General features: G+C 46.8%; 2 protein-coding genes across 2 annotated transcripts; both read right to left on the bottom strand.

Annotated features, from left to right (window-relative positions):
* Window positions 1-12202: 12202 nt before the first annotated feature.
* LOC119956919 lies at window positions 12203-46152 on the bottom strand. Its single transcript, XM_038784490.1, has 12 exons — window positions 44923-46152; window positions 44227-44291; window positions 40554-40711; window positions 39573-39700; window positions 37640-37698; window positions 33967-34100; window positions 30515-30639; window positions 27697-27758; window positions 26068-26222; window positions 17102-17211; window positions 16122-16223; window positions 12203-13313 (listed from the first exon to the last, which is right to left on the bottom strand). Exons 1-12 carry the CDS (start codon window positions 45367-45369, stop codon window positions 13254-13256), a joined length of 1605 nt encoding a protein of 534 aa, XP_038640418.1. The 5' UTR covers window positions 45370-46152; the 3' UTR covers window positions 12203-13253.
* A 218-nt stretch (window positions 46153-46370) lies between these two features.
* On the bottom strand, window positions 46371-57768 carry LOC119956724. The gene is made up of 4 exons (XM_038784061.1): window positions 57700-57768; window positions 55163-55274; window positions 46480-47675; window positions 46371-46388 (listed from the first exon to the last, which is right to left on the bottom strand). The coding sequence occupies exons 2-4, from the start codon at window positions 55221-55223 to the stop codon at window positions 46371-46373; spliced, it is 1275 nt and encodes a 424-aa protein (XP_038639989.1). The 5' UTR covers window positions 55224-55274; window positions 57700-57768.
* Window positions 57769-60555: the final 2787 nt, after the last annotated feature.

Here is a 60555-nt window from a genome sequence, read left to right as displayed (position 1 = left end):
GATTGGGGTACAGTGAGGGGACTGGGGTACCGTGAGGGGACTGGCGTACCGTGAGGGACTGGGGTACAATGAGGGGACTGGGGTACAGTGAGGGGATTGGGGTACAGTGAAGGGACTGGGGTACAGTGGGGGGATTGGGGTACAGTGAGGGGATTGGGGTACAGTGAGGGACTGGGGTACAGTGAGGGGATTGGGGTACAGTGAGGGGACTGGGGTACAGTGAGGGGACTGGGGGGACTGGGGTACAGTGAGGGGATTGGGGTACAGTTAGGGTATTGGGGTACAATGAAGGGACAGGGGTACAGTGAGGGGACTGGGGTACAGTGAGGGACTGGGGTACAGTGAGAGGATTGGGGTACAGTGAGGGACTGGGGTACAGTGAGGGGATTGGGGTACAGTGAGGGGATTGGGGTACAGTGAGGGGATTGGGGTACAGTGAGGGGACTGGGGTACAGTGAGGGGACTGGGGTACAGTGAGGGTACTGGGGTACAGTGAGGGGACTGGGGTACAGTGAGGGTACTGGGGGGACTGGGGTACAGTGAGGGGACTGGGGTACAGTGAGGGACTGGGGTACAATGAGGGGACTGGGGTACAGTGAGGGGACTGGGGTACAGTGAGTGGATTGGGGTACAGTGAGGGGATTGGGGTACAGTGAAGGGACTGGGGTACAGTGGGGGGATTGGGGTACAGTGAGGGGATTGGGGTACAGTGAGGGACTGGGGTACAGTGAGGGGATTGGGGTACAGTGAGGATATTGGGGTACAATGAAGGGACAGGGGTACAGTGAGGGGACTGGGGTACAGTGAGGGGACTGGGGTACAGTGAGGGGACTGGGGTACAGTGAGAGGATTGCGGTACAGTGAGGGACTGGGGTACAGTGAGGGGATTGGGGTACAGTGAGGGGATTGGGGTACAGTGAGGGACTGGGATACAGTGAGGGGACTGGGGGACAGTGAGGGGACTGGGGTACAGTGAGGGGACTGGGGTACAGTGAGGGACTGCGTTACAGTGAGGGATTGGGGTACAGTGAGGGACTGCGTTACAGTGAGGGATTGGGGTACAGTGAGTGGCTGGGGTACAGTGAGGGACTGGGGTACAGTGAGGGACTGCGTTACAGTGAGGGATTGGGGTACAGTGAGGGGCTGGGGTACAGTGAGGGACTGGGGTACAGTAAGGGGACTGGGGTACAGTGAGGGACTGGGGTACAGTGATGGGATTGGGGTACAGTGAGAGGATTGGAGTACAGTGAGGGGACTGTGGTACAGTGAGGGACTGGGGTACAGTGAGGGGACTGGTGTACAGTGAGGGGACTGGTGTACAGTGAGTCGATTGGGGTACAGTGAGGGGACTGGGGTACAGTGAGGGGACTGGGGTACAGTGAGGGTACTGGGGTACAGTGAGGGGACTGGGGTACAGAGAGGGGATTGGGGTACAGTGAGGGGATTGGGGTACAGTGAGTCGATTGGGGTACAGTGAGGGGACTGGGGTACAGTGAGGGGACTGGGGTACAGTGAGGGGACTGGTGTACAGTGAGTCGATTGGGGTACAGTGAGGGGACTGGGGTACAGTGAGGGGACTGGGGTACAGTGAGGGTACTGGGGTACAGTGAGGGGACTGTGGTACAGAGAGGGGATTGGGGTACAGTGAGGGGATTGGGGTACAGTGAGGGACTAGGGTACAGTGAGGGGATTGGGGTACAGTGAGGGGACTGGGGTACCGTGAGGGGACTGGCGTACCGTGAGGGACTGGGGTACAATGAGGGGACTGGGGTACAGTGAGGGGATTGGGGTACAGTGAGGGGATTGGGGTACAGTGAAGGGACTGGGGTACAGTGGGGGGATTGGGGTACAGTGAGGGGATTGGGGTACAGTGAGGGACTGGGGTACAGTGAGGGGATTGGGGTACAGTGAGGGGACTGGGGTACAGTGAGGGTACTGGGGGGACTGGGGTACAGTGAGGGGATTGGGGTACAGTGAGGGTATTGGGGTACAATGAAGGGACAGGGGTACAGTGAGGGGACTGGGGTACAGTGAGGGACTGGGGTACAGTGAGAGGATTGGGGTACAGTGAGGGACTGGGGTACAGTGAGGGGATTGGGGTACAGTGAGGGGATTGGGGTACAGTGAGGGGATTGGGGTACAGTGAGGGGACTGGGGGACAGTGAGGGGACTGGGGTACAGTGAGAGGATTGGGGTACAGTGAGGGGACTGGGGTACAGTGAGGGGCTGGGGTACAGTGAGGGACTGGGATACAGTGAGGGGACTGGGGTACAGTGAGGGGCTGGGGTACAGTGAGGGACTGGGGTACAGTGAGGGGACTGGGGTACAGTAAGGGGCTGGGGTACAGTGAGGGACTGGGGTACAGTGAGGGGACTGGGGTACAGTGAGGGGACTTGGTGTACACTGAGGCCTGGGTGTACACTGAGGGCTGGGTGTACACTGAGGGCTGGGTGTACACTGAGGCCCGGGTGTACACTGAGGGCTGGGTGTACACTGAGGCCTGGGTGTACACTGAGGCCCGGGTGTACACTGACGGCTGGGTGTACACTGAGGGCTGGGTGAACACTGAGGCCTGGGTGTACACTGAGGGCTGGGTGTACGCTGAGGGCTGGGTGTACACGGAGGGCTGGTGTACACTGAGGGCTGGGTGTACGCTGAGGGCTGGGTGTACACGGAGGGCTGGGTGTACGCTGAGGGCTGGGTGTACACGGAGGGCTGGTGTACACTGAGGGCTGGGTGTACGCTGAGGGCTGGGTGTACACGGAGGGCTGGTGTACACTGAGGGCTGGGTGTACACTGAGGCCTGGGTGTACACGGAGGCCTGGGTGTACACTGAGGCCTGGGTGTACACTGAGGGCTGGGTGTACACTGAGGGCTGGGTGTACACTGAGGCCTGGGTGTACACGGAGGCCTGGGTGTACACTGAGGCCTGGGTGTACACTGAGGGCTGGGTGTACACTGAGGCCTGGGTGAACGCTGAGGGCTGGGTGTACGCTGAGGGCTGGGTGTACACGGAGGGCTGGGTGTACACTGAGGGCTGGGTGTACACTGAGGCCTGGGTGTACACTGAGGCCTGGGTGTACACTGAGGGCTGGGTGTACACTGAGGCCTGGGTGTACACTGAGGCCTGGGTGTACCCTGAGGGCTGGGTGTACCCTGAAGGCCTGGGTGTACCCTGAAGGCTTGCTGACTGCCGCCCCCGGCAAATGCCACAACATGAGCCCCCCCCCCCCCCCCCGCAGTGTGCCAACCAGCGATGAGGACACCAACAACATGGAGCTCACGTCCGGGAATGACACCGACTTCCCATCACAGCCGTCTCCAACACCCTTCACCAACCCAAAGCCATCTTGGCCGGGCACATTAGTGAAGAGACTCCAGGGACACCCTCTGGTGCGCACCAGACACATGGTCCGGTACAGCAGGTGGAGGGAGGAACTCCGAGGGGGGCGGACAGTCGCTGGGCTGGGCCAACCCCAGGAACCAGCTGACGCTCAGACGGGTTTCGGGAGTCTGGCATGGAGAGTCCCATCAGTGGTGTAGATACAGCCGCAGAGCCAGGGACTACATGAGGGGATGTCGGCGACGATCCAGCACCTGCAGGCGCAGGTGGGGGGGGGGTGGAGCCCAGCCGTGTGCAGCAGCAGGAGGTGGTGCTGAACATGTGCATCACCCAGACCAACACCGCACGGGTGCCATCCGCAGTGGAGACCTTGAGGGCGAGGGTTGCGGCTATGGATCAGCATCCCCAAGGCCCGGGGCACTCTGTGCTGGTGCTGGCCGAGGCCCAGGACAGGGCGGCCGTGTTCCAGAGCCACCTGGACATCGCAGCAGCGCTCCTGAGCGTGGCCCAGCCACAACAGGCCATGGCTGAGAACGTCGGCGACATTGCCCGGGCACTGGCCGACGTGGCACAGGCGCAGGGGGGAGGTGGCCCAGTCCCAGACGGAGATGGCGCAGTCACTGTCCGACGTGGCACAGATCCAGAAGGTGGTGGCACAGTCGCAGCGTGATGTGCCGCAGTCCCAGACGGAGGTGGTCCACTTCCTGTGCTCCTTGGCCGCGGGCGTGCAGACACTGGCCGAGACCAGAGCGAGGCCCCCTGGACTGGCAGTGCCAGAGGGCAGGGTGGCCTTGGGAGATAGCTCCCATGGAGTAGCCCGGGGGCCTTTGGGCACCCAAATGGAGGAGGAGGCGATGGAGCCCACGCCAGTGACTCCCGCAGGGGAGGTGGCGGATCACCACAACCTCCTGCACCCCTTCCTGTCCCTGGTGCATCACACGGGCAGCGGGCAGAACAGGACAGCCACACACCACACAGGCTACCCGAGCAGCAGCCAGGCCCATCCATGCCAGGCCGCCCCAGAAGACAACCTCCAACGGGGGACCCAGATCACAGGGCAGGATTCACAGCAGGCCGCCTCCACTCCTGATGTACCGTCTGGGGAACCACCTAGATGTAGTGTTTGGGCCCGTAAGGCCAGAAAGTTAGACACCAGTTAAGTTGGCACAGGTGTGGCACACAATTTCGTGGGAGGGGCTGGGGCACAAATCTGGATATATTTGTTCACATTAAACACCTTTGTTGCCTTTTCTTCTTCTCTTACTCTTTTACTCGGTCCTTTCTGTGGCTGTGTTCCAATTATGGCAATCAATGAATTTGCCCTTCTTTCGATGTTATCTTAGGGGCCTCACGGTAGCATGGTGGTTAGCATCAATGCTTCACAGCTCCAGGGTCCCAGGTTCGATTCCCGGCTGGGTCACTGTCTGTGCGGAGTCTGCACGTCCTCCCCGTGTGTGCGTGGGTTTCCTCCGGGTGCTCCGGTTTCCTCCCACAGTCCAAAGATGTGCGGGTTAGGTGGATTGGCCATGCTAAATTGCCCGTAGTGTAAGGTTAATGGGGGGGATTGTTGGGTTACGGGTTACGTGGGTTTAAGTAGGGTGATCATTGCTCAGCACAACATCGAGGGCCGAAGGGCCTGTGCTGTACTGTTCTATGTTCTATCTATTCTATTGCTCAGAGTCGCCAGGTATCAATGATACCACCACAAGGTTCAACCGGCTATCGATCAAAGAGCCAAACACCAGTTAGTTAGTTCAAGGTCAAGGGTACTTTATTTGCACACAATTAGTCATACAACATAAACACTACTAGTTAACTACACCTATCGACTAAGACAACCTGTACTTAACTTTGGGCACCCGGCTTAGGTCAGGGAAACAGTGGCCGCTGTTCAATTCTGGATCTATCGGATCTGTAGAAGTAACTGCTGCTCAGCTGGGCTCATCCGTCTGGTAGCGGGCGTTGAACTTGGACTTGCTTCTGGTGTTGTTGCAATTGGAGATAGAAGTAGCCGGGGCGCCAGGTTCAAGAGAGGACGAACATGTGGCGAATTCTTCTTCTTATGCTTGGGGGTTTTTGCGCTCTTTTGGGCGGTCCTTCAGTTTGGGCCCCACTAATTGGGTGATCCCTGATCACTCTGTTCGATTCCGCATCAATAAGTGGGCGGGGATTTGGATGGCTGGGCCTGTCCGAAGCGGTCACTGACCCCGTTGTTTACGCTTCTCCTGAACAGGGAGTGGCGCCGAAATGTCTGGGTCTGTACCGGTCGCTTGAGTACCAGTCCTTTGTTTTGGTGAAGATGGGCCATCAAATGCTAATCGGCCCCATCAAAATGCTAATGGGTTGGAGTTTCGATACCGTCTGGACTTCTTGCTTTCAAATATACATTTCAGGCTCTGAGCCGGCCTGAGTCTTGCTTTGTCCATTTTACCCACTAGACTTTGCAAGTTTCTCTGTACCTAGTTGTAAGGGGCCATCCCAGGTGGCTACATCTGATCACACGGTTACAACCTGCCTTGGTACTCTGTCAGATGGGTGTGAGGGGTGGGCTGGGCTGGCCAGAGAGAGGGTGCAAGGGGAGGGGGGGGGGTGGACGTTGCTGGTGGGCTGGGCTACCCACCCTCCCTCCCCAGCTGTCCCCAACACCGTAACCCAGGGATCCGATGGCACCGTATGATGGAATGGCCAATCGCATGCAAGGATCACCCAGGTGGACAGTGCTGCAGTGGGCAGGGGTCAGGGGCTGTCCAACGATGCAGAGCGCCAGAGCTCAATCGCAGAGTGGGTTGTCATCATCCTCCATCCCAGTACCCGCTGTTACTGCCAACCCAGAGCCCACACCCCCGTAGTGCGGCAGGTATGTACCGCGGAACTGGTTGCAGGCGGCGTGTGGTGAGGGGGAGGAAACCGGAGCACCCGGAGGAGACCCAGGCAGACACTGGGGAGTACCTGTGCCCCTGCCCTGTATCCCACCCCCCGTCAGTGAACCTGAAGGCGATCAGAGCGTCCCGCGCCCGTTGTCCCGTGGAGCATATGTCGTGCGCCCACCAATGCCTGCTTGGACCCCATGTCCTGTCCATCCTTGCCCTCCAGTGCCTATGCGGTTCCTGTATTGACGGCCCACTTCGCCAACTTGCATTAGTAGGATGGAGACACAGCGCGCCAACGCTTAATTCTTTTTTAAGACCATATTTAAAACCTACCTATAACCGCCTTTTCTCTAATCTCCTCCTCAGTAAAAAATTTTTGTTAAATTGATCACACTTTGGATATTTTCCCATTCCAGGCAAATTCCTCTCGAGCACTCATAACGACGTTAACTATAAATCACCTTTCATGAGCTGAAAAAGGGAACAAGCTCCATTCATGGGCAAATAGTTCCAGGCTGGAAAATTCTGCCTTTCTTTTTGAAATATCCTCACATTTCATGGGCAGCACAGTGGTTAGCACTGTTGCTTCACAGCCCCAGGGTTCCAGGTTCGATTCCCGGCTTGGGTCACTGTCTGTGCGGAGTCTGCACGTTCTCCCCGTGTCTGCGTGGGTCTCCTCCGGGTGCTCCGGTTTCCTCCCACAAGTCCCGAAAGACGTGCTGTGAGGTGAATTGGGCGTTGAATTCTCCTCTGGATTGGATTTTGTTTAATGTCAGGTGTATCGAGGTACAGTGAAAAGTATTTTCCTGCAAGCAGCTCATTAAGTGCATGAAAAGAAAAAAAAAAGAAAGAATAATACGGTAACACAAGGTACACAATGTAACTACATAAACACAGAGGACACCTCCGCGTACCTGAACAGGCGTCGGAGTGTGGCGAGGAGGAGATTTTCACAGTAACTTCATTGCAGTGTTAATGTAAGCTTACTTGCAACATGAGAAAGATATATTCATTTATTTCGTAAGCAGTCAGTTAATTTCCCTTATAACTTTGCCCGGAAACTGCAAAATAGGTATTGGCAGGGGGGGGCAGAACCTGGTAGTTTGGATGAAGCAATGATTTAAGATTACGTCGGGGTCATTACAGTCATTGGGATAATTGCGGTCACTTAGGTTACTATCAATTAATGCATCAGGCCTGAACAATTCAAAAATAATGTCCATGAATTGCTCGGGTATGTAAAAGGTTACCCAAGAACGCATCAAGCTATCGCCATGTGCTGCTTCTTAGACTGGTATGTTGGTTAACTCCTGGGAGGGGTGCAATTTGGCTGCGCAAATGATAAGTGCTGCCAATTAATCAGAGGTAGGACAACCTGTTCTGTACACAGACTGATTCACCACACAGGTAGGCATGTGCTTTTCCACCTCACGACAATTACATCGTTGCTCCCAGGAAAGTCTGACAAAGTGTGGCTAATTGGTTGATGTGATGAAACCATTTCTGTGGAAAGACTTGTCCCAACCCTCTTAAGCACATGGGTTTTGTATGAACCTTTGGCCCAGAAGCTTTTCTCACTTGAAGAATAACCCAGGAGCAACACAGTGTTTAGATCATTTCACCAGCGTTAGACCTCTACAAGTCCTGTTTCCCATTGTCCCACCTAGCCTTTGCCATTTCATGATTCAGGTCCACAGTTCCTGGAGGTGCCACATGCTCAGGGAGTTGGTTCCAGTTCAGGCTCTGTGTTTAATGTTTCACGAGTTCCACGTTCTAGGAGGTCACCCTACATCTACAAAGCATTCAGGAGAACAAGGAGAGCGAGAGACCGCAAATCAACATGGAGTTCAGAGTTCAGAGTTCAGCTTTAAAACAGCACCGAGTTGAGAGAGAGGGAGTGTGAGCGAGAGCTGCTGGTGTGCAGTTTGGAGGGAGATCTCAGAATGCAGTGTGGAGTTTGTAAATCCAGGTCAAACGGAGAACGTGCAAGCAGCTCATGCTGGATCAGGGTTATTGAGCTGGAGGCTGAACTGCAGACACTGTTGGATTGGATTTGTTTATTGTCATGTGTACCGAGGTACAGTGAAAAGTATTTTTCTGCAAACAGCTCATTCAGTACATGGAAGAAAATGGAATTAAACAAAATACAAGAAAATACATGAGAATACATAATAGGGCAACACAAGATATACAATGTAACTACATAAGCATTGGCATCGGATGAAGCATACAGGGTGTAGTGTTAATGAGGTCAGTCAATAAGAGGGTCATTTAGGAGTCTGATGACAGTGGGGAAGAAGCTGTTTTTGAGTCTGTTCGTGCGTGTTCTCAGACTTCTGTATCTCCTGCCCGATGGAAGGAGTTGGAAGAGTGAATAAGCCGGGTGGGAGGGATCTTTGATTATGCTGCCCGCTTTCCCCAGGCAGCGGAAGGTGTAGATGGAGTCCATGGATGGGAGGCAGGTTCATGCGGTGGACTGGGCGATATTCACGACTCTCTGAAGTTCCGTGCAGACCTGGGCCAAGCAGTTGCCATACCAGGCTGTGATGCAGCCCGATAGGATGCTAAGGGTTAATGTGGATATGCCGAATTTCCTTAGTTTCCTGAGGAAGTATAGGCGCTGTTGTGCTTTTTTGGTGATGTGCACCCCTAGGAATTTGAAACTGCTAACCATCTCCACCTCGTTGATGCTGACAGGGGTGTGTACAGTACTTTGCTTCCTGAAGTCGATGACCAGTTCTTTAGTTTTGCTGGCATTGAGGGAGAGATTGTTGTCGTTACACCACTCCACTAGGTTCTCTATCTCCCTCCTGTATTCGGACTCGTCGTTATTCGAAATCCGGCCCACTATGGTCGTATCGTCAGCAAACTTGTAGATGGAGTTGGAACCAAGTTTTGCCACGCAGTCGTGTGTGTACAGGGAGTAGAGTAGGGGGCTAAGTACGCAGCCTTGCAGAGCACCGGTATTGAGGACTATTGTGGAGGTGGTGTTGGTGTGCATTCTTACTGACTGTGGTCTGTTGGTCAGAAAGTCAAGGATCCAGTTGCAGAGTGGAGAGCCAAGTCCTAGGTTTTGGAGCTTTGACATGAGCTTGGCTGGGATTATGGTGTTGAACGTGGAGCTGTAGTCAATAAATAAGAGTCTGATGTAGGAATCCTTGTTTTCGAGATGCTCTAGGGATGAGTGTAGGGCCAGGGAAATGGCATCTGATGTGTACCGGTTGCAACAGTATGCAAATTGAAGTGGGTCAAGGCGTTCCGGGAGTATGGAGGTGATGCGCTTCATGATCAGCCTCTCGACGCACTTCATTACAACTGACATCAGGGCCACCGGGCAGTAGTCATTGAGGCACGTTGCCTGGTTCTTCTTTGGTACCGGTATGATGGTGGTCTTCTTGAAGCAGGTGGGGACCTTGGAGTGGAGTAGGGATAGGTTAAAGATGTCTGTGAATACCTCTGCCAGCTGGTCTGCGCAGACTCCGAGTGCACGACCAGGGATCCCGTCTGGGCCCGTTGCCTTCCGAGGGTTCACTTTCAGGAAGGCCGATCTGACTTCAGAAACTGTGATGGTGGGTATGGGTGAATTATGGGCTGCTGGGGCACTCGACAGCAGATTGTTGGTTACCTGCTCAAACCGAGCATAGAATGCATCAAGTTCATCGGGGAGGGGTGCGCTGCTGCCAGAGATACTGCTCGGCTTTGCTTTGTAGCCTGTTATGTTGTTTAGTCCTTGCCACAACCGCCAAGAGTCTGTGACTCTAGCTTAGTTTGATATTCTCTTGGAATCTCGGATGGCTTTGCGGAGGTCGTACCTGGATTTCTTGTATAGGTCAGGGTTGTCTGCCTTGAATGCCTCAGATCTGTCCTTCAGTAGGGAGTCAATCTTGTGATTGAGCCATGGTTTCCAGTTGGGGAACGTACGTACTGCTTTCTTTGGCACGCAGTCATCCACACATTCGCTGATGATGAAGTCTGTGACGGTGGTGGCATACTCATTTAAGTTAGTCGCCGATGTTCTTAAATATGGACCAGTCCACTGTCTCTAAGCAGTCACGCAAGAGCTCTTCTGTCTCCTCGGACCAGCACTGCACAACCTTCTTAGCTGGATTCTCCCGCTTGGGTTCCTGCTTGTAAGCCGGGAGAAGGAGCACAGTCTTATGGTCTGATTTCCCAAAATGCGGTCGGGGGATAGAATGGTAGGCGCCCTGGTTTGCAACATTAGGAAAGGGGATGAAATACCTGGACACTTATCCTAGAAGACAGTCACTTCTTGGGATAGGGTCACCCACTGTGCAATTGTCAAACAGATTTGAGGTGCTCACAACCCACATGAATCAAAGTGAGCTGGATCAGCAAGCATGATTGTGGCACCATGCTTTCGGGAGCAATTCAAGTGGGTGAAACATTTAATAGGGGACAGTATAAAGGAGGGCATGTTGAAGGGTCTGTAATATTTAGGAAAGAGGAGAGGCTAGCAAGAGTTGGAGGGTTGGCTCTATTAATCAACGATGACATTCTCACAATAGAGGGGGAACCAGGATGCAAAATCAGCTTGGATAATCTTTTATTGTCACAAGTAGGCTTACATTAAACACTGCCATGAAGTTAGTGAAAATCCCCTAGTCACCACATTCCAGCACCTGCTCAGGTACACAAGAGGGAGAATTCAGAATGTCCAAATTGCCGAACAGCAAGTCTTTCAGGACTTGTGGGAGGAAACCAGAGCACCCGGAGGAAACCCACGCAGAACATGTGGACTCCGCACAGAGTGACCCAAGCCGGGAATCGAACCTGGGACAGACAACATCCGGAAGCAACATCAGGTAAAGATGTTCCTCCTGAATTCCATTGCGTTTATTCACTACTTTTATTGATTTATGCTCCCTAGCTCTGGGCAGACCCAGGAGTACAACACCGGACAAATCATTCATAATCTTGTACCCGCTAACACCTCTTTTCCACAGGAAGGAGCTTGAAGCACCAGCCTGCTCTCTATGGACACAATCGCTGCTCTCCTATCATTGTTGTAAATCTTAAATGCACCGTCTCCATTGCTTCCTAGAAAGTCTCTAAACAGGACAAAGCTTTGTAACATGCTTTTGAGACACATCAGCATGACATCACTGGAAAGGATGTATGTCACGTGACCCAGCCTCCATTTCATTTCAGCCTGTAAGAACAGAACAAGCAGCCACGCTCCCATCATTCAGCCTTCTGCTCATGTGGACCGGTTCTCCCAAGCCCACATTATATCTACCCAAACTGATTGGTGCCTTTATCATTCTCTTCCCCCAGAGCAATGGAGGCTGGAGGAGGCGGAGGTGGTCATTTTTGATCGATAAGAGTAATGGATTGTGTGTGGGTGGGAGGCAGTACAAATGGAGTGGAGACCGCACTCTGGTGAGTCATGATCAAATATAGTAGGCCTGGAAGGGGCTGAATGGCCTACTCAATCTTGCACTGAAGATGCTGCAAATTGAGAAATGAATTAATTGCATCCCCACCCCCAACTGCCAAGATGTCATCAGCCAAGGCTAGTCCGTGAGAACCTCAGTACCTTGACATAATCCCAGGAGGCCATTCGGCCCATTGACTCTGCACCGACCCCGGCCCTCTGAAAAAGCACTCTACCCCCATGTCCACCCCGCCCTACCCCATAACCTAATCTACACATTTAAGAGGCAACTTGGCGTGGCCAATCCACTTAACCTACTGTGGGAGGAAACCAGAGCACCCAGAGGAAAAGGCACGCAGACACCGAGTCCCATCAAGGTTACATAGGGCTTGGGGAGGGGATGTGCTGAGCAGATGCACAAAGATAAAGGCTGGACTCTCAGAATACATGTGGGATTGGAGGCTTGCCCACATCTAGATTTCTGGCAAACAATCGGACAACAGCAAGTTGTGGCAAGGCAGAGTTAACCCCATAGTTGCCCGTTACGATGTCAGAAAGCAAACACTAAGAAGCCGATATAACCCAAGATATATATCCATTTAATTTTTATTAAAATGAACTTACAAAAAACTCAAACCAAAGACATTTGTACAAGATACTAGGCGTAAATACAGCATTCTGCAAGTAGGTTGTATACATTTAACTGGTGCCAGGAGTAGAACAGGTCACAAATAATTTGCATCGAGTTTCCACATTACATTAAATGGTGTTGCACCTCCTTTATTTCCCACTTCCTTCTCCTATACCACCCCTCCACCACACCCAAAGGTAAGCACTACGGAAAGCGTGAGTCACAACAAAATGGTCTACATGTACATTCTTGTTTTAGACCAGCCCAATTATGGTGCATAAAAAAGTTAAAACATTTCAATAATTAAAAAAGTGTGAAGGTGATTGTGCACACATGCAAGTTTAGGACCAATTGGCACACTGGAGATTTCCCAGTTGAAATAGGTCGATACATGTTTCCTTTATTGCCATTTCTCCAAGAAACCTTTGCACGGTCATTGCAAATGTACAAAGCTTCTGCTAGTCACCCATGAAAGAATGCCATATGAACAAACAGAGCCAAAAGCCAAGCTGGGCTGAAAAAGCATTGAATGGGAGCGAGCAAAGAGAGCTCAATCAACTTTCAAAAACGAGTCTCACCTCTTCACAAGTGCATGCATATGCACATTTTGCAAAAATTGCACAACCTTAAAAAGTGCCCACGAGGTCAGCAGGGGGACAGTGGGCATTTTTCTACTGGATTTCATTTTATTGCAGTTAACACAACCCCCTAAATTGACTAGCCAATTTCTCCTTCCCGAAACAAAATCTCACCGCCGTGATTGGAAAGTGTGGTGCTCCACCCAGACGTTTCTTTCAAAAAAGGGCCTAGAAAGCCTTCATTACAAATAGTGCCAACCGCAAATGAGTGACGGAAACACTGATAGCAGGGGGAAGACAGAGGGAAATAATTTAATAGCTTGATAGTTCACCACACAATGTCCTTCTTCCAACAATGTTTAATAGTTCGCCCAAACACACACAATGTTCTAGTTCCAATTTTCTCTCTTCACCAGATCTTTTCCAAATGAAAACATCAGGATGCAAATGAATAATTGACGTACTCCTCATGGAGCTTGTAGCTTTCCCGTGTCACCTGAATATACACAAATCAACATCACCAGTCAGCATCAAGGTGAGAATAGCGCACAACCAATTATTTGCAATATGCTTGAACTAGAGTTCCGTGCGTTTTAACTCCCAAATAAACCAGTTTGATTGGAAAGGGTTAAAGCTAAATCAGAGTGAAGAAATTAAATCCAAATCAGAGATATAGTAACTCTGGAGGCTGCTTGTACATCTTTTCCATAAAATTTGAAAACCGATCTGATCCTAATAGACCACAGAATTCCTGCAGTACAGAAGGAGACCATTCAGCCCCAGCAAGTCTGCACTGACCCTCCAAGAGCACCCTACCCAAGCACAGAGGCAGGAGTGCCAACTACCATACTACCCCATCTGGGGATGTTGTGCAATGCATCCTATTGCAAAAAGGTAATTTATTCACTGCAAGCAGAATGCACAAGCTACCCTCTTTGCAGTGTAGTAATGGGGCTTATTAGAAACTGAAAATCAACAGCGCAGGGCAAAATTTGACAAATAAAGTGAGGTTTTCGGAATCAGGGAGGCTATTCGGCAGAAATCAAAGTTAGCTTGCTCTTAACCCAGTTTAATTTTTTTAATAATCTTTTGTCACATGTAGGCTGACATTAAGACGGCAATGAAGTTACTGTGAAAAGCCCCTAGTTGCCACACTCCGGCACCTGTTTGGGTACACGGAGGGAGAATTCAGAATGTCCAATTCGTCTAACGGCACATCTTTCAGGACTTGTGGGAGGAAACTGGAGCACCCGGAGGAAACCCACGCAGACACGGGGAGGACGTGCAGACTCCACACAGACAGTGACCCAAGCCGGGAATCGAACCCGGGCCCCTGGAGCTGTGAAGCAACAGTGCTACTGCTATCGTGATGTCTAAAGCAGCAAGACAGAGCAAGAGCAGGTGAGCGATAGGCCAAATGACCTCCTTCTGCACCGAATCCTAGGATTACCAATTCAGCCATTGTTTGCATATGGCCATGTGGGCAAACTCCTGGAGTGAATTTTAAAAATCAGTGTCTTCTAGTTTTCCACGTTGGTAAATGCCCGTGTGAACTCTTGCCCAGTTCGAGGAACAATGACAGTAAATTGACAGCTAAAATCTGGTCCTATAATTAAAATCAAACTTTCTTCCACTTGCCGAAACATCCTCAAAGTCTCGTAACAATTCATGTAGAATTGAAGGATTACGGAAATACTTGTGAAGTGCTCCGACATCTAGTGGCAGAGAAATGAACTGCACCCTGTGCTTCATTGAAGGATGCAGAGCCCGTGTTGATATGGCCAAAGGCCTTAATGAAGTCTTGGGGGGGGGTGCGGAATTAGCAGAGTTGTGCTGGTTTGGACAGGACAGGCTGAGTGGTCTCCTGCACTAACCACGGTTCCATTATTGACCAAGCACCATTTACAAAGTTGCTGGACATCAATTTAAAGAAAGCACAGCCGGTGTTAGTAAAGAGCTTATGCAGATCAGCTCAATTCCACTGGTGCAAGTTGCAATAGAGATTGAACAGATACATCACACAAGCTTCCTACCACCTTTAGCTCGGGAGTGAGGAGAAGTCACTGTAATCCCAGATAACACTGCTTTCACCTTGGGGAGAGCGGTGATGGTGGCGACTTAACCCGAGGCAGCACCACACCTCAGGCAAGGGGCACGTTTGATAAGGCAGGGCCTTAATGAATAATCTTGGCCAGTAAGAATTCCTGCAATGCAGGTCCATCAGCCCATCACGTCTGCACTGACCCTCAAGAGCATTCTACCTCGTCCCATCCCCATAATCTGCACATCTCCGGATGAGAAGGAGGGGCAAATCCACCAAGCCATCACCTCTTTTGGACTGTAGGAGGAAGCCCACGCTGACAGGGCAAACTCCACACAGACAGTCACCCCAAGACCCAGACTTGGCAGCAGTGTCAACCACTGCGCCACCTATTTGGAAATTGAATTCACAATGTTGGCCTCACCATCATGAACCACCCAACTGGCTTTTCTCTTTGGAGCAGAGGAGGATGAGAGGCGACTTAATAGGAGGTGTATAAGATGATGAGAGGGGTAGACAGAATGGACGTTCAGAGACTATTTCCTTGGGTGGATGTAGCTGTTACAAGGGGGCATAACTATAAGATTCAGGGTGGCAGATATGGGAGGGATGGCCGAGGTAGGTTCTTTACTCAGAGTGGTTAGGGTGTTGAATGGACTGCCTGCTGTGATAGTGGAATCAGACATTTTAGGAACTTTCAAGCAGTTATTGGATAGGCACATGGAGCACACCAGGATGACGGAGTGGGATAGCTGGATCTTGGTTTCGGACAATGTTCGGCACAACATAGAGGGCCAAATGGCATGTTCCATGTGAGCTAAACTGGCCCCGGACAGTGGTGTGTGTGTATACACGTTTAGTCCATTCCTAAAACACCATCTTTGGAAAAAAGGTGCAATAGAATAACAACTTTGACTCCTGTTGGGATGGCAGCCAATGGAGTTTACCCTCTTGCCTCCGATGATTTGGAGAGATCATTAAACTTGCATTTACTACACTATGTGCAAAGTGCCTTTAAGAGTTGATTCCTGCTCACATGGGCAAAATAAATTAGCAACGGTCCAAGATGACAGGGGGATGGGGGGGGTGACAAAACAAATGCTTTTAAGTGCAGAACAAAAATGTGGAAACAGCAGTACCGTGGGCAGGAATTGCATTTCACATGGGAAGCCTGGCTTGCTGTACATCACACATCTAGTGACAACATTAACTTAATTCATCTACACATTTATTCACGATGGAGGAGAAGTTGAAGAATCTCACCTCTGGCAATGCTATTTGGATACTTGTATTCTCACGCTCCACATTCCATGCCCCAAACGCAAAACTCTTCTGGCAGGCAGCACAGAACCTATATTTCCAGCACTAAACCCCAAAAAGAGGAGAGATTACATTGATTTTAATGGCCCGAATTAGAAAATAAATCTATTTAATCCCAAACATAGATACACCCTGGATGCAATAGAGATGAGGCTTTCACAAAGAGATCATGTTGCAACGTTTCTCATTTAAAGGGCTAGATTTTTTAGTTAGTGTTGCAGTTGCACGGACAAATTGGATCCATCAAATTTGCTGAAGCTTTGTACCATTGGTCCACTCTTGTGTTATATACTCTGGGATAACAGGCTGCAACTCGATGCAGCTTTGACCAAAACATACTCCAGACTTTGAAGTAACTTCAAAGTGACTTATTGAACCATTAGCACAGTTCTCTACGAGTTCGACTCTCTTGCTAATCTTGCTATAGTTACTCAATCTAACTAACCAGTCTGCTCTAAGCCACGTGGTGGGTGTGATGCTTCTGATCTGCCCCTGTCCTTCTCTAGAAGTGTCGCCTGTGGGAAGAGACAGAGCACGTGTGCCCTGTCCTTGTATATGGGTTGTGTAATGCACCCTTGTGGTAGCATCACCTCTGGGTGTCTTGACTGCCCATTGGTCGTGTCCTATTCTATGTGTTCATTAGCTGTATGTCTGCATGTCATGACGTCTCTGGTGCTCCCTCTAGTGTTTACTTAGTTGTAGTGTATTTACATTAACCCCTTGTGTATTTATCATGATGCATATCACCACACACTAATCTAATAGGCCCTGGTGCCACTTGTATCATCTGGGATAAATTATTTCCCATTAGCAGCCATTCACCCTTGACCAAGTTGAGCAACTAAACCACTTTTTAAGGAACAGGCCAAATCCGTTTCACATGTCACATTGGAGAATCCAATGTGGAACTCGCGTCCACTCACCAAGAAAGCCAGTATTGGGAGAACAATGACGGCCAGGCCACACAGCAGGATGATCGCGATGCCAAATCCTGGGAAATGAAGACGTCGATATGGCCGGTCTAGCCTGGCACCTGAAAAAACAAGCATCGACTGGTGGAGCAAGTGGAGTTTATTTTCTATCAATTTCAACATCAACGCCGCGAGCGGGTAGAACATTCAATGGAAGGGTAGAACATTCAATGGCTGCTTCAGTGAACAATTTCCGACATGTTTGCCCCCCCCCCCCCAAAAGGTGCCTTCAGGCCAATTCAGATCCAACAACCTGCTTTCAAAACTCTGCTCATATTTGGTCAGCTGTGACAAATTCCACCACCACAGGAGAGACAACCCATAACATTCGAAATAAAACAGTTGAATCCTTCTGATCACTGTTAACCGATTCGTCAAAGTATTCCAGGATCCGTTGCTCTGGCCATATTGGCATTGTTGAAATCAGCCCCATTCGTTTTTAAGATTGTTCACCCAGGCAACCGGGGTGAATGCATACCCTTTGGGATAGTGTCTACATGGGATTAACGCTATACCCCTGGATGCTTCACCCGATGCCGGTGTTATGTAGTTACATTGTGTACCTTCCTTTTGTTTTATTTTCTTTTCATATACTTTTCCATTGCAGTAATAAACATGCTCAAACGCACCAGTAATCACAGTCATCCTGGCCAGTTCCTGCTGTAATGTAGAAAGTTACCATACTATTTAAAAAGAAAGTTAACCAGAGCAGTTTATAATTCAGATGCCAATTCTCAAAGCGTTTGTGTTCATTAATTCTTTCTGGGTTGGCGACAGGAAATATTGTCTTGCGCTCAAAGGTCACAAGAGGGCGCCATTCCACCACTACAGTACATTCATCATGTTGTCAAGATTTTAGGCAATGTCATTACACCGTGAGGAGTCAGTAGTCTGTGCACAGCTGGTCAGACATCAGTTGCATTTTTGGAGTATTGGAAGTCAAGAACCCTCCACAGATGGACACCTTGCTCAGGATCAGAGCTGGACTTTCCTGCAGGTAGTCTTTCACTCTTCTTCAGAGTAACATTGATGTAGTTACTTATGCACAAAGTAGCTATTAACAATACTTCAATTTATCCCCCGCCACCAGCCAGTCTTATCCAGGTTTCAAGATCTTTCTACACCTCCCGTCTCGGCTTTTAAAAAGGGACAGTCCCTTGGCGGTTTTAACCAACAGCACCCAAGCGGATTGCAGAACTCCTTCTGGAATCCATTTGCTCAGCGGTTGGTTCCTAGGGATCGTCACACCCAGTTTCCACCATCTGCGGTTCTGTAGGCGTGACGTTCTCCTGAGATTCAGGGCACACAACCCATCAGAGGCTCACGATAGGCAATGGCACAGAGCAATAGCCAAGTAGAACAAGCTCAAAGTCATCATTCTTTCTTGGGTCTTCAGTGTGTACTCCTCGTTCAGCTTCTCCACAGAGGGAACCAGTGCATTAGGTGAAAATGCTCAAACCCCATAGGACGCTGCCATGAATTGGAATTAGTCAGTTGTGGTCCATTGCCCGAGACGACGATGTCTAGAACATTGCAATGGAAGCTAATAAATGCCTCATTCGCTTGGCTATCATGGTTGCTGACAAGCTGCAACAAAGCTGGATTGGTTCCACTAATCACAACAGAATCCTTGCCCCACGTGTGGAACTTCGACCCTTCACCTTTACTCGACCCTTCACCTTTAGACACCAGACATCTAACTACCTGCCAGTCCTTACTGTAACTAAGTTATAACCAAATACGCAAGGAGCTCACATGGCATCTCGAGGAATACTTTGCCCTCACTCAGTAAAAGGCAGCTTACCTAGTCTTTTTAATATTGCTGCATGTAAACACATTACAATGCAGAATGCAAAGGCTAAAAAGAACCTTTTGGAAGTTGCCGCAAAATGCGGCTTTTTCTGCATGGTTAATTAAGGGTTTACCTAAGAGGAGACTCCAGCACTGAATTAGGATGCACCAATCAAAGTTCTGTCATCCCTTACATAGCAAACAAGCTTCAGCTGCGACTGGAACCAAGGGGGTTGTTCTATGAGGTTGTTGTGATTTAGGGTGCATTTGCCTCCCATAAAATGTATTTTTCTTTCCTGCGCAGCACGCAGTAAAGGCTTTAGCTAGTTACGTCTGCAAAAACAGTAAAGACTTACTAATGTCTAGAACATCAGCAGTGATAGCTGTAGCAATTACTATCATTCATGCAAGGCACCCAATCAGGGAGCAGCACATCTTCCTTTCCACAGATTTCAGAAGCTGCTCTCCTGAGACAGCTCATTTGAAACCAGACAAACATTCCCACCTGGAAAAGGAGAGAGAGCGAGAGAGAACACAAACTCCTCTTAAACCTCTCTCTCTCTCTCTCTCCCCTCCTCCTCCTCTTCTTCCCCCCCCCCCCCCCCCCCCCCAAACACACAAACAAACCATAGCACCACACACTGACAACATGGCAACAGAGGAATGGTTGCTAGCTCACATTACAGAAGCAGACAAACAATTGTGGGGCTGGGTGGGTAGAGTGTGATTAAAGCAGAGAAGCATTTTGGCACTTTCACACCATCCTATTGTTATGCTGCTCAATCGGTGAGTCATGACGTGCTAATCCAGTCGGTGTATGTTGCTGAGAGGCGACATTGAAGCTTTTTATCTTGAACTCGGCCAGCCAAATTTCAATCAATCAAGGCCTTGCACTTCCAAATTCCCAGGGAGCCTACATTTCTCTCCATGGCAACACCTCAGCCAGGTCAACCAATCCCCCACCCCCTTCAATATAAATTGCTGTGATCATTCCTGTTCAGCAAGATTAAAAACTTCAGCAGCATGTTCTTCCCCAAGATTCAATTTCTACCCTGCCAAGTGATGGGAGTATTCTGGCCGTAGAGAGACGAGAGTCGGGTCAAAAAAGAGAAATGTCTAAATCCTAAATCACTGGGAGCTTGAACAAACATGGGGAGGCTCGACACCATGTGGCCAAGATTATTCAAACTCTAAAAATTTCAGGAGCAGTTCACCAGATTTATATATTCAGACCAACAAAGCAGCAGAGATGTTCCCCCCTGTGGGAATAGGAAAATGGCATTATTGTACACTATTTTGTTTGAATTCATCTAGTACTCCGGGTAGATCATGCGCGCTGTAAAAAGGCTCTAAAAGTGGCCATATTTGATAAGGGTGGGCTGTTTTGAAGATCAGAGAGCTGGAGCAGGTGCCATTAATGTCATCCAGAACTTGAGAAACAACAAGATCACTGGAGAATAGACATTGCAGAATACACAGAGGACGAGCCATCCTCAAAGCAAAAAAAAAAAAGGACAAGGAACACTTTGGGAACAAAGTTGCCTCAAGATCAATATGGCGGGGATCCAAAGGCACATTGCTGATTTTTCTTTTGTTGGGGCAGGAAGATCATCGACTGGTCAACCAGATAGGGCAGAATGGCAGACATTGATAAGGAGGCCAACTAATAAAAATATTTTGACAAAATTACTTTTGCTAAAGTCAGGATCAGATGGACTAAGCAATTGGGCCTACTAGCAGCTAGAACCAGCGTGTCCTCTAGAAGCAACCATGTCCTCTAGAAAATAAGCAGCATCATTCACCAGAGATACAGTTTGAAGCCAGTTAAAAGTGGACAAGTGAGTGGATTTGGGGAGATGTGTACTCAAACTAAGTCCGGGTTGTAGTCCACATTTTTGGAGCGAGTAGTGTGGGGAAAAGATTCTTGGAATAAAGTCACAGTTAAGGGATGTCATTGTACAAGTAGGGCACGGCAAGGTGGTGATAATTCCCCCAAAAGAGTCTCAGCCATCTCAAGATGTACTATGAACCAAACTGATCTCTTATGGTTTTAAAACAAGAAATCTGCTCCTTCCCAATGCCTACTCCTAGCTAAATGCAGCCATCAGCATTCACATCCTGAGGCAATACCAGGTATTGAGAGGCGATTCTAGGCATACACCAGACCAAGAGAATTGTTGACACAAATGTAATGAGGTAAAGGCCTAATAATGAAGACAGCGGTGACATTTTCCAGGTAGATGCTGTCCAAAGGTGGGGCAGACATGAAGACAACATATTGAAACTCCAATCAGCAAATCTTGTAGCTTGAAAGCAAAAACTCTCCACCACACACAAAAGTGTGGCAAACATTTACATTTAAAGAGTTTAGCACGCAGCAATTTCAGGTGATTTCTATCCTGGTGATGTGTGCATCACTGGCAAAGCCACCATTTGACACATTCCCCAGTTGTGCTCCAGTTGGGCAGCTTGCCTAGGTGAAGGGGGCAGCCAACGGCAGGTCCTGGAGTCACAATTGGTCCAGACAGATTTCCCTCTGAAGGAAATAAGCAAACCAGATTGCGAATCAATCATTGTTAAGGTCACTATTACTGAGACTAACTTAAAGTTAAAGTATTAAATTGCAGTTGAGATTTCAACCCTGTCTACAGAGCATTAGCCTGGGCCGACACCCAGCTGAATCTCCGTATTACTGGACCACTACTCCCTTGGCTCCCTGCCCTGGCAAAGATCCGTCCTCTGCCAATGATTCAATTACCTGCCCCACCACCCCCCCCCCTCCCCCACCCCAAACAAAGATGGATCTATCAGGCAACCCAAGGTCATCAAGGTAGCCAATCTGGTAAAGCCCTTCTAAGTGATTTACTTCCACCTGGACAAGCAAATAGGAATTATTGAACATAGAACATAACAGTGCAGTACAGGCCCTTCATGTTGTGCCGTCCTGCGAAACCCCTCTAAAGTCCCTTAACACTATTCCCTCATCGTCCATATGCCTATCCAATGACCTTTTGAAGGCTTTTAGTGTTGACAAGTCCACTACTGTTGCAGGCAGGGCATTCCACGCCCTTACTACTCTGAGTAAAGAACCTACCTCTGACATCTGTCCTATATCTATCTCCCCTCAATTTAAAGCTATGTCCCCTCGCGCTGGACATCACCATCCGAGGAAAAAGGCTCTCACTGTCCACCCTATCAAATCATCTGATCATCTTGTATGCCTCAATTAAGTCACCTCTTAACCGTCTTCTCAACGAAAACAGCCTAAAGTCCTTCAGCCTTTCCTCATAAGATCTTCCCTCCATACCAGGCAACATCCTTGTAAATCTCCTTTGTACCCTTTCCAATGCTTCCACATCCTTCCGATAATGCGGCGACCAGAACTGCATGCAGTACTCCAAATGCGGCCGCACCAGAGTTTTGTACAACTGCAACATGACCTCATGGCTCCGAACTCAATTCCTCTACCAATAAAAGCTAACACATCGTACGCCTTCTTAACAACCCTCTCAACCTGGGTGGCAACTTTCAGGGATCTATGGATATGGACACCGAGATCTCTCTGCTCGTCTACACTACCAAGAATCTTACCATTAGCCCAGTACTCTGCCTTCCTGTTATTCCTTCCAAAATGAATCACCTCACTTTTCTGCATTAAACTCCAATTGCCATCTGTCAGCACAGCTCTGCAGCTTATCCATGTCCCTCTGTAACTTGTCCACAACTCCACCGACTTTAGTGTCATCTGCAAATTTACTCACCCATGCTTCTACGCCCTCCTCCAGGTCATTTATAAAATGACAAGCACCTGGTCCCCAACCCAACAGCTAACTTGTTTCAACCTTCCAAGGAAAGTGGTCCATCCTGATCGGCCAACTGTCAGAGACAGGGCATTAGTGCCAGCCCCTTGTGCCCAAGCTGTGCACTATATCGTAGCAGAGCATCCAATCCACAGACTCGGGGCTGTCCATACTCAACAGCATCACTGAAGAAACCACTCAGCTGAGACACTTCACGTTTACTAAAATAAAATTAGCCTGGGGCCTTGGTTCGGCCAGTTAGATCGTTCTCTAGTTCGGTGCAACTATACATTTTTTTTCATGAAGTTCCCTAAATGTGCTCATTTCCCCCCCCCCCCCCCCCCCCCCCCCACCCCACCCCCCCCACCCCCACCCGGGCACCAAATCAGGGCAGCCTCAAGTTCGCAACCCAAGCACTGCCACACAGCTTCTCAAATGGATGGAAAACATATGGCCAATTACTCTAAGCCCAAGAACATGCCTCAAGTAGTAAACATACATAGAAGATAGTGCAGAAGGCCATTCGGCCCATCAAGTCTGCACCAACCCATACAAGCCCTCACTGCCACCCTGTCCCCGGTAACCCAATAACCCCTCCTAACCTTTTTGGACACAAGGGGCAATTTAGCACAGCCAATCCACCGAACCTGCACGTCTTTGGACTGTGGGAGGAAACCGGAGCACCTGAAGGAAACCCACGCAGACACAGGGAGAATGTGCAGACTCCGCACAGACAGTGACCCAGCAGACAGTGACCCAGTGAATCAAACCTGGGATCCTGGCGCTATGAAGCCAGTACTATCCACTTCTGCTACCATGCTCACATCAACAAAACAATCTGTCTCCAAAATGTTTAGAATGGCAAGTGTTTGAAGCGGCCACTAGCCTTCAGGTAAAATCATGAAACCCAGGTGAAGACAGCAGGGAGTCAACAGGCCAAATGGCCTCCTGTATTAAATGAGCAATAAGGTCTTAAACTGACCAAGTTATGCTTTAGCTTATAGAACATAGAACAGTACAGCACAGAACAGGCCCTTCGGCCCTCAATGTTGTGCCGAGCCATGATCACCCTACTCAAACCCACGTATCCACCCTATACCCGTAACCCAACAACCCCCCCTTAACCTTACTTTTATTAGGACACTACGGGCAATTTAGCATGGCCAATCCACCTAACCCGCACATCTTTGGACTGTGGGAGGAAACCGGAGCACCCGGAGGAAACCCACGCACACACGGGGAGGACGTGCAGACTCCACACAGACAGTGACCCAGCCGGGAATCGAACCTGGGACCCTGGAGCTGTGAAGCATTTATGCTAACCACCATGCTACCCTGCTGCCCCTATATATTCCATGCAAGCAAACAGCTGGGAAATCTATACATGGAGAATTCCATCATAAGGTCATGTGGAAAAGCGTAAACCATGGCAACAAGGTTTGACTGCACAGGGCAGCTGGTCCCATGGAACTGACACATTCCAGTGGGAATTTCTCAACAAAATCCCAAATGCTGAAGCAGTAATGAGCAGTAATGTCTACTGGGACCCATTACCTTGCGTCAAGCTAACTCCCCAACAGCAAGCAACTGAAAGCCATCTTCCCCCGCAAAAAATTAAATTGCTACTGTGAGCTTGGTGTAGCTTGTTCATTAGTTTGAAGGCAACATGTCAAAAAATATTTAGCTTCTAGAACTTGGGGGGCAGGCGGTCAAATTTTAATCAGCCCTCAAATTTATTATTGAAGAAGAGAGAATTGATCATAAATCCATGGTCACAACTCCAGGCTTATGACAATGGTAAGATACACCCGTAGAATAGGCACACGAGGGGGTGGGAGATGAGCTGGCAAGGGTCAGGGGCAGCATTAGAAGCATTCAGATCTTGAGCAATGTTATTGTTTTTTGTTTTTATAAATAAGTTGCAGTTTTGTACTCAACAGTAGAAGATTGATGGTTCCAAACCAAAAATCTCCATCTACAGGTATTTCACCCATTCTGACCATCAGCTTCGAAAAATAAAAGCTACATAGAACATGGAACATAGAACAGTACAGCACAGAACAGGCCCTTCGGCCCTCGATGTTGTGCCGAGCAATGATTACCCTACTCAAACCCACGTATCCACCCTATACCCGTAACACAACAACTCCCCCCTTAACCTTACTTTTTAAGGACACTAAGGGCAATTTAGCATGGCCAATCCACCTAACCCGCACATCTTTGGACTGTGGGAGGAAACCGGAGCACCCGGAGGAAACCCACGCACACACGGGGAGAACGTGCAGACTCCGCACAGACAGTGACCCAGCCGGGAATCGAACCTGGGACCCTGGAGCTGTGAAGCATTTATGCTAACCACCATGCTACCGTGCTGCCCATTTGGATAGGGAACTTCATACTTTTAAGGCTTGGACCTGCAGATTTCAACACCCAGGTAATCTTTCTCAACTTGCATCAATGATTGTGACTTGCAGTGCATAGGGAGCTGCTATTGTGAGATAGAGCACGTGTACGAGGGCCGTTTCCATTTTAATACTAGTAAATCATAGCATAGAATTTACAGTGCAGAAGGAGGCCACTTGGCCCATCGAGTCTGCACCGGCTCTCGGAAAGAGCACCCTACCCAAGGTCAACACCTTCACCCTATCCCCATAACCCAGTAACCTCACCCAACACGAAGGGCAATTTAGCATGGCCAATCCACCTAACCTGCACATCTTTGGACTGTGGGAGGAAACCGGAGCACCCGGAGGAAACCTACGCACACACGGGGAGGATATGTAGACTCTGCACAGACAGTGACCCAAGCCGGAATCGAACCTGGGACCCTGGAGCTGTGAAGCAATTGTGCTATCCACAATGCTACTGTGCTGCCAACTAAAGGTCATCACTTTGTCAGAGGGCATCCATCCATGGATGGAATCCGCTTTAAGGGTGCAAATCAGGACAACAAGGAAAACCAGGTGATCTCCCTGGGCCAAAGTTAATTGATAAGCTGCCATAGCACCATACTCAGACCTGCCAAGAGTTACCCTGGGTTTAACATTCTACCTATTAAAAAACAAAAACAAAAAAACTGAGCCAGTGTGCAGACTGGCAGACCAGGCAGAAGATGGACAAGAGGGCCCTGGAGCAAGACGACGACAAACCTCAATGAAGTCCAAAAAGGGATCTTCAAATAGCCAACAAGAAGATACCAAGCTAATCAAATAAAATTGAAAACAAATGCAAGAGTGTTCACGACAGTCCATCCCTCAAAAAGGATCGATTTCACCAATGTTTTTCAGATGTTATTTTGGTTTCATTTCTAATCAAGTGCTCTCTTACCCGCAACAGCGAAGGAATAAATATCCACTGCAATGTTACTCCCTGCCAAAAAGCCCCTCGGGTCAACAGAGTTGAAGAACACATCCAACACTTCTTCAATGGCTGGTGGGGTGTTCAGGAATATCAGATCACTTGACAAGATCACAGACCCTCTCCTTTGCGTTGGGTTGAAGAACGAAAAAAAAAGGTTGATTAGAATAAACCAAACTGGATATTTATTTAACAAGTCTGACTGATCACTATTAAGCATCTAACAACAACCCCCCTCCCCCCCCCCCCCATACTTGCCTCTGCTGCCCCCCCCCCAAATAAAGAGCAAAGAACAAAGAAATGTACAGCACAGGAAGAGGCCCTTGGGCCCTCCAAGCCCTTGCCGACCATGCTGCGCGTCCAAATTAAAATCTTCTACACTTCCTGGGTCCGTATCCCCCTATTCATGTATTTGTCAAGATGCCCCTTAAACGTCACTATCATTCCTGCTTCCACCACCTCCTCCGGCAGCGAGTTCCAGGCACCCACTACCCTGTGTAAAAAAAATAGCCTCGTACATCGCCTCGAAACCTTGCCCCTCACACCTTAAACCCATGCCCCCTAGTAATTGACCCCTCTATCCTGGGAAAAACCCTCTGACTATCCACTGTCTATGCCCCTCAGTTTTGTAGACCTCTTATCAGGTCACCCCTCAACCTCCGTCGTTCCAGTGAGAACAAACAGAGTTTATTTAACCATCTCTTTTCCTCTCCCACCCAACGACAAAGTAATAAGGTTGCCAACAGTGATCGATTGTATTCAGAGAGGTTTCATCACATGATTTGCACCCACACTCCCCCAGCCATTTAGTCAGCTGACTTATCCACCCCACAGAGCCTCCCTACACCAATTGGAAAGCAGTCACTACCCCCATTGGATAGTGCTCCATTGTCAGCCAACTAGCCGTTTCTCTTTCCCCGCCCCCCCCTTTAAAATTTTGTTCATGCCCCAATGATTTTTTCATCCAGGATTGCACAGTGTCCTCAAGATTAGTGGAGGTGAAGAAGAAATCCTTTTAGAAGGACAAGCCAAAACGGAGGAGAAATGAATTGAAGTGTACACAAGGTTAGATCATAAGCTCTAGCATCAGCACTGAAACCAGATGGGCTGAATGGCCTGGTGTTTGCCCTCCAATTGGTTCAAGCAAAACCACCCTCACCTCATACTTGGCAATGCCCACAATTTACCAACATTTAGTTGGGACAAGCTGACATGGACACATTTAGGTAAAGGATTTTGTCCATAGAACTTGGTAGATAGCCATAAGTTAATCACAATTGGAAGAGTTTGATAAATGCTTAAATACCTAATCCTCCAGCGTGGGCTCCTAGTTGAAATTAGAGTAGCAAGGTTTAACAGGGATTTGCTGTAATTTTCATGGGATCGACAAAGTGCCTCTTCCGCCACACAAAAACACCCAAACGTACAGCCCCTTTAATGCAATTTCACCTCTCCACTTCAGAGCAAAAGGTTAACTAGGGATATTTAATCTAAACACCCTTGCAAAACTTACGATCAAATCCAAAGCTTTGCACCACACGGCACAAAGCCACATCAAGGGGGACACTTGGGCAGTTATGCAATAAAACCCTCACTTACCGAAACTGTTTAGTCACCGCTTGCCTGAAATGGCTGTATTTTGGCTTCAGGATCATCTGTAACTGGAAAATCATTTAAGAGATGCATAAATCATTGCCAATATTCACACAGCTAAACAAATGTTTGGACCTCAAGAGACCTCCTAGAGTCAAACCAATGGAAAGGACTCTAGCTCAGATTTTCCAGCTAGCTCACAAGACCTTGAGTCACCTCAAGCTACACAGTCGTTAAGGGAATAAACATTCTGATCCTACCTTCCTCAAAACTCAGATCCCTTACGATGTAAAACTGCCTCAAATCAGGCAAAGTGAATTGGTGTGCAGATTGGTTAACTAGGTTCACTTTGAGGCAATGTCCACCCTGTGCCCAGTTTGCTATGCTATCCCAACAGTCATTCAGCCATTCCTTCTTCTATACGAGCAGGATTGAATGTGCATCTTGAATGAAAGTGACACTCATTAAAACATCATCACCCCGGCTCACAAGACAGCAGGACCTAGGTAAAACCCAACATTCCTACAGTGCAGGAGGCCATTTGCCCATCTAGTCTGCACTGACCCATTCCACCCTATCTAGGCCCACTCCTCAACCCCTGCAACTCCACCCAGCCTACACATCCCTGGACACTAAAGGACAGTTTAACAGTCAATCCACCCAACCTGCACATATTTGGACTGTGGGAGGGAACCCACACAGACGCAAGGAGAAAAAGTGCAAACTCTATACACAAGTCGCCCAAGGCGGAAATCAAACCTGGGTCCCTGGTGCCTTGAGGCAGCAGTGCTAACACTACCACCCACCCCCCAAATTGTAAAACTAATGTAGAAGGGAATCAAGAGCTTGGGGGTGTTGGGGGGAGAAAAGAGGAGAAAAGAAAAATGAGAGAAGGCTCAAAGAGCAAAGTACAGTTGATGTTGCAATTAGGAAAAATAGTGCTCAGGTTTGGGGAGCACCTGACCTGGTCAGGTCATTGGGCGAAAGAATTTGACGAAATCAGAAGTGCATTTAGTCCACACGACCATTCCTATACATAATGCTTTGTCAATCAAACAGGCTAAAAATCCATCATTTGGCCCAAAATGGGAGCAAGTCACTCAGCAAACAGAGGAATGGGAACATAAGCAAATAAAGGAAATGGGTGTCAAACAGTTTAGAGAATAAATTTAAGGTAAATGGTGGAAGATATAGGGGGGGGGGGGGGGGGGATGTCAGAGGTAGGTTCTTTACCCAGAGAGTAGTGGGGACATGGAATGCACTGCCTGTGAAAGTAGTTGAGTCAGAAACATAGGGACCTTAAAGCGGCTATTGTGGAGTGTAGATTAATTTGTTCTTAAGCAGGGTAGCATTGTAGCTCCAAGGTCCCAGGTTCGATTCCGGCTTGGGTCACTGTCTGTGCGGAGTCTGCACACCCTCCCAGTGTGTGCGTGGGTTTCCTCCGGGTGCTCCGGTTTCCTCCCACAGTCCAAAGATGTGCAGGTTAGGTGGATTGGCCATGAAAAATTGCCCTTGGTGTTGGGTGGGGTTACTGGGTTATGGGGATAGGGTGGAGGTGTTGACCTTGGGTAGGGTGCTCTTTCCAAGAGCCAGTGCAGAGTAGATGAGCCGAATGGCCTCCTTCTGCACTGTAAATTCTATGATAATCTATGATTAATCTAGGACCAAGGTTCAGCATAACATCGTGGGCTGAAGGGCCTGTTCTGTGCTGTATTTTTCTATGTTCTAATACCAGCCATCCCAAATATCTGAAAAATGTAAAATACACTGCTGTGTTTGCTTTGGACATTCAGCCAGCCAATTCCTACATTCGATTCCCAGCTTGGGTAACTGTCTGTGCAGAGTCTGCAGGGGTTTCCTCCCGCAGTCCAAAAGGTGTGGTTAGGTAGATTGGCCATGATAAATTGGTCTTGGTGTCCAAAAAGATTGGGTAGGGTTACTGGGGTAGAGTGATGGTAGAGTGATGGTGTGAAGGCCGAATGGCCTCCTTCTGCACTGTAAATTCTATGATTCTATTTCACCTCTTTTCTTCCCCCTCCCTTCCCATATGCAAATCACTACATACCAAGCTGCCATTACTTGTGCTACTGAACTCAGCTTTGAGATGTACCATGGTCTGGATAAAGTCGCGACCTATTGATATTCAGCCCAACACATGAGCAAATGCTGCATGTTTCAATCCATCGTTCAGTCATAACCAATTTTGCCGAGACTGTAATCAGCAAGGTGTTTGGTGAAAGGCGAAATAACAAAGTGGAGCAAGAACTCCCAAATCAAAAGTTCATAGGATGTAGGAGCAGAATTAGGCCATTTGGTCCATCGAGTCCACTCCACCATTCTATATGTTCCTCATCTGCTCCCTACAGTGCTACAGGCCAGGAGTTGGATTGCAAAATCACCCAGAACTTCACAGAACACATGACCTAGGATTGAGAGTAGGCAATGTAGCCTCCCGAGCCCAAACGCCCTCAATGTGATCATGGCTGATCCCATCCTGGCATCAAATCCAGTCCTGCCTGTTCTCTCACAAGCCTTCAACCCAATACTAATTAAAAATCTAGCCGCCAATATTTTCTTCACCGCATTGCACGTGTTTAGTTAACCAGCTCACCACACTGCAGTTCCACTTGCAATATCCAGCTGTGCAACATCAGGCATTCCCCCTCAACTTCCCCGAATGGCTCGTCCTCATTAGCAAACCATCACGAGTTCGGCTGAACCTTTACAGCACAGCCGAGGCAGAAAGGGAAGCAACTGCCCCAGACATTACAACTTTCAAAAAAAAAAAAGCAGCAACAGGAACGGATCTATAACAGGAACTTACTGCCTGGGTCACCGCTTTGCCAAGACTGCAAAAATAGGCAGACCGCGAATCCCGGAGGGTGGAATTGTATTTGCGATTGGTGATCACGAAGGAAATTGGAAGGACTCCAACATTCACACCAGACCCTAGAGAACAAAAAAAAAGGATAAAAGGCATGCAAAGAAATTCTATCAAATAAAACTTCCCATCCAATTATTTTTACAATGAATTGGAGTTTAGATGCTATCCAGCTTAGTTTTAATGAGGAATGTTGGGGTCCATACATACGAAATGTGTGAGTAACTCAGACCATCAAGAGAAGAAGGTCAAGAGGTGACTTAATTGGGGCATACATCATGATGATCAGAGGATTAGATAGGGTGGACAGCGAGAGCCTCACAGTGAGCCTTTTTCCTCGGGGGGGGGGGGTGATGTCTAGCACAAGGGGACTCGGGTGGTGATGTCTAGCACGAGGGGACATAGCTTTAAATTGAGGGGAGATAGATATAGGACAGATGTCAGAGGCAGGTTCTTTACTCAGAGTAGTAGAACATAGTAGAACATAGAACAGTACAGCACAGAACAGGCCCTTCGGCCTTCAATGTTGTGCCGAGCCATGATCACCCTACTCAAACCCACGTATCCACCCTATACCCGTAACCCAACAACCTCCCCCTTAACCCTACTTTTATTAGGACACTACGGGCAATTTAGCATGGCCAATCCACCTAACCCGCACATCTTTGGACTGTGGGGGGAAACCGGAGCACCCGGAGGAAACCCACGCACACAGGAGGAGGACGTGCAGACTCCACACAGACAGTGACCCAGCCGGGAATCGAACCTGGGACCCTGGAGCTGTGAAGCATTTATGCTAACCACCATGCTACCCTGCTGCCCCGTAAGGGCATGGAATTCCCTGCCTGCAACAGTAGTGGACTCGCCAACACTAAACGCATTCAAATGGTCATTGGATAGGCATAAGGACGATAAGGGAATAGTGTAGATGGGCTTTAGAGGGGTTTCACAGGTCGGCGCATCATCGAGGGCCGAAGGGCCTGTACTGCGCTGTAATGTTCTATGTTCCAAATATCCACACAACAAACGATGGTATCAGCCCTACTTCTGTATTGGGCCCAAATACCATTCTCTTCATGTAGTGACAGCTACAACAGAAGCTGACAGGTTAATGACGGCGATGAAGTTAAATGACTGCAATGAAGTTAATTATTTGCACCAAAGCCAGTGTTGCTGACAAGGAAAGCCAATTAGGCAACCAGATCCAAGTGAGACATAGCTACAAAAGCAAACTACTGCGGATGCTGGAATCTGAAACCAGAGAAAAACAATTGCTGGAAAATCTCAGCAGGTCTGGCAGCATCTGTAGGGAGAGAAAAGAGCTAACGTTTCGAGTCCAGATGACCCTTTGTCAAAGCTAAAAGACAAAGTGGGAAATCTTTATACTGTGGAGTGAGAATGAAAGATGAATCATAGCCACAGAAACCCAAGGAAACAGGGTGCTAATGGCCACTAGGGGCCTCACGGTAGCATGGTGGTTAGCATCAATGCTTCACAGCTCCAGGGTCCCAGGTTCGATTCCCGGCTGGGTCACTGTCTGTGTGGAGTCTGCACGTCCTCCCCGTGTGTGCGTGGGTTTCCTCCGGGTGCTCCGGTTTCCTCCCACAGTCCAAAGATGTGCGGGTTAGGTGGATTGGCAATGCTAAATTGCCCGTAGTGTCCTAATAAAAAAGTAAGGTTAAGGGGGGGTTGTTGGGTTACGGGTATACGGGTTACGTGGGTTTAAGTAGGGTGATCATTGCTCGGCACAACATCGAGGGCCGAAGGGCCTGTTCTGTGCTGTACTGTTCTATGTTCTATGTTCTATAGAAACCAAAGAGAGTGCTAATGGCAGTCCCCAGAGAGGACAAAGGATGTGAAAGGTCAAACAGCAGAGAAACTTATCAGAGGGTAAACTGTGACAGATGTAGATGTGGGAGGGGAGGGAAAGCAAGTGTGACAAAGGAAATTTAGAAATGCATGTTCCTGAGCAGGAGTCAGTGATCCAATGAGCAGGTATTCATTAGAGACATCTCTGGGTCAAACTCCGTGAACTCTATTTTAAGTTGAATCTCTTTGAAGCTGGCTACAGTTGCATCAACAATTGCCTTAATAATTTCAGATATAGAAAAAGGTTGCCCCAAGTGCAAATAAGAGCAAGGAAGCAGCTACTACCAATGCATGGTCCTGGTTATTATAGATGCCAATTTAAGGTTTTAAATAGAACAAACATTGTTCAGCAATTTGGTCAAAATACTTTGCCATTTCAGAATACCAACTTAGCAAATGATGCTATTGGCAGATATTTGGTTACGTGAACTGCAGTGTAGCTCGAGATATTTTTAAAAATAAATTTGGAGTACCCAATTTATTTTTTCCAATTAAGGGGCAATTTATTGTGGCCAATCCACCTAACCTGCACATCTTTTGGGTTGTGGGGGTGAAACCCACACAAACATGGGGAGAATGTGCAAACTCCACACGGACATTGACCGAGAGCCAGGATCGAACCTGGGACCTCAGCGCCGTGAGGCAGCAGTGCTAACCACTGCTCCACCATGCTTCTCTTAGTAGATATTCAACTCTATTATCCATTCCAAATCCTGGACTACACTAGGTCATGGCTAGCACAAAGGGTGCCAGTCCCAAGACATTAGAGTTGGTTAAATCTGAGCAGTTACCAGACACATTACTGCACATCTATAACCACGTCTAACATTTAGATATACAAATCCACTGGCTCCCATTTAGACACCCTCCCATGCAGCTTCTTGCAAGGGCTGCAGAGGCCGCCTCCTGCCCCATGCTTCCGACAGAAGATTGGCCGAGAGGATTCTTAACCATCAGACACATTTCCCCCTCTTCTACCCTTGCGCCTTCCTTCCCAGAACCACAGATCCTCTCGTCCTCTCTATCGACTCCAGCGACCTCCACGTGCAGCAGATTATCCTCAACTATATGCAGCATGACATCAAACATCACAAAGGGCCCCATCCCCTCCATGATAACAAATCATATCAATGCAGCTCACATGGGCCCATAAACATTCCTGCCTGGTACAACAGCAGATTTACTTATTTTCCCCTCTCCCAATTGTATTCAAGATCAACCTACTATAGAGGAGGCAATGGTCTCTGCTCAACACATCAGTGCACAAGTGTGACCCTGAACTTGCAGTTGCTTTTCACTTTAAATTCAGTCCTGTCCCCATCTTCTGAAATGGAGCTTAAGGGAACACCACATCATCCAGGCCCAATGACTCCTTCTGTTCATGCGATTTTCCCCCCCCCCCCCCCCCCCCCCACCACTACTTTGCAACAGAAGCACATTTCACTTGATACATTCTCCAATACTTGACTGTGGTGAATCACAAGTGAAGACTCAAAATTTACCACTGGTCACATTGCCAAACTTACCATTTACTTTTAGAGACCTCAAATCCACAAACTTGTCGACTAGATTGTTCAGCAGCAGCAAGACCCCATCGTTGACATGTACAGGGGTAGTCAGAAGTGCTGTCCCCTGAACATTCACATCGCCCTGGATACGCCTGCAAGTACAAAATAGTTAATACAACTGGCAAATCCAATTATCTATAGACTCTAATTCTCTAAACATTTACCGAAACTGAATAAATAAGTGATCATCAAGATATCGAACACTAAGGCACCTGTTAAATTTACTCAATGCTTTGGAATTCAAAATATAAAGTAGCTGACCTCAACTACAATTATGGCATCACAGACCATGGAACTAGTTACTTGTGGGGCATTTGCTGATCCTTGTATACTTCAAAGGGGCTGGTTTAGCACACTGGGCTAATTCACTGGCTTTTAAAGCAGACCAGGGCACGCCAGCAGCGCGGTTCAATTCCTGTACCAGCCTCCCTGAACAGGTGCCGGAATGTGGCGACTAGGGGCTTTTCACTAACTTCATTGAAGCCTACTCGTGACAATAAGTGATTTTCATTTTTTTTCATTTCATTTTCAAAGACCCGTTTCTTACAAGCATTGAAATTATAGAATCTACAGTGCAGGTGGCCATTCGGCCCATCGAGTCTGCACCAGCCCTTGGAAAGAGCACCCTACTTAAGCCCGCACCTCCACCCTATCCCCATACCCCATCTAACTTTTTGGATAACCAAGGGCAATTTAGCATGGCCAGTCTATCTAACCTCCCAGGTCCTTGGACTGTGTGGGAGAAAACCAGAGCACCCAGAGGAAACCCACTCGGGCACTGGGAGAACATGCAGGCTCCGCACATGACCCAAGCCAGGAATCTAACCTGGGATCCTGGTGCTGTGAAGCCAACCACTGCTACCATGCCGTGCACCACCTATTGTTATACCAAAGTGGAGCTTTTGCACACTTAGCAATTCTCCCATCACTGTTGGAGCCCCAGCAAAGAGATCACTTGCATTGAAAGGGCAGCACGGTAGCATTGTGGATAGCACAATCGCTTCACAGCCCCAGGGTCCCAGGTTCAATTCCGGCTTGGGTCACTGTCTGTGCGGAGTCTGCACATCCTCCCAGTGTGTGCGTAGGTTTCCTCTGGGTGCTCCGGTTTCCTCCCACAGTCCAAAGATGTGCAGGTTAGGTGGATTGGCCATGATAAATTGCCCTCAAGTGTCCAAAATTGCCCTTAGTGTTGGGTGGGGTTACTGGGTTATGGGGATAGGGTTGGGTGCTCTTTCCAAGAGCCGGTGCAGACTCGATGGGCTGAATGGCCACCTTCTGCACTGTAAATTCTATGAAAGAACATTTTCACAAAGAGCATTTCGTGGCACAAGTATTCTCATCCACATTGCTCATGGCAACAAGATGTGATAAATATAATCACTATTTTGGGAGAGATTAGGTGGAACCAACACCCCTTTGTGTTCACCATCTACAAGATGCATTGCAGGAACTCACCAAGGTTCCTTAGACAGCATCTTCCAAACCCACGACCTCTTTACCATCTTAACAGGGCAAGAGCAGCAGGCACCTGGGAACACCATCTGGAGTTGCCCCACCATCCTGAGTTAATACATCAGCTATTCCTTCAGTGGCTATCCTGGACATCCCTCTAACAGCAGTATGGGTGCACCAACACCACATGGACTGAATGGTCTTGGAACCCATTAATTGCTGGACAAAAAAAAAGTCAAATCACAACTGTATCTGGGTTAGATCGATTATTCTTCAGCTAGACACTTTCCATTTCATTCCCATAGTTTAACTTGCTGCATAAAGATATTTGGTAACATTTTACAAATATCCTGGTAGTGTTAAAATCCCCATGGAGAACCACAACCACATTTACTAACTTTTCTTCATGGGAGGTGGGCATCACTTACCCACCCACCAATGGTCCTCAAGTGGCTTGCTGGCCATTTAAAAAAAAATAAAACAAGAGGGCAGTTTAGAGTCAACCACATTGCTGTGGGTCTGGGGTCCAGGTCACATGTAGGCCAGACCAGGCAAGAATCCTTCCCTAGGAAATGAGATGGGTTTTTAAAGACAGTTTCATGGTCAACATTAGACTTTAATTCCAGATTTTGTAAATAAGATTCAAATTTCACCATCTGCTGTGTTGGGATTTGAACCTGGGGCCCCAGAGCATTACCCAGGGTCTCTGGATTACCAGTCCGACGAAGAGGAAGCAGAGAATCGCTTATTGTCACGAGTAGGCTTCAAATGAAGTTACTGTGAAAAGCCCCTAGTCGCCACATTCCGGCGCCTGTCCGGGGAGGCTGGTACGGGAATCGAACCGTGCTGCTGGCCTGCTTGGTCTGCTTTAAAAGCCAGTGATTTAGCTCAGTGAGCTAAATCAGCCCCCGAGCTAAACCAGCCCCTAATCGCCACATTCCAGCGCCTGTTTAGGGAGGCTGGTACAATACCACTATGCCACCTCCTTCCCAATTACCAGTGGGATTCCAGTTGTAGCTTTTACTTTAAAAAATCAGAACCAACACAAATTTCATATGAATTAACAGGCAAATGTTAATAGTGGATACAAAGATACATTACTCCATAGACAAAGATGGCACTACATGCAATCTAGTCTTTATTTTAGCCCAAGTCACATTCTCTGGTGGGTATATTCCATCAGAGGTCCCTGCACATGGTACACCTACAAAATGCCCAACTAGCCACCATTTCTCAGGTCAGTCTGGATAGCATAGATTCAGAGTTCAATGGTGGCTGCCCTCCAATACAGCTCGGCTAACCCCTCCATATGTCCAAGCTAGTCACACCACTTAGGAGTTTAATAAGAGCTTCTGAAATTTCTCTTGGGAAGAGCTACTCTACTTTCTCACAAAAACAGTGTTTCTTTGTTTCCCTTTATATCCACATCTGTGGCTGGTTTCACCATCCAGTTCATACTGGTGGTCGAGCGACATCAACTTCCTGTTGGCATTGGCTTCCAGGTCAAGGGCCACTGTATTTCTTATTCTCTAGTAAAATTACAATTGATCCCTCAAAACTTGATTGAGAACTCTTATAGATTCCAAATAAATTATACAATTTTCCTACTGCTTCAAAGTTCAAGGTCAGACAGTAGTGCCAAACTGTCATGGCCCCGTCATATATTCACAATGATAATTTCCTTCTCACCCTCTCTTCCCTTCCCCTCCCCTCTCTCCCCCCCCCCCCCCCCCCCCACCACAAGCGATCTAGCTACATTAGTCACCATGCGCTTAGTGGATGTCAGAATGCATTGGTTAAAAACCTTAAATCTTTAAAAGATCAACCCACAATCTGTGCGCAAGCTTATCTGATCCAAGCTACACTCAATGATGAGACATTTCCCGAAATGCTCATCAATTACCCAAGTTTTTTTTAAAAAACATACAAGCAGAAACGTAGCCAATGTTTAGTTGCAGCCTTGGCAAAATGAAATGAAAATCGCTTATTGTCACGAGTAGGCTTCAATGAAGTTACTGTGAAAAGCCCCTAGTCGCCACATTACAGCGCCCGTCAGGGGAGGCTGGTACGGGAATCAAACCGTGCTGCTGGCCTGCTTGGTCTGCTCTAAAAGCCAGCGATTTAGCCTGGTGAGCTAAACCAAAATTATTCCTCTTGCTCAGTTTGGAAACATACTCACACAACACTTCCAATTTCAAACTCTTGGACCAGGTAATTTTCCTCCAGGGTTTCCACAACCTTGAAAAGTATTAAAAAATGTATTAAAAAGGCAGGCTACAGAAAGGATTTTCTATTATTTAAAGAGGCCATTTGCAATGAGTCTTGAAACAAGAATTTAAAAAGAAAATCATCTGTCCATATGCAAGTGGGCTTACTTGACATTCAGCTTCCTTCACATGTCCGGGTAAGAGTTGCTATGTCGTCAGACTTGGATGTTGGAGTGCAAATGAATTTATGTTTAACACGTAAATTGAAGTGTACGCTGGGTACAGGAGACTGACAATAAGGCTAGCTGCTCAGTGAGCTGGTGCATCAATTGGCCAAAAGATGCTTAGCAGTAAAGCAAAGATAGATACCGTAGCATAGAGAACAAAGCGAGGAAGAGGCCCTTTGACCCTCCATGCTACCCATCAGAACTAAAACCCCCACCCTTTTGGGGACTATATCCCTCTACCCATCCTATTCATATATTTGTCAAGACACCCCTTATTACTATTGGGCCAGTAAGCCAAACACCTAACTAACAAATCAAGGCAAAAATATTCCAACTTCCAGACAGATCAAAACTTCTGGTAAAAGGCACCTAGAGAGAGAAATAGAGTACTGTGTGATTCCTCTTCAGAGCTATTATATTGTCTCTTTAAATCCCACCACAGCAGCTTTGAAAATCGGAATGCAGTTTCTAAAAGTTGGAATAATTAAAGTGATCATGAAGTGATCGATCATAAAATACAAAATGGTCGACGAGGGGAGGAATGAAGAATCCTGCCCTTCCTTTGGCCCGAAACACCTCGGGGGCAACCCAACATGGTTGACCCTGGACACAGTATCCTAATGAGCCCTTTTGAGTTGCATTAGGGATGTGCACCTATCATCAGCCTTACCAGCAAAGCACTCAAACACACAGGATATCAAACAAGCACATGATTCTCAAAGCCATACAAAAAATGGCCAATTCAATTTGTACAATTTCCAAAAGATGCAAGTTTAGACCATGACAAATGCAATTTCATTTTTCATTCATTCAAGGGATGTGGGCTTTGCTGGCTAGGCCACCATTTATTGTCCCCCCGGTCTTGTTATGCTCTTGGCGTAGCATCAGCTGCTTCCTTGGTGTCCACTTTGACAAAGGAAGGTTCAGACGTGGAGATAACTTCAACACGTTTATTAAACTATTTACAATTCTACTACTCTGATTCGCCTCTACTGTTAATCCTGCTGTAGCTATTCAGACTGACGAAACCAGTCTGCTACAATCCACGGGGTGGGTGTGATGTTGAATCAACCCTGTGTCTGTACTTACTGAGTGTCTCCACTGGAAAGAGGAAGATCATGTGTGCTGTGTCCTTTATATATGGGTTGGTGTAATGCCCCCCTGTGGTAGTGTCACCCCTGTGTGTATCATGAATGCCCATTGGTCGTGTCCTATCTTACTGACCTATTGGTTCGAGTGTCTGTGTGTCATGTCTCTGGTGCTCCCTCCAGTGTCTAGCTAGTCTACATGTACTTACATTAAGCACTTGTGTATCTACAGTGATGCATATCACCACACCCTCCCCCCTCCCCATTTGTCCTGGATAAGGTGGATAAGGGGTTGGAGAGCCATCCTAAACCACTGCTGTCCGCGTGGTATAGATATACCCACAGTGCTGTTCGACGGACAGTTCTAGGATGTTGACTCCGTGACAAGTGAACAAATGACAATACATTTCCAAGTCAGGATAGAGAGAGGATTGAGAGAGACTTGGGAGGGGGAACTTCCAGGTGGTAAACCTTCAGAGCCATGGCACTAAATTACATCAAAAAAAGGCACTTGTGATCCGAGCCTTTACCGGGACCATCAGATTAGGGCTTTCGGGAGTTACCGCAGATACTTTGTCCAGGATACATACCCAACTGCTCAGACGCTGAAGCAACTCTTGATAAAATTCTGCCTCGTCAGACCATGGGCCAAACCCTGTGCTCAAAGCCGTGAATTCAATAAGCATTTTCTCCGACTCCAGGTTCACGAGGCTATAACCTGAAACACAAGAAAGGAATTTGCTGTGCAATAAACTATTCTGTGCCGCAAGATCGATTCAACACAAAATTGACAAGCGGAATGCAGCAGCACAGTGCAGCAGGTTGGTGCACTCACACATTCCAAGTGTTACATTGATTGGGGGGGGGGGGGTGCAGAGGAAGGGAAGGCAGCTCAAAACACAGCAATGTGGTAGACTCAACTGCCCACTGAAATGGTGTGACATGCCACCTCACTCGGAGTGGGCAAAAGTGGCTTGAAATCTCCCAACCAAAAATGTTTGCAAGTTTAAAACAAAAAAAAAATGCAACTTTTTGTTGAGTGACAGTTTAATTTCGAATTTACCAGTTTAATTTCAAATGCTAGAGATTTTAAATGGAGGGTTTTCTAATCCAGTGAGCTCAGTAGGGCCGGGAGCTCCAACATCTGCAGGCGAAGAGTTTGTAAAGAAAAAAAAAAACTTAGCCCAAGAGTTAACTATTTTAAAACTGCTGTTGTCATGGCAGTACAGTCAAATAAGGGGTAGCACAGTGGTTAGCACTGTTGCTTCACAGCACCAAGGGTCCCAGGTTCAATTCCCAGCTTGGGTCACTTGTCTGTGCAGAGTCTACACGTTCTCCCCGTGACTGCGTGGGTTTCCTCCGGGTGCTCCAGATTCCTCCCGCAAGTCCCGAACGATGGGCTTGTTAGATGAATTGGACTTCTCCCTCTGTGTACCCGAACAGGCACCAGAATGTGACAAGGGGATTTTTGCAGTAACTTCATTGCCGTTTACGCAAGCCTAGTTGCGACATTTAAGATTATTAATTTGCACTGCTGCGCTAATTAGCAGACAATCATTAAAATCACTCACCATTGCAAACAACAGAACTGCCATTGATCTCCAAATCAGTTGTACTCTGGTCAGTACGGTACACGTGTGTGAGCACTGTTCGAACAATATCGGAACTGCTGGGAAGGACAGCGTTGACCTGGAACACCACTTCAGTCTCCACTTTAACAGACCCATTCCTGTGCATGATATACAACAACTAGGAGTTTCTTACGCACATCATCAGCTTTTAAACCACTTATCTTTGGCATTACACAAGTGCACGTCAAAAGTAGGCCCTCAAAAGGAAATAGAAATCATAATTCCATATCCATAACCAATGCCTTTAGCAAAGTGCACCCTTCGGATGACGTCAATTTGGCATTGAACAAGTTGGTGGCCCCATTCTATCCAATGGCAGAATTAACAAGGTGCTCATTCATCAATTTGACTGAAAAGGCAGTATTCAGAAACTTCACTCCCACCCACATTTTCAGAGTACAAAAGAAATCATCATGACTGCAATGCATCAGAAGAACTATTTGAAAACTTCTGGCATTATGCAGTTAACTTGACTATCGTGCCAATTTTTTGGGGTGATAGAGTCTCAGGCCAGATATATTTTGTTTAAAAAACAATAATTGACAATGTTTTCAGCATCACCTTTAGACTAATAATTCCAGTTTATATTGAATCTCACCATCTACAGGGGCGCAATTTGAACTTGGGACCTCAGCATTACTCTGGGTCTCTACTAAGTCTAGTGACAATACCACTATGCCCCCACCTCCCCTCATGGCCATCATACAGTAGTCTGAACAGAGGGCTTCAGAAGGCAGAGAGAAACAAGATGAGGATAGAATCAGCCATACCGTTTGAAGTGTTGGGCACTGTGGACTTGTGAAGCAGATATATGCCACTAACAGAAGGTTCAACACTATTTTATTAATGCTTATAAAATAATAGACATACTATAACTGTGGGTTTAAACAATGCTAGTTTAACTAGAGACCTGTGCCTGTCCGAACCAGTTGAATCTCTCAGCACATGGTGAGAGTCTGTACTGTACTTGATGAGCTCGTGCTTCTGAGAGGCAGCATCCAGAATGAGCGGGAAAAGTGATGCCCTCTGCCTTTATAGTGCATGTGTTCTAACTGGTGATTGGCCACGGTGTTCGTGCATGTTGATTGGTCCTAGTGTATGTCCATCAGTATGTGTCTGCACCATGAATACTGGTGTATATTATGACACCGTTTACTCGGAGGAACATTTGCATTGGATGCAATGCAGAGAAGCTCCCAGGCTGACCCCTGGGATCAAGGATGTCTCAAGAGAAGGTTGAGCCTATATTCACTGAAGCAAAGATGGAGGGGGCTGGGCAGGGTAGAGGAGGAGGAGGAATTCTTTCTCAGCGAGTCTTTGGTGTTTGAAATTCTCTCAAGGAAGCCACGTCATGGGGAAGGAGATAGGGAAGGATTTGGGGAGTAGAGGGGCAGGCAGAACATTCAGGCCATAATCTTGTTCCTACCTTAATGTTCGTAATTTGGATCATAAATACTACAGTTTACTCTTAAGACACTTAGCCCAAAGCCATTTCCTCAGGTACCACCAGATCTTTTTACTCAACAGGTCTAGTAACTTGGGGTATTTTGTCACTTTGTTTTATTGACGTGCAATTGATATCACTGCATCCTTAGTTCCCAATTTATTTTTTCCCCCAAGGGGGCAATTTAGCATGGCCAATCCACCTACCCTGCACATCTTTAGGTTGCGGGGTCAAAACCCACATGACACTGATTAACAGGTAAGGTGACCACCTAGCCCAAGTTGACAGAATTAATTGACGAGGGAAAGGCTGTGGATGTTGTCTCCATGGATTTTAGTAAGGCTTTGGACAAGTTCCCTCATGGCAGACTGGTACAAAAAGGTAAAGTCGCATGGGACTTGGGGTGTGCTAACTAATTGGATAAAGATAAGAACTGGCTTGGCAACAGGAGACAGTAACAGTGGGAGTTTTCCCAGAATGGAGATTTGTAACCAGTGGTGTTCCACATGGATCAGTGCTGGAACCCTAACCACTATTGCTTGTATTCATGGTCTGATTAGCAAGTTTGCAAATGACACCAAGATTAGGTGGATGCAGATAGTGACAGGGACTATGGGCAGCATGTGGCGCAGTGGTTTGCACTGGGACTGCGGCGCCAAGGACCCGGGTTCAAATTCTAGCCCTGGGTCACTGTCCGTGTGGAGTTTGCACATTCTCGCTGTGTTTGCATGGGTTTCACCCCCACAACCCAAAGATGTGCAGGCTAGGTGGATTGGCTAATGAATTGGGTACTCTAATTTATAAAAATACAGCAGAATATCAATAGATTGAAAAGTTGGGTAGAGAAATTGGAGATGAAGTTCAATCCAGACAAATGAAGAGGTGATGCATTTTGGAAGATCAAATTCAGGTGCAAATTATACAGTAAATGGCAGAACCCAGAGCATTGACAGAGGGATCTGGGCATTCAAATCCATAGTTCCATGAAAGTGGTAATGTAGGTGGATAAGGCAGCCAGAAAGGCAAATGGCAGAGTTGACATGGTAGCACAGTGGTTAACACTGCTGCCTCACGAGGCGGAGGACCCAGATTTGATCCCAGCCCCCTGTCAGTGTGGAGTTTGCACAGTTCTCCCATGTCTGGGTTTCACCCCCACAACCCAAATGTGCAGTGTAGGCAGATTTGCCACACTAAATTGCCCCTTAATTGGATACTTTTTTTTTATTAAGGCATATGACATGCTTGCCTTCACTGGCCAGGGCATTAAGTAAAAGAGTTGGCAGGTCATATTACAGCTTGGGCCACATTCAGAATATTGGGTGCAGTTCTGGTCACCACACTACCAGAGAGTGCAAAGAAGGTTTACCAGGATGTTGCCTGGTCTGGAGGGCATTAGCTCTGGGGAGAGGTTGAGTAAAGGGTATAGACAGGGTGAATAGTCCGAAGCTTTGCCCCCAGAGTGGAAACTCATTACAAGGAGGCACAGGTTCAGGTGAAGGGTTTTCATGCAGAGGGTGGTGGGTGCCTGAAACTCATTGCCAGTGGAGGCAGGCACAATAGCAACATTTAATACGCATCTTGATAGACACATGAACGGGCAGAGAATAGAGGGATATAGATGGTTTGGACAATAAGGAATCTGGATCAGCACAGGTTTGGCGGGCCAAAGGGCCTGTTCCAGTGCTGTAATGTTTGTTGTTCTAGTGCGCAAGAACCAATAGCATCTGAACAGGTAGATGCTTAATTTATTTAATTGAAATGAAATGAAATGAAAATCGCTAATTGTCACGAGTAGGCTTCAATGAAGTTACTGTGAAAAGCCCCTAGTCGCCACATTCCGGCACCTGTTCGGGGAGGCTGGTACGGGAATTGAACCATGCTGCTGGCCTGCTTTAAAAGCCAGCGATTTAGCCTGGTGAGCTAAACCAGCCCCTGATAATGATAATTGATGATCATGTCCAGGTTAAGGAGGGAAATAGTTTCCTACTGTACACACTAGCAACATCCATATTGGGCACATATCTTTCACATAGGAATTAAAGGAACAAATGGAACAAATCTTCTAGTAAAGTATGCCGTCTTTAATCAATCTAGCGGAAGGCCTCTTACATTTGGATTGATTCAAGTTTGAGAAACACAAAACGCACAAAGAAAGAAATTCCTACTCACGCAAAACTAAGAATCCTGGTTCCGAGAAAGTTGTCACCATAGCGAGCATAAAATATCGGCTCCAACTGAAAAAAAAAACAAATGAATTTTTCAGCTATGCAATTTGCCAATATATTTAAAAATGCTAGCTTGCTTAATAACAGAACACCAGAAGACTCCTGATCGCTCCGATGCGATTTTGGCAAGACACCCATTCCTCCCAACAATTTCCGAAAGGCTGGCGGTAGATCCCTGCATATTGGCTCAAAGACTTGCCCATCAAGTGCGCTACCCCCACCCCACACCCCCACCCATGACCTTGCAATTTGTTCCTCTTGCACACATTTATCCCTTTTGAAGAACAGAAACCAAACCCACTCAGGTCGTAGAGCTACTCATTAAGCATTGGAGCGATCCCTGGAGTGGCAGCATTGACAAAGAGCAAACTAGTACTTCAAATTCCAAGGAAAGTTACAAGTCAAATGTTGTATCAAAGAGGTATCTATATTGTTGTGGGCAAGTACACTTCTCAAGTTGTGATATGTATCGTTATATCTGGTTACAGGCAGAGCCAACTGGATTCAATCTGGGTCAAGCACTAACTAAAATGGCAGCACCTCGTGACTGCCCATTTTCTTCTCTTACATGTTCAACTGTATTGGGCAAACTTGGGTTACAGTTCAGCAATTTAAGGATCTAAAGAATCTACATACTTACAGTTCCTTTCACAACAGTCTCTAGCTCCTGGTAGGCTTCTGAAGAGCTATCATTCAAAGAGTCAGTGTAGGCTCGATCCAGGATTTCAAACTGCAATAGCAGGGGATTAGTCTGTTCAGCATGGGAATGAGACGACAGAGTCACACTGGACTCTATTGCAAAACTGGTGGCTTCAGGTTCAACTCCAGTCATCATTGAAAGTTGCATCTCGGACACATTGGGTTTCAAGTAGATGCCGTTGGCTGATGAACTGGTAAAGGGATCTTGGTAGCTGGTACTGACCGACGAAGTGGACTGATCCTCAAAGAGATTTGGAGCAGGTGACAACACTTCCGAAGCACTGGGCTGAAAGTTGGGAGTAGATGAAGGGATGGAGAAATACTCTGACCCACTCGTAGTTGCAAAGTCTTCACCCAAAGTAGTCGGCTCTGTATGCAAGGCTGCCATGGAAAGTTCTGCCTCGGAGGTAAAAGATGGCCAATATGTAGCTGTGGAGTATACATCTTCCCAGACATCTGGGGACCAGCTGGTCCCAGCAAATGAAGCAGCTGTGGAGTATGCAGTAGAGTATACATCTTCTGAAACATCGGAGACAGCATCTGGGGACCAGCTGGTCCCAAATGAAGCAGCTGTGGAGTATACATCTTCCCAGACATCTGGCCTGTTGGTCCCAGGTGAAACAGCTGTGGAGTATACATCTTCCCAGACATCTGGCCTGTTGGCCCCAGGTGAAACAGCTGTGGAGTATACATCTTCCCAGACATCTGGCCTGTTGGTCCCAGGTGAAGCAGCTGTGGAGTATACATCTTCCCAGACATCTGGCCTGTTGGTCCCAGGTGAAGCAGCTGTGGAGTATACATCTTCCCAGACATCTGGCCTGTTGGTCCCAGGTGAAGCAGCTGTGGAGTATACATCTTCAGAGACAGCATCTGGGGACCAGCTGGTCCCAGCAAATGAAGCAGCTGTGGAGTATGCAGTAGAGTATACATCATCTGAAACATCTGAAACTCCATTGGTCCCAGCAGATGAAGCAGCTGTGGAGTATACATCTTCCCAGACATCTGGCCTGTTGGTCCCAGGTGAAGCAGCTGTGGAGTATGCAGTAGAGTATACATCGTCTGAAACATCCGAGACAGCATCTGGGGACCAGCTGGTCCCAGCAAATGAAGCAGCTGTGGAGTATGCAGTAGAGTATACATCGTCTGAAACATCTGAAGGCCTGTTGGTCCCAGGTGAAACAGCTGTGGAGTATGCAGTAGAGTATACATCGTCTGAAACATCTGAAGGCCTGTTGGTCCCAGGTGAAGCAGCTGTGGAGTATGCAGTAGAGTATACATCGTCTGAAACATCTGAAGGCCTGTTGGTCCCAGGTGAAACAGCTGTGGAGTACACATCTTCAGAGACAGCATCTGGGGACCAGCTGATCCCAGGAGAAGCAGCTACGGAGTTTACATCTTCCGAAACATCTGAAGGCCAGTTGGTCGCAGATGTGGAGTATACATCTTCCCAGACATCTAAAGGCCTGTTGGTCCCAGGTGAAACAGCTGTGGAGTATACATCAGAGACAGCATCTGGGGACCAGCTGATACCAGCAGAAGCAGCTACAGAGTATACATCTTCCGAAACATCTGAAGGCCTGTTGATCCCAGGTGAAACAGCTGTGGAGTATACATCGGAGACAGCATCTGGGGACCAGCTGATACCAGCAGAAGCAGCTATAGAGTATACATCTTCCGAAACATCCGAAGGCCAGTTGGTCGCAGATGTGGAGTATACATCTTCCGAGACAGCTGGCAGCCAGCTGATCCCAGGTGAAACAGCGGTGGAGTATACACCTTCTGAGACAGCATCTGGGGACCAGCCGATCCCAGCAGAAGCAGCTACAGAGTATACATCTTCTGAGACATCTGAAAGCCCATTGGTCCCAGGTGAAGCATCTGTGGAGTATTCAACCTCCAAAACATCTGGCAATTGCCCATTGTCCTGCGGGCTATTGGGTGATCCAGAAGATGACAAAGATGCTAGATCAGAATTCAAGCTGGTCACACCAGTTTTCAAATGTGCGGTGACATCAGACTCTGCACTAATTTCTGGCAGAGTTGTAATTGTGGATCCTGATCTAACTTGGAGTGCCTGCTCAACTGATGACACTTTGAAAGTGTTAGACTCAGCACCGCCTGAAGACATTGTACCTGATTTATCAAGGTGGGTATAGCCAAGTGTAGATGAATTTTGCAAATCGCCTTTTATACGAGGGACTGGAGGCTGGCTGGAAAATGGAAATACAGGAGTAGTCACCTCACTGTACCAAACTGGCTTCTCATCTTCACCAGAGACTTCTGTTGAAACTGAAGACACAGGTTTTGTAGATGCCAAATCCAAAGGTTTGGCACTTGTGTTAACGATATTTTGAACAATGTGATTAAATGCCATTTCTGTTGGCGGTGTAGATACCAAGTCATGAAGTAAGTGTTTGCTAGAAGTGGATAGTTTTTCTTCTCTCGATGCAGTGCTCATTCCCAATGCCCCACGGTCGTGGTCATCAATAGTTAAACCCAACTCTTGCTTTCCATAATCTCTTGCTGTAGACGGAGCAGATTGAGCTAATGATGGTCCTGGAGTGGACAATGCCCTTGACAGAAGTGTAACGGAAGGTGACGTCTGCTCCTCTGGAGTGCGCATTGTGACTGGAATATTTAAAGATAACAATTGATCGAGAATATCCTCATCTACTGGTGCTCCAAGAAGACCTCCTAAATGGGAGAGAAAGCAGACTGCAGTAATAATCTATATCTGACAACTCTGAATCACAGTATTTGCTTTTCTCTAAACATGTCAATGGAAGTCATTTGCAGGTCAGAAAATAATATTCACGATTTTTCATTATGTAAGGAGATTGGATAGTGTTAAGGCCAACTAGACCCCTCATACTATTTTCTAGGGTAGGAAAGTCAAGTACTAGGGGGCATAGCTTTGTGCGTGGGGAAAAGTTTAGCACAGATGCAAGAGGCAAGTTTTTTTTGCCTGAAGTTGGTAATATATGTAACGCACTGCCTGGGGAGGTGGTGGGAGCATGTACGATAGAAGCATTTAAGGGGCATCTATGAAAATGAAAATCGCTTATTGTCACGAGTAGGCTTCAAATGAAGTTACTGTGAAAAGCCCCTAGTCGCCACATTCCGGCGCCTGTCCGGGGAGGCTGGTACGGGAATCGAACCGCGCTGCTGGCCTGCTTGGTCTGATTTAAAAGCCAGCGATTTAGCCGAGTGAGCTAAACCAGCCCCTCAATTATCGCAAAAACAAAAGTCAGACCGCAAGTTCTACACACAAAGATGGTGACGATTAGGATTATGCAGTATAGGATAGGTTGCAGAAAAAAGGAGAATTCATGTCAACGACCAGCATTACAATGGAAATAGCTTTTGCACGCCAAATAGGATTGGTATCCGAGAGCAAAATAAGACCCAAGAACTGCTAAAGGAGATCATCAGTGGCCATATTGATAACAATCTTTCTGTGGAGTTCAGAGGTGACATGTGTTATGGGAGCCGCGTTTTCAGAACCCCAAAATGTATCATGGGAGTTCAACCAACTTCCCCATTTAATGTATTGTTGCTTTTGAACCACACGGCTTGGTCTCCAGGTGTGGTATTACAATTATGGACACGTGGGTTTTTAAACAAAACAATGTTTATTCCAGGAATTCAATTTAATCTTTTTAAATAAACATTGGATCACTTACCACCCCTTACTTCAAAGATAACCCCGAAAATAATACAACACTAAATAATCCCTCAAAATGTTCCTTCAAACCTCCAAAGACTTCACCTTTAACAACAGAAACACATCAGGTTAAAGACATTACTAGGAGTTTAAAACACCCAAATGATTCAGATATAGTCTTCCATGGCAGAGATCACAGCAGATCCAGCTCACTGCAAACAGACATACCCAAGCTCTTTTTCTCAAAACTGGCTCTGTCCTTCTGAACAGCTCACAGCAAACTAGCCAGGCACTTTTCAGCTGCTCTCAAACTGAAACTAAAAGCTCCACTCAGCTACCCCCACCCTCCGACATCACTTCAGTAATGAGCTGCTCCATTTTTTAAAGATACATTGTTTAAAACATCCATTTCTTAAAGGTACTCTGACATGACACATGGGAGAAAAATCAACCACCAGTCAGGGTTACTCGAGCCAGTAAGAGGCAAGTAGTGATGTCAGGTGATGGGAGCACATACCACCAACAAATCCTGTACATCAGCACAGGGAGTGGGTTGATAGAGTCCAGAAACAGACAATATTAGTACCACAGAAACCAGCATGAACAAATTAGAAAAGGTCACGTAAAAGGTCATGTAACAATCTTCACAGCACTAAAAAAAGGCTTGTTTTAAATGGTGTAACTGACAAATTTAGAAGGCAATTACATCAGTGCTTCTGCGGGTTATAGTTTACCACCTGTTGGTAGTTTACAATACCCCTCTTCCCAAATATGGTCCCTGCTTCATCATTTCCATCTCAGCCCCTTCCTTTCTCAATCTCTAACCACATCTCAGCTCATGGCTGGTTAGAGCCCTCCAGGTGCAGGGCATCTGCACGTCAGCTGAAGACAAGATGACAAAGACAAGCTAGGAGACCATTCAAAAACAGATGACAAGGTGCTCAGAATCAGCTCAAAATTTTGCTATTGGTTAAGCCAACCTCACCACATCCTCTCCTTCTGTGCAGATGAGAAGACAAGAATGCCTGTGGTACACCAACCTTGCATCTTTGGTCTTCACATTCAGTTCCAGTTCTACATATAATGGACTGGCAAACATCGTGAAGGGAGAAGTCACACTAGAGCTAAACCCAATTTTTTTTTTTTTTTTTTTATTAAATGAAAAAGGTCCTCTTGGTTGTACATTTAACCCCACAAAACTGTATTCAAGAACAAATGATAAAACAGCACAAGAACAGGCCCTTCGGCTCTCAGAGCCTGTACCAGTCATACCAAAACCCTCAGCACTTCCTAGTGCCGGATCCCTCTCTACCCATCTTATCCATGTATTTGTCGAGATGCCTTTTGAACGTTGTTTATGTATCTGCTTCCACAACCTCCCCTGGCAATGCATTCTAGGCAATCACCGCTGTAAAAAAACCTGCCTCAAGCATCTCCTCTAAATTTTGCCCCATTGACCCTAAACCTATGCCCCCTAGTGATTGACCCCTCCACCCTGGGAAAGTGTGCCTGCCCATCCACCCTATCCGTGGCCCTCAATCTTGTCGACCTCATCAGGTCGGCCCTCAATCTTGTCGACCTTATCAGGTCACCCCTCAACATCTGTTGTTTTAATGAAAACAGACCGAGTCTATTCAACCTCTACATAGCTAGCACCCTCCAGACCAGGCAACATCCTGGTAAACCTCCTCTGCACCCTCTCCAAAGCCTCCACATCCTTCTGGTAAGTGCGGCGACCAGAATGGGGCACAATATTCCAAGTGAAGCCAAAGTTCTATACAACTGTAGCATGACTTGCCAGTTTTTATACTCTATGCCCCATCCAATGAAGGCAAGCATTCCATTTGCTTTCTTGACTATCTTGTCCACTGTGTTCCCACTTTCAAACATCTGTGGACCTGTATGCCCTGATCTGACTTTCGATATTCCCAAGAGTTTTGCCATTTACTGTACATTTCACCTCTTGTTAGACCTACCAAAATGCATTTCCCTTGCTTCAGTTGGGAACAGAGGCAACGTACTTCATTTGGGCTTAATCTTCAGCCAGAAGAAGTGTCAAGCCATCCACCTCAGGAAGGTCCTCAGCATCAGCCAATTCCATTCACTCCACATGACAGCAAAATACATCTGGAGGCACTGGATAAAAGTCTATGGGCTCCGACAATATTTCAGAAACAGTACAGAGACTTTCAGTCCAGGAATTGCCACAGCCCTTGCCAAGCTGCTCCAGATGCCAACACTGGCATCTACCCAGCAACACAACATGGAGAATTGCCCAGTTATGTCTTGTTCACAAAAAAGGACAAATTCAACCAATCTAGTTACTTCCCCATCAGTGACATCATTAATCATGCAGCACTTGCTGAGCAATCATTTGTTCACTGACACTCCGTTCCTGACCGCATTACAACCGTGGTTCACAACATAAACAAAAAGAACATTCGATTGAACACACACCATAAGAGCACAGGAACAGGCCCTTCCAGCCAATACCAACCTTGGCCAAAACCCTCAGCACTTCCTTGTGCCGTATCCCTCGATACCCATCCTAAAAGATAGCGTTTGGAACATTGGAACAGTGTGGCATCAAGGAGCCCGAGCAAAACTGGAGAAAATGGAAATTGGAGAAACACTCCACTGGAGTTAGAATTAGCACAGAAGAATGATGGTTGTGGTTGTTGGAGGTCAACCATCTCTGCACCCACCCCCCCACCCCTCTCCAAAAGCACAAGTCAACAATGTGATGGAATACTCTCCACTTGCCTGGATGAGCACAGCTCCAAAAGCAGCTCAACACCATCAAGGACAAAGCAGCCCATGATTGGCACCCTATCCATTCCCTCCCTCCATCACCAACGACCAGTGTGCAATATTTACAGGATTAACTGTAGGGCTAACTGTAGGAACCAAGCTATCTGCCAAACCCATGACTGCTAACATAGAGAACGATAAGCAGCACATGCGGGCAACACCACCATCTGAAAGTTCCACACTCCAATGCAGAATTGGAAACAATAATCTTTATTGCCACAAGTGGGCTTACATTAACACTGCACCGCAGTGAAGGCACTGTGAAAAGCCCCTAGCCACCAGACTCCGGCGCCTGTTCAGGTACACCGAGGGAGAATTCAGAAGGTCCAAATTACCTGACAGCAAGTCTTTCAGGACTTGTGGGAGGAAACCAGACACCTGGAGGAAGCCCACGCAGACACAGAGAGAGCGTGCAGACTCCGCACAGACGGTGACACAAGCTGGGAATCAGACCTGGGACCTGGAGCCTGGTCCAGCTAATCACTGTGCTACCGTGTCACCATATATGTCACCATCCCTTCAAGTCACTGGTCACAATCATGAGGTGCTGCCTGACACACTGAGCACTTGCACACTATTTTGGCTTTCATAGTTAGCACAAATTCCAAAGTTGGTGAGAAACACCAGTTGCGGCTAATTACTGACGAATCTTTGTTGTTGCGAATCCAGATGATATTTCACTAGGCAAGTTTGTAACCCATTAGTCTCTTGGATCTATTAAAACATGTAAGATTTGTTACTGCCCATGTTGAACATGAAAGGGCTTGGGAATTAAAGAACGTTGAGCCCGCACTTTAAATTGAGTGTACCCAATTATCTTTTCCCAATTATCTTTTTCCCCCAGTTAAGGGGCAATTTAGCATGGCGATCCACCTAACCTGCATATCTTTGGGTTGTGGGGGTGAGAATGTGCAAACTCCACACGGGCAGTGACCCCGGGCCGGGATTCTTTATCATAGAATTTACAATGCAGAAGGGGGCCATTCGGCCCATCGAGTCTGCACCGGTTCTTGGAAAGAGCACCCTATCCAAGGTCAACACCTCCACCCTATCCCCATAACCCAGTGACCCCACCCAACACCAAGGGCAATTTATCATGGCCAATCCACCTAACCTGCACATATTTGGACTGTGGGAGGAAACCGGAGCACCCGGAGGAAACCCACGCACACACAGGGAGGACGTGCAGACTCCACACAGACAGTGACCCAAGCCAGAATCGAACCTGGGACCCTGGAGCTATGAAGCAGTTGTGCTATCCACAATGCTACCATGCATTGTGGATAGCACAATCCCAGTGCTAACCACTGCATCACATGCCACCCCCATTGAGCCCACACTTGACAAAGTGCGATCTGGATTAGTGGGACAACTATGGCCTATTAAAACCCGATCTTCAAAGCGCCTCAGGATTAAAAATTTGATGCACAAAATCATGGAACTCTCTCCCTGGCACTGAAGGTGTCTACGTCAATGGCAGCTCTCACCACATTCAAGGAAAATTAAGGATGGGCCATCAATGAATAATGGAAAACAAACAAGCAAATGGGATTATGCATTGAACACTTATCCCACACAGTTTACGGAATGTATACTAGTCCACGTTACAAGAATCTCAAAACAGGTGCACTGGGCAGTTAGTGGAGTGTTCCTCTTCACCCATACCTGGTGTATCCAAAACTATCCTACCTTCTGAAGGATTTATATCAACCTTAAATGGTCAGCAATTTGAAATTTATTAGCTATACAACTTTGCAACAGACATTTGAAAACACTTAGACAATAAAGTGTAATCACTGTTAGAAAGTTATTAAAATGTGTCTGTTTGAATAGCAATGAAGGCTTGAAGCACAAGAGGCAAACAAAATTGTTTAATGCTTCCAGTGGAATTTGAACTCGTACCTCAGGAGTGCGCACCACAGGAGGCACCATCAGCAAAACCCAAGGCTGACATGCAAGTTTCAAGATATGCAATTACGTTTGGTGGATTGGCCATGCCAAATTGCCTCTTAAAAAGGTTAGTGGGGTTACTGGGTTACAGGGATAAGGTGAAGACATGGGCTTAAGTAGAATGCTCTTTCAAAGGCCAGTGTAAACTCTATGGGCCGAATGGCCTCCTTCTGCACTGTAAATTCTATGATTCTGCACCACCGCAACTTCACACAAATAAAAAATTCACATGGAAACCCTTATTCTCAAATTTGAAAAAGTGAAGTAGGGTTAGTTGCTATTCAACTTCTAGTTATAGTATGAAAAGCAGATTAATATTAAGTTCAGAAGGCCAATCGCCAGAAATAATTGCATTCTGTTAAGATCCTCATTATTTGCAGTGTAAAATGTAATTGTTGATGTTAAAAGAAACAATATTTTAACCATTAACCACACAAATAGTTTTACAGTTTTCAACTTGCTTCCTAAACCTGCTACTATATTCCAATTAAGCAAACCAAAATATTTCAAATACCACTAATGAATAAAGTAACAACGAGGTTTCAACCAAGCTGAAGCTTTGGAGAAACACCTTTCAGGTCGAATATATCGATGTTCAGATGCGAGTTCGAACACCCACTGACTTTTCAGACAAACCTGGCTCGTCTCATTAACTACATCATCTGCACCCAAAACACAAGGCATTCTTTTCTCTTCTTACAAGATGGCCCTTCTTGTTTAGCCAGGACCAAAACCAACAATACCTCAAATTATCTGCCTAAAACAATATTCTGCTAGCTATCTGTAAACAAGTAAATGGCTCCAGGGATATTAGTAGAACACTTCCCTGCTAGTCAATGATGACCTCACTTTATGACACCTTAGCCACACTCCAGCAATCATACCATCTGCAAGCATCTTAAACAGGATTAAAATATCACAATTCCTTAAGACTTAGCACATTGCAGTCTCATTGGAAGCTATTTGGAGACCTGGGTGTGCTAGTGCACGAGTCACAGAAAGTTGGTTTACAGGTGCAACAGGTGATTAAGGCGGCAAATGGAATTTTGTCCTTCATTGCTAGAGGGATGGAGTTTAAGACGAGGGAGGTTATGCTGCAATTGTATAAGGTGTTAGTGAGGCCACACCTGGAGTATTGTGTTCAGTTTTGGTCTCCTTACTTGAGAAAGGACATACTGGCACTGGAGGGTGTGCAGAGGAGATTCACTAGGTTAATCCCAGAGCTGAAGGGGTTGGATTATGAGGAGAGGTTTTGTAGACTGGGACTGTACTTATTGGAATTTAGAAGGATGAGGGGGGATCTTATAGAAACATTTAAAATTATGAAAGGGAATAGATAGGATAGATGCGGGCAGGTTGTTTCCACTGGCGGGTGAAAGCAGAACTAGGGGACATAGCCTCAAAATAAGGGGAAGTAGATTTAGGACCGAGTTTAGGAGGAACTTCTTCACCCAAAGGGTTGTGAATCTGTGGAATTCCTTGCCCAGTGAAGCAGTTGAGGCTCCTTCATTAAATGTTTTTAAGGTAAAGATAAAGATAGTTTTTTGAAGAATAAGGGGATTAAGGGTTATGGTGTTGGGGCCGAAAAGTGGAGCTAAGTCCACAAAAGATCAGCCATGATCTCATTGAATGGCGGAGCAGGCTCGAGGGGCCAGATGGCCGACTCCTGCTCCTAGTTCTTATGTTCTTATGTGACACAGGCTGAAAATCAATTGCAATATCAAGCAAACAAGTCACTGAGTCATGAAATACTTACCTATAACCACATATATGGAAAGCAGAAGAAAATACATTTTAGGACCACACTGCCGCTTCATATTTGCTTTATTCAAGTCTGGCTCAACCTGTGTAAATCATTCTCAGTAGACCTTTGAATAGAAATAAAAGTGAAGAGTTGTTTATTCAGAATACCCCACTGGTACCCTGGACGGTCAATACAGAAGACTTGCAGTAGACAGCAATAACGCTGCCACATTTGGGACAATGCAAAATTAAGAGTTACAAACACAGGGTAGCAACTACAAAACCAATAAACCATTCAGGAGAAATTTTCAGAGATTGCTAGAACATAAAACGTTCCACCACATAGAAGTTGAGGCAACTTACAGATGCAGGAGGTAGTTAGATAAATGCTGGGGGAAGAAAGGAATGGGAGGTTACAGCTCAATAAGCATGCAGGAGACTTGGACCAAATGGCCACAGTGGTGTAAATTTATTGTGTTGAGAGAGAGTCACTATTCAGTATTTGGAACAATGGTGTCACACAGGACAGGGAAGGGGGAAAGTGCAAAATTATATGAAGGGAAATAACAATAAACTAATAATTGATACAATGATCCCGTGAGCCTTTTTGAATTATACCTCGAGGTCAAAGTAGGAATGTTCTCCCAACTGTACACCCAGTCCCAACACAAACAAGCAAAACCAAAAACACTGGAGGGCCCCCAATAAACAATTGCAAGACTGGTTTTAAATGGCATTTGTAACTTCAATTCCAATAGTTAATGTTTCGAAGGCAGCATTTCAATTTTGCCAGATTATGGAAATTAGATCACGATGGATAATTTTGGGATCACCTGCTCTGTAAACACGCTCACATTTAAACACACTTGGCCAACAGCCCAAGATTTAAATCAACACAAACTTAAAATTTGCAGTGGGCTGGAGCACAAAGACCAAAGAAAACATTACCACAATCTCTCTTCATAGTCTTTTTCAAACACTATTTAATGAAGTTCAACCATTTCTAGGCATTTGTGCATCTCAAGAGGTCTCAGCTCAGTCTTAATTCTTCAAATGATGCCAATAACTATTTGGTTTAAATGGAACATTTCAATGCCAAAACCCTCCCAAATACAAGCTTGCCTGGAAAAGGAAATACCCCTCACATGGCCAAATCCCAAATCAGTACCATACCACAGTTCTGGTAGTATTCGTGGACAAAGAGCAGTTAACGTCAAATCCAGAATGTTTGATTTACAAAGTCAGCCATCCATGAAGCATTAGGGCCAATTGTATTCAAACAACTATGGGACACTAGTGAAGTGGAAAAAAATGTATTGAATTTTGAATATCTGCAGCAGACCAAAGGATAAAAAAACTCATAAGGAAATGAGCAGTTTCCTCCCCATGATAGCCATCAAAGCCTTCTGATAGTAGGATAGGGTAAACGACTGAGAACTGCCAATATAGTTCATAGTGTTGCTCCCCATTTCTCATTGGGAACTCAAATCGTGCATGTTCTAAAATAGTACTCAAGGGACTCTCCCACCTCCTGACCCAGGATTTCCTCCAATAGGCCCTTGAGGTACATAGCCATTTTGTAAAACCACTTTGTCCCCTTTCACAAGTTGAGCATCGCTGGCAAAACCAACATTTGTTACCCATCGCTAATTGTTGGGACTCGAGGTGCTTCCAAGGTAATGACAGAGACCAGTTAGAGGTCAATCACAGAGGCTGGAGTCACATGTAGGCCAGACAAGGATGGCAGATTTCCTTCCTCTACCCCAAAGGTAGTTGGTGAACTAAATGCAACAAATCGATAATATTTTCACCATTACAAAGACTTGATTGTTGATGGAGCTCAAATGCCGCCGGCTGCCATGGGTGGGATTTGAACCAGCGTTCCCAGAGCCTGGGGCCTCAGGATTACTAGTCCAGGGAAGTCACCATTACACCACACGCCACAATCTCACCTTAACTATACACTAACAAAGAGGAGAATGAAAGCCCACATCATCAAGCGTGGTGCAAACTCAATGTCGGGAAGTAAAACTTGCCTTCTAAATACCTTGAGAAAAAAATGAGACACATGAATCGAGGAAAAACAAGGGTCCAACATCACCCCCCCCCCCCCCAAAAAGAAAAATTAGAATTTGGTCGAGTTTTTAAAAAAACTCTTCCTGCCATTACAATGCAGGAGAAACTTACAAAAGTAATTGACCAAGAAAACACGGGAATTAAAGTGTGTGGGTTATTGGAACAAGCCACCGACATTCCTACATCTTCGGAAATTGACTTCAGCGTGAAATTGAACAATTGTAAGAAAACCAAGAATGTATTTCTCAAAAAGTGGCTTTCTAAGAGTGACTGCACATCCAAAAGTGATCTTTCACCGAAATACTCAAGGGTTTACGACTAGTATATTTGGCTTGGCTTTCCTTCATGACTGGAACAATGTAGTCCGATTTAGCGGGGGGGGGGGGGGGGGGGGGTGCAGGAAAGGAGAACGATCATTCAATCCAAAACATCACTTGCACGTTTTGCAACAACAACAAAAATCACACAACACACCAGCATCAAGCCATTCCTAAGGTTGGCCAAGGAACCGCCTTGAGAAACTCGCTCACCAATACAGCAAGAAGGGAGTACACATAAATGCACATATATCACTAGGTTCCTCTCCTACAGCTTCCGAGTAGAAAATAGGTAAGAGAACCGCTCAAACCTCCCGCCATTTATTCCCCGCTCCCAATGCAATGGCCATTAATTGACCTGGTATCTATCTGATTGGAAACCACTGTTTCCCTATCAACGAGTGTAGTCTCAATTGATTGTTAACCGACTCATTCTGAGAATCTGGCCGAAACCACTTAATCAGCTTGGCACTTGGAGAGTCTAATATTAAACTAGATATTCCTTTCCATTGGCTCCCAGAGATATGAGCAGAATCTTACTGAATTTCTAAAAGTTGGCCTGGATAATTTCTCCACAGCCAGGGAATGAGAGGTAGCAACCACTTGTTTAATCTCCCCCTTTCTCTTTCCAAATGTGTTTCAATATCTCGATTTGCTATTGTAGATATGTCATTGTCCAGTGTGGCCATGACTAACTGGCCATTTCCCGGCTGGAGATGAACTTTGCTTAATTGGAATTAATTGTACTTAATAGGCTCCATTCTAAGCAACATAATTATTTTAAAATGCCCGCGTCCCTCCATGACCCCCCCCCCCCCCCCCTTGTCAAACGATCTTGTGATTTAATGTTGACAAGGTCTGGGGAACAAATAACATTTAGTCAATGCTGTTTATATTCGCATTATTAAGTTATTTTATCATTTGGAAAGTTAGCATCTAGGTACACCAAGTCAGTTACATATAACATACAGTGCAGAAGGAGGCCATTCAGCCCATTGAGTGTGCACTGACCCACTTCAGCCCTCACTTCCACCCTATCCCCGTAAGCCTATAACTCCTCCTAACCTTTTTGGACACTAAGGGCAATTTAGCAAGGCCAATCCACCTAACCTGCACATTTGTGGACTGTGGGAGGGAACTAAAGCACCCGGAGGAAACCCACGCAGACTCAAGGGGGAACATGCAGGCTCCGCACAGACAGTGACCCAGTGGGGAATCAAACCTGGGACCCTGGCGCTGTGAAGCCATAGTGCTAGCCACGTGCTATCGTACTGCCCTAGTTAGGAAGCTAAATGATCTGTTAGCCTTTATTGCAATTGTTGGAGAATAATAATTATATAGGTTGTGATAAGACTACACTTGAAGAGTATTGTGTACCATTTTGGTCTCCTTACCTGAGGGAGGATGTGTGTCTTAAAAGAATCCGGACAACGGTTCACTAGATTTATTCTTGGAATGAAAAGGATGGTCTGAGGGGGGGGAGAGATGAGTAGAATGTGCCCATATTCTGGAGTTTAGAGGAAGGGGAGATAATCGTGTTGGAATGTGTAATAATCTTCATTTGAGAGGATGGATGTTTTACAGAGTTGGAGATGAGGAATTCCTTTACTTGGCGGCTTGCGAATCTTTGGAATTCTATATTCCAGAAGGCTGTGGATGGTCAGTTGAGTAACTGAGATTGATTGGGGTATGAGGGAATATGGGGGGGAATATAATGTGGATAAATGTGAGGTTATCTGTTTTGGTAGCAAAAATAGGAAGGCAGATTATTATTTGAATGGGTGTAAATTGAGAGAGGTGGATAGTTAGCGAGACCTTGGTGTCCTCGTGCATCAGTCACTGAAAGTAAGCGCGCAGGTACAGCAGGTAGTAAAGAAGGCAAATGGTAAGCTAGCCTTCACATCAAGAGGATTTGAGTATAGAAATAGGGATATTTTGCTCCAATTGTACAGAACATTGGTGAGGCCACACCTGGAGTATTGTGAGCAGTTTTGGTCTCCTTATCTGAGGAAGGATGTTCTTGCTAAGGAGGGAGAGCAGCGAAGGTTTACCAGGCTGATTCCTGGGACGGCGGGACTGTCGTATGAGGAGAGATTAAATCGGTTAAGATTACATTCATTGGAGTTTAGAAGAGTGAGAGGGGATCTCATAGAAACGTATAAAAGTCTAATAGGTTTAGACAGGGTAGATTCAGAATGAAAGTTCCTGATGGTGGAGGATTCCAGAACTCTCTAGGATACTTGCGTCCAGTAGGTCTTCCAGTAGTGACGATGATCTTGTTCTTGCTTCTTCGGGTAGAACATCTCTGTGGGTTAGCATTTGCATGTCTTCAGAATGTTCAACGTTCACTTCAGAACAATGCGCCTTCCAAAGATTGTTGCAAACCTTATTTGGTTTGGTATGCATGTGTGTCTTGTGCAGATGGAGAAACACCATTGGATAAACAGGGGCATGGTTACAGTAGACTCATGGTTAACCTATTGAGTGAGCGACCAAGTCGCTGTGAGTTCAAATCCCACTTTGGTAGTTTGTAAGAATTCAATACATCTCGTAGGTTTTGGCTGTCAACGGGAAATTAGATTGTTGATAGACATGGGAGTGGAGAGTTACAGGGAGATAGACAGGAAAGTGTAGTTGAGACCACAAACCAGGTCAGCCATGATCTCAACGAATGGCAGATCAGACTCGAAGGGCTGAATGGCCTGCTCCAGCCCCTGAGTCCAACATTCCTAATTGTCAGTAAAAGCTGTAGCATTGGCATAAAGAAAACCCATCTGATTCACTGATGTTCTCCAGGCAAGAGAGCCTCCCAACTCTACCCAGTCTGGCCCAGACACAGCTCCACTCAGATGCTAAATGGATGATTCTTACTGTCCCCTAAGTCTTCAATTCACCCAGAAACAAGAACACAGCTTCTTTAGCTTACAGGGGAAGTGAAAAATAGACATTTCTTTTTTAATACAATAAACCTACAAATTTGTACAATTTGGCTACCTACGTGCCTACATCATGC

The sequence above is a fragment of the Scyliorhinus canicula genome, chromosome 24 (genome assembly GCF_902713615.1).
Source record: "Scyliorhinus canicula chromosome 24, sScyCan1.1, whole genome shotgun sequence".
In the NCBI taxonomy this organism is placed as follows: Eukaryota; Metazoa; Chordata; class Chondrichthyes; order Carcharhiniformes; family Scyliorhinidae; genus Scyliorhinus; species Scyliorhinus canicula.
Note: the sequence above shows the minus strand (reverse complement) of the source record. Positions and strands in the feature narration are given on the sequence as shown.

Bases quoted from the DNA above. Each gene is read 5' to 3' on its own strand.
- LOC119956724 (XM_038784061.1), bottom strand. From the start codon at position 55,223: ATGAAGCGGCAGTGTGGTCCTAAAATGTATTTTCTTCTGCTTTCCATA. The intron at 47,676-55,162 runs GTAAGTATTTCA...TCTCCCATTTAG, and splicing joins TTCCATATATGTGGTTATAG to GAGGTCTTCTTGGAGCACCA.
- LOC119956919 (XM_038784490.1), bottom strand. From the start codon at position 45,369: ATGGCAGCCTTGCATACAGAGCCGACTACTTTGGGTGAAGACTTTGCA. The intron at 40,712-44,226 runs GTGAGTAGGAAT...TATCATGCACAG, and splicing joins ACCAGGATTCTTAGTTTTGC to GAATGGGTCTGTTAAAGTGG. The intron at 13,314-16,121 runs GTGAGATTCTTC...GTGTATATTCAG, and splicing joins TCCAAATAGCATTGCCAGAG to GTGACACGGGAAAGCTACAA.